This window comes from Aplidium turbinatum, chromosome 9 (assembly GCF_918807975.1).
Source record: "Aplidium turbinatum chromosome 9, kaAplTurb1.1, whole genome shotgun sequence".
In the NCBI taxonomy this organism is placed as follows: Eukaryota; Metazoa; Chordata; class Ascidiacea; order Aplousobranchia; family Polyclinidae; genus Aplidium; species Aplidium turbinatum.
The window spans coordinates 21743447-21806000 of record NC_137480.1 but is presented as its reverse complement, the minus strand read 5'-3'; the positions used below and the strand labels follow the sequence as shown (position 1 = coordinate 21806000).

Genomic DNA, 62554 nt, shown 5'->3' with positions numbered 1-62554 from the left:
CAAATAAGACAAACATTTTTATGGCCTACAGTTAAAGGCAGGTAAATTGATTATATACCTATTACACTACTCAATGTTCGCTTATTACTTGCTGACCTTTGACTTTGAGGTCAGTTTTTGAATTGTTTGTCTTACTTTTGGTGGTCGTTCTTAAGCTTGTGGCCTGCTGGTCACTTTATCTGGTTCTTACCACAGCAATTAAAGACATGGGTAAAGATGGCATTAAATGCTTCATGGTTTCTGGTACATTCAAGGTTTAACATTTGGCTCAACATAACTTTTGAAAAAAAAACTATGCAAAGAGCTTGGAGAAAAACATTCCTTTGTTTGGAACATCTGCAAAACTTTTGCAGCACGTCTGCACCATTGCTAATCAAGTAAACGAATGTATTCGAATTGCAATAACAGCAAAGCAAAGTTTGCTAGGTTCTGACAAACCTCCATGTTCAGCCATTTCAAAGAATTCCTCTTTGAGAGTTTTGTTTATCTGAAATGTTCAAAGCAAGAATGTCGCTAGTTCAAACAAGACATCTTCTTTATGAAATGCTGAATGAAATCTTGGTACATAGCAAGGTTACACCATTCTAGAACTAGATTACCGGTTGTAAACCAGTAACATTCACTTTGAAGTAAAGCTTAAGAAAACAAAACACCCTGTAAAACCAAAACGTTAAGCTAAAAGTGCAACAGCCTTAATGCAGCTTCTGACACTTCAAAAAATACTTTTACCTTGCAAGTTATACCGGTAGATGTAGAAAAAATATTTTATTGTTAAATGGGCTATCAATAGACCAACCATACTTTAAGCTAGTCCAGTATTACAAAAAGTATTTCATGTGTCTTGTTTACTTATTGGCAGACTTCAAAATCAATCGTACCTGACTCTTAAAGTTTATGGTAACGAGAAGCTAACCTACGTACAAAACATGAACGCTTTCACCTTATGCTAAAGAAAGGTTTCAATCTATGCTTTTGCAAAATTTAGACAAGGCATTGCAATTAAGTTATGCAAATGTCTTATATAATTTGCCCATTTATGACAAACATTTTAAAATGAGCTGTCTACTTCGTGGTTTAACCTATAACAGTAGCACACAAAGTATGGTGACCCTACCACTACCAGTGTATAAAGCGGTTTCAGTTCAACAGTTGCCAATTCCAAAGTTTTACCACAAAATACGAAAAAATAAACAACCAAAATAATTAAAACACATTTATCTTAAACACACCTTTGTAGGAATTGGGCCTGTCTTGATTTCAAGTATTCAATTGCAACCAACTTGTTTTATTTCAAATACTGGTAATTTTACTAATGTTGTCACATTTTAACTTTTCAAGATAATGTGGTTTTTAGAGATGTTTTGGTATAAGGGCCCAGCATCTCATTGGTACCGGGCCTAAATTATCTTGTCAATGAACAAGTAGGCTACACGCAGTACTAAACTTTAACAACTAAAAAACAGATTGTTACTGAAACGCAAAAGTCAATTACCTGTGGGCCCCCTGAAATTCTATCACAAAATAACGACCAAGATAATGTGGTGATTTTAGAGATATTTTGATATAAGGGCCCAGGCCCAGCATCTCATTGGTACCGGACCTAAATTATCTTCTCAATGGAAGTACACACAGTAAACTTTAGCAGCTAAAAAACATGTTGTCACTGACACACAAAAGTCTATTACTAGTAGGCCCCCTGAGATGGTGGGCCCAGTACCCAGAAGGGGGCCCGGTACTTTACCATCTGACGGCTGAAATAGCAGTTTTAACCTCTGATGGCAATTCCTTCAGATCTGATTATATTAAGATCTTGATTATGTTTGAAGTCGCGGGGAATTTTTAAAATCCGGGCCCCTTAAATATTCCGGGCCCGGGTCCAAAAGTACCACCTAGACCCCCCTGTCAACGCCCCTGTACCTCATGCTTCAGTGATTTCAAGTTTACAAACTATCAACCAAAGTTACCATTGATTGATTGTGGGAATGCTTATCCTTGGACTAAACAAGTCTTTTCAGAAGCTTAACTTTAGCAATTTCTAATAGGTTACTTGTGAAGGCTATGAATCTATTTTAAAATCCGGTCACCAAAATTTACAAAATGAAATTTTTGCTTGTTGTTGAAGTGAGCTACTGTTGTATAACAAGTGCTTCCATCAAACAAACACTGAAGTGAAAGAGGTTCTTGCAGTGTGCTGCTACATCCCAGTGGCTCACATCATCAGGACAGTTGAACCAGAAGTTATTGGTCTTGCCATACGTTCGTTTACATAGCTGGGCCATTATTCAACTTTTTCCCCCAAGACGCATGTCAATTCATCGCTAGGAAATATACTTGAGCCGTCAAAGCTCTTGAATGATCGACCTCTTTTATTTCACGAAATATCACAATTTGTTTTTCTTAACTTCTCTAATTTCAGTTAGGATAAGCCGATTGAGATAGGCTGAGCTATTCTGAAGATTTTGTTTTTATATCTATGCTGATTGCAGTTATGCAAAAGTTTAGTTATAGGTAACTATGTCCTATCAGTCCTATCACCTATACGGCCAATTGTGTAGAAAGCAATGGATCGAGTTACTGCAGTTGTGACGTCATGTGCTTTTGCAAAACCTCTCTAGGCCATTGAACCAACTAAGCGCTGTTACATCAAAATTGTGGTTATGTGTATCAATTACTGTTATCTTAAATTAACAAAACTAAATAACCGCCTAAATATAATTAAAACCCACACTAATACAACCTATCAAATGCAAATGTGCGTTGATTTCAGCTCTTTGGAAGGCTTAGACTTAGAGATTCAGAGCAACACTAGTGATACTCGGTAATGTAAGTTCATTCCTTGAATGTCAAATGCGAATCGAGAATGAGATTCAGTGCCAGAGTTTTAAAGACTACTTTGTATCTATTGTAAAAAATAAAATATCTTCGTTGCGTAAGCAAGCGCTCGTACAAACCTCCATAGTCCACAACCCTTTTTCTGATGTAGAATACAATATATTCTTTTACAAATTGAATCTAGTGGGCTACGCAAATTTTTATTTAGTGACACAAATGTAAATAAGTCAGATCTACATCAATTCGAGCTGCTGGTAAGTTAGTCAATTGGTTTAAACTTGGTTGCGGTTAATCTAGCAACGCTGGTTCGAGGGCTGTGCCAGCAGGGGTGTGCATTTTAAAAGGCTAAATTCGCATTGCGCATAGATTGGCTTAGCGGTTAGTGCAGTGGTGCCTCACTCAATCGCCCGTGTTCGATACTCGGTACTGTCACGGGAAAGTCCATCATAACTCCTAAAAGGCTACATTCTAATTGCGCATAGATTGGCTTAGCGGTTAGTGAAGTGGTGTCTCACTCAAACGGCCCGTGTTCGATACTCGGTGCTGTCACGGGAAGTCTAACATGACTGTTAAAACGCTACATTCTCATTGAGTGGCGTAGTGGAAAGTAAAGTGGTGTCTCACTCAACCGCCAGTGTTCAATACTCGGTGCTGTCAAGGGAAGTCTAACATAAATCTTAAAAGGCAACTTTTGCATTGCGCATAGATTGGCTTAGCGGTTAGTGCAGCGGTGCCTCACTCAACCGGCCCGTTTTCGATTCTCGGTGCTGTCATGGGAAGTCTAACATCATCGTCTTAAAAGGCAACATTCGCATTGCGCCTAGATTGGCTTAGCGGTTAGTGCAGCGGTGCCTCACTCAACCGGCCCGTGTTCGATACTCGGTGCTGTCACGGGAAGTCTGACATACCTCTTAAAAGGCTCCATTCGCATTGCGCAAAGATTGGCTTAGCGGTTAGTGCAGTGGTGCCTCACTCAACCGGCCCGTGTTCAATACTCGGTGCTGTCATGGGACGTCTAACATGTCTTAAAAGGCAACATTTGCATTGCGCATAGATTGGCTTAGCGGTTAGTGCAGTGGTGTCTCCATCAACAGGCCCGGGTTCGGGACTGTCACCGAAAGTCTGACATAACTCCTAAAAGGCAACATTCGCATTGCGCATGGATTGGCTTAGCGGTTAGTGCAGTGGTGCCTCACTCAACCGGGCCGTGTTCGATACTCGCTGCTGTCATGGGAAGTCTAACATAACTCTTAAAAAGCTACATTCTCATTGAGTGGCGTAGTGGTTAGTGCAGTGGTGTCTCACTCAACCGCCAGTTTTGAATACTCTATGCTGTCACGGGAAGTCTAACATAACTCAAGGTTCAATTCGCATTGTGCAAAGATTGGCTTAGCGGTTAGTGCAGTGGTGCCTCACTCAACCTGCCCGTGTTCGATACTCGGTGCTGTCACAGGAAGTCTAACATGATACATTCTCATTGAGTGGAGTTGTGGTTAAGTGAAGTGGTGTCTCACTCAACAGCCAGTGTTCAATACTCGGTGCTGTCAAGGGAAGTCTAACATAGGTTTTAAAACGCACTTCAAGGACAGCTTTTTTCAGTGTATCCTAGTGGATAGAATAATGTACATATAACAACACTTTAGCAACAAGAGAAATCTTCACACAAACAATCCCGGTGAGCGGACCTAGATCGGTCTGTTGTCCGGAAATAAAAGTTCTCAAAATTGATAGTTTGTTACAGTGTTACACACATAACTTGAAGCGGTTTTGTCTGTGGTATTCGTGTGTGACGTAACAATGACCCACTGTTGCCGTCTTGTTATCTTATGCGCAATGATCAGTTTAGTTAGTACTGTAAACTTGTTGCTCGATTGTGCATAGTATCGATAAGCTGTAGTTCTTTCACAATTCAGTTATACAACATGGCGATTGGCGTCGCCGGCATTTTAAAGCCGAGCCAAGAGAAAACTAGAAGGACATTAAATTTGCTGATAGCCTAGATTTATTGTCAGCTGAGTTTAGCAAATTTTGGGTTAGCAAAGGCTACCTAGTATTTCTAATCATGCCAAAGTCGCGAAAAGTATTAGAAGCTGAACTTCAAGCAGCTAAGAAGAAATTATCTGAATTAACTGCAGCGCAACCCACAGACACTGAAGCTGATCAAATGGCCGCAAGCTCAGCCACCCCAGCATGGCTTCAACAATTTTTAAAATCGCAATTAGAAATGCAACATCGCGCTCAAGTGCAGACAGCTGAAAGTCAGCAGCAAATGCAGAATCTAATTGCCCAAATGCGTCAGCCGCAAACGCCTGCAGAAGATAGCCCACCAACTAGGCACAGTGAGGCCGGGAATCATAGACTCTCAAAAGCAGATGCGCAGAAGCCGCCTGTACTGTAGGAGTTCTCGTTAGGCGAATTTTCAAGATGGTGGAAGTCGTACAACGATTACGTCACAGTCTCGCAAGCAGCACAGCTATCTCGGAACAGCCAATTAGCGTTAATGAGAAATTTTTTCTCTATAGAAATGCGAGAAGCTCTCGAACATGTCTTGCTCATACCTGATGACACCGAGCTTCAACCGGAAGAAGTTCTCGATAAAGTAAAGGGTTACATTTGAAGCCAACGCAACATAGCTTTGGATTGTGTAGCTTTCGAAGAAAGAAGACAGCTCGAAGAGGGATCTATTGATTCGTTTCTTATTGCTATTAAAACGTTAGCTAGAGAAGCCGATCTTTGTGTGAATTGCTTAGATCGCCGCTTAGTTACAAAAGTTATGTCTGGAATTTCAAACAAGGAACTTCGACAGAAATTGTTAGCTATCACGCCGCTTCCAACTCTTCAGAAAGTAACTGATGTTTGTAGATCAGAAGAAGCTGCAAAATCAGACGAAGCTGCCATGGAAAGGACGCGGAGCAGGTACATTAACCGAAATAAATTTCCGCGACGTCCATATAAATCTAGAGAGAGAGATGTGAAATCATGCAGAAGATGTGGAAAACCGAACTGCCCACCCAGAGGACAAACCCAGTGTCCTGCTAAAGATAAGGTATGTCTAAAATGTCGCAAAAGTGGACATTTTGCTTCTGTATGCCACTCTAAGACGTCAAATTCTGTCAGTCGCGTAACTAACAAGAAACACACAGGTCAAGTTAAACGAAGTGCTATTCATTCATTGCACAAGGATAGCCTACCAGCTCCGGAAATTTTAGTTACATTGCGATCAGCAAAATCTAGAAGTGTTAGTGGTTCCAGTCAAGCCACGCCGGATACCGATGCTGAAGCCACCCTTATAGGAACAGGCAAGCTTAAACAGTTAGGGTACGATCTTAGCATATTAAATCCACCAACTAACGACCCTTTGATGACCGCTTAGCCTACATGCCTACATGCATACATGCATGTAGCCTAAAACGAATTTTTTAAAGAATAACCGTAGTTAATCTTTTCCAAATTCATAATAACTGGATAGTAGCATCAAACAAATTTACAAGTACAAGGTGCCAATTGCATGTAGCCTACATGCATTGGCACCTTGTACTGCAAAATAGAGTATGGAGAAATGTCTTCAAAAGAAACCATCTATGTGTGTAACGAAGTTGAAGATTTTTTACTCGCATGGTATGTTTGCAAGCAACTTAGTATTTTGCCACCAGACTATCCTAAACCTCTAACCTTGCATCAATTGCATACTGCAAAGCAAATTTCAAGTGTAAAAGAAAGCAAGTTTCATATTTCAAATCAACATACTCTAGAAGAAGTCGATCAGATGAAACATACACTTTTGAATGAATTTCAAGATGTAGGGCAAAGTGGGGCGTGTTGTCACAATTTTTACAAATCAGCATATATCTCGTTCTGTGCCAATGGTATCGAGATGCTAGATAGTGCAATCGAAAGAGGTATCATTCGACTTCTTTTAGCTACAGCTAAAGTTTTTCTAGATTATTTCGTTTTTACATAAATGCATGTTTAATGCAAGTAAATGGGCTGTGACAACACGCCCCACCCTGGGGCGTGTTGTCACAAAATTTCTGCACATGCTTTATGATTAAAAGATGACAGAAACCAATAAAAAATGGTTTTAATACAGGCTGAACGAATAAACAAATATGCGAAATGCAAAGAAATTGATTTACAACATATTGGTAAAACGTTTATGCCCATTGTCAAAAGCAATAAAAATGTCATCTTGAGAATTATGTGTCACTATCGAATATATGTGTGTATCATTTATCTAATATTATTATTTTTTTCTAAAAAAGCGTTTTATTTTAACAAATACGCATATTACCTCGTTGTATAAGCAAAAATATTTTTTTATGTTTCTTAACATCAAAAATGCACATCATGGGGCGTGTAGTCACAGCTGTGACAACACTCCCCGTGGTATGAAATCACGTGGTTTCAATAACCATGTGCACATCTCTACTTGCATGTCTTATCTGTTTGGTATGATGAAAAGAGCAGGCTTAAAGCAAACGAATGGTATCATTCCTGATCAGTTATGATCATACCTTAGTTTGCCAGACCATTTTTTAGTTTAGTTATAAAACCTGATTTTGCCCAAAATTCAATGGCACTCCTCATAATTTCTGTTGTGGTGACAAATTTATTAACTTTCACTGCTTGTACGAAAGAGAACTGAAAACTATGCCTTCCATTGAAAACTCCTAGTTATACGCTTGGATTATCACATGGAAATCGTGCTGTGACAACACGCCCCTGTGACAACACGCCCCACTTTTCCCTATTTGCTAACGATGGCGAACTCCGTCAAATGAATGTCAAGCCGATGAAAATCTCTTTGAAGAAAGAAGCACAACCATATGCTGTATCTACGCCTCGTCAAATTTCTTTGGCGTACAGACACCTTCTTAAAGAAGAACTTGAAAAACAAGTTGCAGCTGGTGTTATAGAACCAGTTACAGAAGCAACTGATTGGGTTCAACCTATCGTTGTGGTGCCAAAGCCAAAAGGAGGTATTCGGTTATGTGTTGATCTTCAAAAATTAAACCAATACGTTCGACGCCCTTACTATCCATCAAAGACGCCGCATGAAGCCGTCACAAATATCCCAAAATATTAGGACAAAATATTTTACTACATTGGATGCGGCAAAAGGATATCGGCAAGTCCTTTTAGCTCCTGAAAGCCAGGACCTCACTACTTTTATTACTCCACACGGAAGATTTAAGTTTCTAAGAGCGCCTATGGGATTAACTTCCTTCCAAGATGAGTACTGTGCCAGAGGTGATGAAGCAATCTACGGCATCGACTTTGTCTAAAAAGTTGTTGATAATATTCTAGTTTACAGCAAAACAGCGCAACAAAGTCTCGATACCGTTGTCGAAGTGCTCAATCGATGCGGAAAGTATGGAATCACACTCAATCCTTGCAAGTTTAACTTCATGTGCACCACCGTTGACTACGTTGGTTATGTGGTGAGTGAGGATGGAATAACAGCAGATCCTAAACAAATACAAGCTATTTCCGATTTTCCCACCCCCAGTAACCTAGGTCTTCGCTCCTTCATGGGTATGGCAAATCAGCTAGGAGGATTCACGTGCAGACTGAGTGAAGTCGCTTCTCCTCTTAGAGATTTGTTGAAACCCAAAAACGCTTTTGTTTGGACCTCACTTCACGATGAAGCATTCAAGGAGACAAAATCAATTCTTTGCAGTCCTCCCATCCTAGCTTCCTTTGATCCGAAGCTACCTACTATGCTTCAAACTGATGCGTCCCGACTCAAGGGATTAGGGTATGCTCTTTTACAGAAGCATAATGACACATGGAAACTCACAAAGGCAGGATCTCGTTTTACGACTGAAACAGAGTCCAGGTATGCCATGGTTGAACTAGAGTTACTCGCAGTGGTATAGGCAATAAATAAATGTCAAATTTACTTTAAAGGTTTGCCTACATTTGACATAGTTGTAGATCATAAGCCATTAGAGTCAATGCTGGACAATCAAACTTTGGATATGGTAGACAATCCCAGAATTCAACGGCTGAAAGAAAAGCTAGGGGGATACATATTCAAAACTGTCTGGAGAAAAGGCAAAAATCATGAAATCCCTAATGCCCTATCCCGAGCTCCATGCAGAGACCCAGAAAAAGACGACTTGATTACTGACGAAGTCGTCAGTACGACCATACACAAGGTGTTTGCAATCCTCAGAAACGAAAAAGGTGCCATCCGTGCTGATCTTATATTGGAAGAACTCAAAGAAGCCACTCGCATAGATCAACAAAGTCAAGAGCTTATAGCGTCAATCCAAAACAATTTTCAAGACAAGCATCCGAATTCTGCTTCTCAAGTTTTTAAGAAATTAAAAGATCAATCGTCGATCGAGGATGGATTGATTCTCTTGGACAGTCATCGCATCGTGGTGCCTCAGGCTAAAAGAAAAGAAATCCTGACAAAGCTGCATTCTTCTCATCAAGGCATTGACAGAACCAAACGTCGTGCGCGACAAACTGTTTATTGGCCAGCTATCAACAATGACATAAAGACTACAGTTGAATCTTGTAGCAAGTGTCAAGAGCACTCATCCAGCCAACAGCAAGAGCCAATGAAGTTTGATCCTCCTCCAACTCGCCCTTTCTTCTCTCGTTTGACTTGCAGTAGCTTAGATTGGCAATGCCTCCTCGTGCAGCCAAGATACGGTAGTTGGGTCCAGTTGTCGAATACCAGTGATTCCACTTGGGGGTCGTAAGATGGGACATTCGTGGAGTATGTGTTGCATTGTTTGTTCTACCGCTCCGCAGACACATATCGGCGAATTATGCAACCCCCACCTAAACAAATTAGCTCCAGTACAGCCAACGTCACATCTGATCCTGTTCAATGTGACCCATGCCTTTCTTGAGAGGTCTGCTCCAGGAGGGATGGAGAGTGCTAGCATAACTGAAAACTGGGGAGGGATATGTGGCAGCTCGTTCCATTCTTGGGTCCATGTTTCCATGCAGCTGAAGTTCTTATCCACAAGTTGTGTAGCATATCGATGGAATGGGCGCCTTGATGATAGGCGTTGAGGTCTGACTGGTCCATTTGTTTGGGAGTGACTGTAGAGAAGGTGTTGAGGATCGAGTCTCGCATGTAGAGCCAGTTTGTGAGAGGCTTCTTCCCTACGGACATGAGCAGGAGCAATGCCAGCCAAAGTTGGCAGATAAGCAGTAGGTGTGGGGCGGAGACAGCCAGTGATGATGCGCAAGGTGTCGTTAATGCACACATCCATCTTTTTTGTGTGTCTGCTGCGGTTCCATACAGCTGAGGCATATTCGGCTGAGCTGTAGACCAAGGCTAGTGCACTTGTACGCAAGGTTGATGCTCGGGCTCCCCATCCTGTTCCTGCTAGGCTTCTCAAGAGGTTATTTCGCGAGGTAACCTTGGCACGGAGTGACTCGATGTGGGGTCTGTAGGTCAACTGCCGGTCAAGTTTTACTCCAAGGTAAGTTGGGTTTGCAGTGTATGGTAAAGGATTTCCTTTTAGCGAGACAGACAGTTGACGCTGAGATTCCCGATTATTTAGATGGAAAGCAGAGATTGTTGTTTTCGACGCATTCAGTTTGAGCCTCCACTTGTCCAGATAGTCAGCCACCAGTTTCAGGTCAGTTTCAAGTTTTCTTTCCACCTCATGCCAGTTCCTGTGAGCATATAGAAGAGCTAGATCATCCGCATAGCCATACTGTTGGCTTTGCTACTTGTCGGTTTGTTGTCATTAGTCGAATCCAGGGCTCACCACGTGGAGGTTGACAACTTGAGCCCTTTCGAAGAAGTATCAATGGATCTTTTCAGTTACGCGGGAAAGTGTTATCTCGTGTATGTTGATCGTTTGTCTGGATGGATAAAGATCACAGAGTTTAACCACGATCCAACTTCTCAACAGGTGATCAGCGTTATCAGGAAATACTTTGTAGATACAGGTGTATCAGTCCGTGTGAGAACAGACGGAGGATCTCAGTTCACTTCCAGTAGATTTCGACAATTTCTAAAAAGATGGGGTGCTACCTCTGTGCGCAGCACACCTCATTATGCTCAGTCGAACGGACACGCTGAAGCTGCTGTCAAGGCTATGAAAAACCTCCTTGCTAAAACATCTGAAAGAGGCAGCATTGACAGCGAAGAATTTTGTGAAGGCTTTCTAGAATGGCTAAATACTCCGAAAGCTCATGGCTTATCACCCGTTGAAATTTTATATGGATCTCCCATACGATCGATCGTACCGGCCTGGATCCAGTCGTTTAGTGAAGCGTGGAAAAATAAATTTAAAAATTGGGATAAAGCTGCAGCAAGCATAAAGAAATATGCAGAACAAAATTACAACAAGCATTCTAAAGTTCTCAATCCCCTTCTTATCGGTCAAAGTGTACGGATACAAAACCCAGTTTCACATAAATGGGATCGTATCGGTCAAGTTGTTGGCATAGGTAAAAACCGTGATTACAACATCAAACTACCCAGTGGTCGAATCTGCTGGCGTAATCGACGATTTCTGCGACCAGAGATAGATGATGCCATCGCGACTCACAGGACAACCGAAGCAGAGGATGAGATACCTTCGCCGAATCGGAAAGTTCATTTTAATGACAATGAAAATGTGCGACAGATACCTCCACGACGGAGCAGGCGACGTGCCAAAGAACCGTCAAAGTTAAATGACTATGTTCGTACATAAAGCTCCGGACGTTGAGAAACAAACTGTTGCTCACAACTTCCTTGTAGAAAAAGGGGGGTTGTGGGTTTCGTGTGTGACGTAACAATGACCCACTGTTGCCGTCTTGTTATCGTATGCGCAATGATCAGTTTAGTACTGTAGTTCTCGCTTAGTGGTTGCTAATTGTAAACTGTTGCTCGATTGTACATAGTATCGATAAGCTGTAGTTCTTTCACAATTCAGATATACAACATTGTCCTTATTGCTTTAATTACTTGAAAGTAGGAAACTTGTTGTTCATATTCAATCAGCTGCAGTGGCATAGCCAGATCCATTTTATACGGCGGCAAAAAAAAGTGCAAGTTTTTTTTCCAAGAGCAGCAACATATTTTGTGACGTCGTAAGTAAAGGCGATATAAATTGCTTTTAAATTGATATTAGAGTTAAATTTGAATTGATGATAAAAAATTAACTTTCTGCCTTTGACAGGTCATTCGGATTGCATTCCCTGATTCTAGTTCGTTTATAATTGAAGGTAAAGCGACACAAGTGACAGTTTCTAAATAACAACCATGGTGAATCAAGATAATAGAGCGTGTGGCTCAGATTCTCAGACTGCACACCACATTATTTACCATTGTCCTGTATATCGACCCCAGGACAAATCTGTGGACATCACAACGCTCGATGTACACACAATCCATTGGCTGCTGTGCCGGATGTAACAACATGGTCTGCGGCGGCCTCAAACGCAAGTAGAAGATAACACATCGTTTTGTCATCATATGAAAAAATTAACAGTATCAGTTGCGAAAAGGACAGAGAAAAAGTTGCTGCTTTCAATAACAATCGTTAGAGAAATGGTTGCAAGAAAGCCTTCAAACTTTCCTTGGTTCACTGCAAGTGCAGTACGAACGAACTACAATAAAGAGCTTGCGGGTAACAACCTTTTGTGGAATTTTGGCATAGGAAAATAACCGGGGCTGCTTACACCAAAACGATTTTCCTATTATCGTGGTTATTTGCAAATATATCAACAAATTCGTTTAGATCGCGATCCGTTGACCTTTCCTTTTTGATGTTAATGATACCGAGATCACTGAGCATTTTGTCTGTCACAGCATTACGCAAACAACCCTTTAATCAGACTCAGTGCCGATAAACTTCTTTCGAAAGAAGCACTTGTCACTGGGATTATGACAGCTATTTTGCACAAACGGCAAAGTTCGTGAAAAGCTTCCTTGTAGCTTAAGGTTAAATTATGCAGATGAACTCATAAGACTTATTCAGGTGTAAGTGAACCTTTTTTAGTCTTGCGTTCAATCAGTCTTTTGGCTTTGTGGAGTTCATGCGAGAGATCATCAGAATTTAAGTGAAATGCGTCTGGAATTGTTTTCAGCAGGATCGAAGAAAACAAATGTATTTAACTTTATCAGCAAAATCCGTCATTTCTACGTTGAATTAATGTAAAAACTAACGTAAAAATGACTGATTTTGCGGTCTGGGTACGAATCTGGTTAAATTAGACGAGCTGCTGTAGCCTAATGCTTTATGAGAACTAAATTCTAATAAAAAATAGTGCTCCTTGATTCACGCGTCCCATAAATTGGATTTTTACAGAGGGGCCAGGAGGGGGGCAAAAATTTTACAGGAGAGAAATTTCCTCCTCTTGCTTTCCCATACCTACGTCACTGATCAGCTGTACCCTTTAATGTGCTGGTAGTTTTGAAGCAACTTTGTACTGGTGCGTAGCCTACAACAGTCATTGTCTACACGTTCAACAACTTCTTATCGTGAGGTCTACACTCCTCATCCCTATCTCGATATGTCAATTTTTACAAATTTAATCTGATTCGGCAAATTTAATTCATCTCAAAAGTTTCTTTGTCCTTTATCGATCAATCAATCCGACAACTTGTGCCTCGGGGATAATTTGAGGTCAAAGCAATGAATAAAAAATTGGCAATGCGCCTCTCTTTCTTGCGCATGTTGCAGCTCAGAGCGAGAAACAATGAGTCCAGTTGACTTATTAGAATTAATCTCACGCCCCTGGTATAAGCGTTGGCCAGAAACAGCACAATACGAAGGTCTTCAATACGAGAAATCAATAGCTAATTTCTATGGTGAATTGACACAAAAACATTCTATTTTATTCAAAATCACATAGCCTACTACGGTATCTGATTTTCCTTCCACTGGTGAGAAAAGTCAATACTGTACTTTTGGAAGGCTAATCAAAGCAATTCGGAGCTGAAGTGAGACATATAAAGTTCCCTTAAAAAGTAGCCTAATGAGCTAAAAACGTTACAATACCGTACTGTATGCTTGTGTGAGTTGACAACAATGCATTATGTATGATTGGACTGTGTAGTCGCATTAAGAGATTTCGAGGCCAAAAACCAAAAGGCCACCCACTCATGATTCAACCCCTGAATTAGTCCGCTATCATCAAGCATGCATCAACGTTAACTCAGTGGTTAAGTGCCCAACTCAAAATCAGCACCTAGTGGGTGGAATAATTTTCCAGCAACCTCTAACGGTACTTCAACAATCGGAAAACTTAGCTCCGTAAATCTCGATAACCGGCTCTGCGTCAAAAATCTCTACAACTAGTCTATGCAAAACTACTAGGAATAACCTATCAGAGGTTTGTCAGTCAAAAGATAAACATTCAAAACCAATCATAGCAACCACATGGTGACCGAAGTCACCGAACCTATTTTGAAACAAGTACCATGACAGGAATGAGCAGTGCCAGCCAAAACGTTGATCTGTCTGTTTTAAAGATTTAAATAACAGCTTTGACCAATCAAAGACCTTTTTGCCACATATAAATCAACAAATCCTTCCGTTTTAACATTGCTCTAATTCGAACCAAGATATTTGTAGCCTACTTAATCTAAGAAATTAAAACCTAAAACTGTTTTACTTCTGAAACCCTTTACAACATTTCTTGATAAACTTTTAGAACAAAGCCCAAAAAATAGTATTGTAGGTAAACATCAACTGTCGTACTTTTCTCTCGCACTTTCAAAATGTAGCCTGCAGGCAAAAATGTGCATTGTGCTAGTTCCACTAAAATCTACCTACAGCCTATAGCATACTATAGAAAGCAAAGCTGCCAGGATTAACTTCTCAAAGAAGCTTTCTCAGTCCTAGGATTATTATTTTCATAATCAACATGCGTTTCTTTGCCTTGAAGCTATGTTCGCTACATGCCTCTGTGAGTGTATAGTTGCAATATACAAGCTCACGTCACTGCACAAGGAAACACATCGTTTTTTTAATGTGACGTCACGTAAGGTTAATGCAGAGGAAATGTGATTTGCTATAAGCTACTGCAGTTTGACATGCAGTATCCGGAGGGCAAAACTGTAAGTCCATAAGGGACATCATTGTTTTCCGAGTCTCTCCTAGTTGGGGTTTCTATGCACTAGTTTAACTTTTAATAGCTCATATTTCTTCTTTGTGTAGCCTACCAGGCTTTTTCCAGGCATAAACTGCTACTATCTGTTGCTGGTAGACTTTTTAAAATTCATGATTTTCTTCTAATTTATCTACCTTCTCAGGACAACACACTAAGTTAAAACATTGCCAGATCATAAAATTATCGTTTTAACATGATCACGTTGCATGTAGACCTAACGGTCTGCAAAATATGAAAAATCAAAAGTTTTCTTCATAAGGGGAGTGATACTTGGTTATCATCACAAATGTGAGCACTGATTGGTAGCTTACAGCTCACAGTTACTATACAAGTATGGCGGGGTTTCTTGGATCCAGATAGGGATTAAGTTTGACAAATGGCCTATTTTGGATAAGATTTTGGCTTAAAGGTAAAGGTGGTCCCATACTTCATTCAAGTGTAGGGTATGGAAAGATAAGGTTCCCATTGTACTAAGCCTCTGGCACTAACATGGCCGGATTTAGCTAATGGGAGCCCCTGGGCACTTTTAGAGCGGGGGGCCCCGTGCAAAAAAAAACGCCTTTACGTCTACAGTAGCATCCAGCACTGCACAGCATTTTGCAGAAACTTCAAAGGCTGAAACAAAAAAAATAATAATAACACAAAATCACATTTTTTCCACGTCGGGGGGGGGCTTCAAAAGAGGGGCTCGGGGCACCTGCACCCTCTTCCCCCCCTAAATCCGGGCCTGGGCACTAAGGAGAGTAGAGTGGCCAGTTCTTTTATAATAATAATAATCATGCTTTTATTTGCGCCCATTGCGGTAACATACCGTGCACGGACATTTTGCCGAAAGGACGTTTTGCCGAAAGACAGTTTGCCGAAAGACATTTTGCCGAAAGGACATTTTGCCGAAAGACATTTTGCCGATGGACAAATTGCCGAAAGGACTAAGGTTGTGAACGATAGACTAAAACATATTGTGGAGAATATCGATACATATAACACAAAAATGAGTTTCGGCAAAATGTCCATTTAGCAAAATGTCTTTCGGCAAAATGTCCTTTCGGCAAAATGTCTTTCGGCAAAATGTTTTTTCGGCAAAATGTCCGGGTACCGTAACATACAGTACACTGCGATCGTAGGTGCGATACAACAGGCGACAGGAAGCAGCGAAGTGACATATAGTCTTCGAGTCAGCTGCTCCTCTTTCTCTCGGCCGCCTTTCCTGCAGCAATTAACGTGTTTTCAACAATTAGCTGAAGCCGGGAGTCAAACCAGGTTTGCATAATTGGAAAGCCAACGCCTTATCCGTTGCGTCATTCCACCGTTTCGGCGTAGACTTACATTATACTTTAAGTCTGCACCATTTGCGATGTAATTTTTACACGAGTTTTCAAGTTGGTAGCCACTTGAACATGACAAAATTCTGCCACAGCCATTGAAACCTCGAACCAATCATAAGCTACATGTCCCGTGACGTATAAAAGGGCAAAAAGAAAATGATACAAAGCAAATCAAGTAATGGATTCTCTGTAGGCTGGTTGTTTATTTAGGGGTCAGGGCTAGAAAGTAGTCATTTCATGACATGGGTTTGATTACCACCCTTACCATTAGGCTACTCTTTTTTCTTTTGTAACTACCAAATAAAGCTCAAAACAAGGATTAACTCTCTAGCTGAGTGGGAAAAGGGTCACAATTGGAGGGTAGCATCGTATAACTTGTCCTGATTGGTTCGAGGTTTCAGATGGAGTGGCAGAATTTTTTCTTGTTAAAGTGGCTACCTTGCAAGCTTGATCAGGTGTTCTAACTTCTTTGCTCATAAGTTTATAAAACCTGGATTTTTGGTTAACTTAAAAGAGTTTGAAATGTTATTGTTGTTTTTTGTTTAATATACAATATTCGATTGAATTCAACACCATTATCACAAGGTAAACATTGATCAATCGGTATTGTTCAAATTTACGTAGTAGGTAGCCAAATGGCGGTCAGTGATGAGTGCGAGTGGACTGCAAATCAACTTGTGAGGGAAGTGCTTCATTTGAGGAGATCTGATCAACAAATTTATGAAAAAGAAAAATTAGGACAAATTAAAAAAAAAATTGAGAAAATCAAAACAATTGAGGAAAATCACAAAGAAAAAAAAATTAAAAAACGCAAAAACTTGCAAAAGAATTTGACATGTTTACATTTTAAGGTTTTCACATCTTTACAATAAATTATTGTTTTACCCAGATCTGTCAGCGCTTGTAGACGTTGCTCATTACGAACTTAATAGTTTGGCTAATTTGTCAAGTGAAGCAAATCGAAAAAATAATCCAATGTGTAGGCTACTATGCATAACATTAACATATAACCTATTTCAAAATAAATCGTGGCGTGGATACTTACAACTTATGTGGGTGCAAATGAAGAATAAATTTTATCTGTGATGCAGCCACAATGATGCAAGGAATGAATCAGAATTTTAGCTCAGTCTGTCTTTAGCATCTCATTAACAGCTGTATACAACTTCAATTATATTTAGTGCAAGTAATTTTATGATTTCGTTAAAGCTGATCCTTTTTTTCTGAAAAAAGTTAAGCCATGGCTACCTACAGATACTGCCTGCCTCACATTTTTATTACATTATCACATCACATTTTTATTGTGTCACACAAATCTAACAAATCGGCTTGCGAAAAACATATTTGTCTGTTTTTTGCAATAAGTTTTGCTGCATCCGTCTATAATTATTCAAAAGGATGTAAAAAATTCTTCATACGTAACATTCTACTTGTATTTTACTCGCTGGCGAAACGTGTCCTCTTTTTAGGCGATGAAAATATGGTAGGCCTACATACAATCTACTTCATTGGTTTTATGTGTAGAATGATATGCAAACATTGGAATTCATTTATCAATCTCTTTAAACTTGACAAAAACTCCATTTTCACTTCTCAACACCAAACGGTTGATGGGAATAGGCTCAGGAGTTTGCTCATCCAAATAGAACTGAAAACTTCGAAGCAGTTGGGAAAGCACCACTTTTGTTTCGTTCATGGCAAAGTTCTGTCCAATGCAGTTTCTAAAAATGATGTTGAATACTGATAAACAAAAAAAAATTGTTTTGTTTATTTTACCAACTTCTCTTGAAAAACGTTTTTCAAATTTTTATCGCAGATTTTCTAAAAATCAGTACATATATTGCAAACAGTTAATTGAGTTCAACGCGACGTGTAATGTGATTTGTGAGGTGTTTATGATGCACTTTATTTATATTTTTAACTTTTGATTATATTAGTTCACTTTGATAAGTCAACTTATTTTAATGCCTTCTTTTTTACATGAAATCAATGACCGATCACATCAAATGTTTAAGTTAAAACATGATAATGTATTTATTGAGTTCCGTGAAGGATAGGGGATCTCCTGACTAAGAAGCAGCAGACCAGCGATTCTCCATCAAGTATCAATTCAGAATTTTAATATTAAAAATGCATGGAGAATCAGCAGAGCCCTATTTATGGCATATGCATTTCGCTCTTCGACTGTGGAGCATCATTAGTGCCTTATTCAAATAGAATAAAAGATCAACCGTGCGATTTACCAGCATGGACTACAAGGTAGTTTCAAAATAACTGACTAGTAGTTGACAGACTCAAAATTAAATTCATGTTTTATAATTGTCTAATAGTTTTGACCAGACATTTTATACATTGCAGCAGTTTTGCTAAAATGTAACGACATGTTACCAACGTGATGTAGGCTTATAAATATTGCAAATGTAAGTCAGCTATATAAACATTTTAATACGCAGGCTATAATTAAAATGCATATTATTATTGTGTATGATTTTGTGTAGCCTATATGCGTTAGCAATTTTTATAAAGAAATTTGCTAAATTACCTGGAACCAGCAGAAAATGGTATATAAGCATGTGCTGGGCGTTTTGCGATATTTTCAGGGGTGAATCGTTCTGGGTCAAAGATCTGAGTAACATGAACATGGTTTTATTAAATTCAGAATAAAGCAAAACACGTTTTTCAAAATATGTTTTTTGAAAGATTGTCTACTGAAATAATCGTAAGCAACGAAGTGTATTTAAATTATGCGATTTCTGTTTAGATAACTTTTATCCTGGTCGTTGTCATATCCTAGCTTAAACCTGCTGGTTGAAGATTTAGATAAAGTGGACGGGAAGGCAAGGAAGCCCAATTTCGTGTCTACCTTTGGGCATGCCTTTAAGTTTCTTGCCAAAGACACAGCCACATGATCTTGCGCGATGACGAACCAGGACTCACTACTCATCTGCGCAGCTAACAAAGGTGATATACAAAACTAAATTAAAAGGTGCTGAGATCTATCAAGCAGCTTATGCTTTGCTTTGACAATACACAAGGTGTCAGTTCATTTTGGTTAAAATGGCAACTCACTGCGTTCTATTAGAATACATTTGTTACTTATCTATGGAGCTGAGACTTCGAAGAAAAAAATATAATATAAACTGTTGTATACGACTTACATCAAAATATTTTTAAAACATTGAGTTTCTTTATCTTAAAATATAATCCATTGCAAAAAATAAAACGGTTGAATTTCAATGAAGCGTAAAAGCAACCAAGTAAACTTTGAATTTTTCCTAGCACGCTTGTCAACACTATTGTTCTTCGACTTAGGCATCTGTATGTTACAATACTACAAGAGAGTCGTAATTGAGGTCATTCCCGATAGCTCAGTTAATTATACGCCACATTTTACTTAGAAAGAAACAGCAAAATTAAGCAAAAATACGTCAAATGGCTGAGTATAACCTTAACCAAGACACTTCACAATATTTTACATGAAAAAAAAAGCGAATATCTTACTCCGACAATATCGGTAACCAGAGCAAGTAGTTTAGCTTCTACATTAGATACCTCTTCATTTGTAGCGTTAATCCTATTATTAAAAGTGCGATGCTACCGATTTTAATCCTTTAGCTTGATGTACATCTATCTGTCAAAAGATTATTGATGGCTTTGGTCACAAGTCTTTTGAAACGTTTGTGCTCTTTCATTTGAGCTGCACAAATCATCGAAATTAACATGAGCACGTCTGAGATATAAACAAAATACATATGACACTCAATCTCAGGCAAGGTAAAAAGCAGGGCTCCGGATTCAGAGACGTGAAGTCGAGTCGAAACGATTTTTACGTGTCCGGAGCACTTTTAAACCAAGGAGTCGGAGTCGTTTCTTCCGACTCTACTACCCTGGTAAAGTAAAAAGGTAAAGGAGGATCCCATACTTGATTCAAGCATCGAGGGATGAGAAGATAAGGTTCTCATTATACTAAGCCTTCGGCACTAAGGAGAGTAGGGTGGCCAGCTCCTTTCTCTCGGCCGCCTTTACTTCAGCAACTACGCCCACCCAATTTATTACACCCTGGGTAGAGGTGAGCGGTGTTTGTCAACAACCAGCATAAGCCGGGAGTCGAACCAAGTTTGCATAATTGGAAAACCAACGCCTTATCCGTTGCGCCATCCCACCGCTACTGCCCTGGTAGCAAACCCAAAGGAAAATTTTTCGTTTTAGACGCAATGAAACGTCACGCAAAGGCTAGCCCTAGTCTAAGGCAAACGGTTCCTTCAATCGATCATTGATAAGTCATTATACAATATCTCACCATTGGATCTTTCCACACATGAGCGTTTCTGTGTTGCGTAAAAATGCGAACGTCGACATATGCGCCAGCTGGAATTTCTTTATCGGGTGTTTGGCTGTGACTGAGCTTTAATGGTTTCTTCAGGGTTCTTGATATTATTGGTACAGGGGCATGAAGACGCATGCTTTCTTTGATGAACATTGTCAAGTATGTAAAATTTGAAAGATCCTCACTGCGAAAAAAAATCTTTGAAAAGTAACAGTCTTGATCGCGAGAATTTTAATTTTGAGTAAACCTACTGTAAGCCTGAAACCAACAAAGTAATAAGGAGAGCAAGTCTTTTAGGCGCAGACAGTTAGGCGTCGGTCAAATAAGCGCGCACACTGTGGCGTCAGGATGTTTAGGTGCGGAGCACTGTAGCGCCCGTTCATTTAGGGGCTATTCCTTGTAAAGTCTGCAGATTGTATCAGCTTGGCAGGTAGGGCAATGCTTTTCACACAAAATGTTATAATGAACTGAAAAATATGTTGTTTTGTTAATGCGCGTGCATTTATTTGTTGTTCGTCATGGCTTCAGTGAGTGAAGCTGCTTTATACGGCAATGCTTTTCACACAAAATGTTATATTAGACAGAAAAATATGTCATAGCTTCCGTGAGTGAAAACTGCTTAAACCGGCAATGCTTTTCACACAACATGTAAGCTTTATCAATAAATTATTCAAGTTTTCGAACATGACTGAGTTCACTTTTAGTCTATAAGTCAAGTAATAGCCTAACTGCACTAAACATCATTAACCCGTCAAAAGCTGCTACAAGTTCCCATTGCTCTTTTTAGGAAATATTTCAGCCACAAAGTTGTATTGTCGTAACTTTTTAATTAGTTTAAAAAAATTTGAAGATTTTTGCTTTTTTGATACATTTTTTTGTTTGCCTTTTAAAAGGATATCGGCCACATGGTCAAATATAAATCTCGCGATAGCTTAACATAAGCAGATGTTTGTTTTGGTAGAAATTTATCAGATCTTTCTTGAAGGACGTTTCAAAGTTATTGTATGAACATATTATATTCACGGTAACCATCGGCGTAGCTAGTGGGAGGGTGCCCCCCCCCCACAGTAGGCAGTCCCCCCTCCGGTCGGAAGCTTGTGGCGGCAGAATATTTTTAAACGTAAACGAAAAACCATAGTAAAAATCTTTTTTGAAACGGATTTGGCTCGAATTCTATTTGCTTGTTCCTACTTCACGCGTTCAGGGGTGCAAAATCATGGTCCGCCGCGGGCGGCACAAGCCATAGCTATACGCCACTGACAGTCGTCGGCTCCAGCTCGTGACCGAGCATTGGTTTCGTCAACATATCGAATTTAGTTTGGATGGTGATGTCATATATGGCTTTGGAGGCCAGTCTATGATGGAAAAGACGTGGGCAAAAGTCACATTGCGTATGGAGGGTATGGGTTGTATGGAGGGAGGGACGTGGTAGTTTTAGCTTTCCTAGTGTTCGTTTTTCTTGGGCTTTTTGTATCCTTTTCTTTCGAAAATTTCCGTGCCTTCCTTAGATCTTTTTCTCCAGAGTAATCTGTCACTAGCAATGTTTCCCATGAATCTAGATCAATGTTTGCATGGTTGAGGGAGACTTTGTTTCAGCTGATCTTTGTATTTCATTTTTGGTCTTCTGAGGGGGCTTTTTCATGTCTCTGGTTGTCCCTCCTCGTTGTCCTTTCTCATGACATGTCCTGTCCAGCGAAGGCAATGTTACAATATGGTGGCTTCTGAACTGGGCAACCTAGCGTGATTAAGGATTGCATCTTTAGTGAGACAATCTTCCTAACGAGTGCCTAGCATTTGACCCAGTTTCCTCTGCTGAAAATTTTCAAGACGTTTGATGTCACAGCGGTATAATGTCCAGGTTTCACAAGCATAGAGAAGGGTGGATAGAACGACTGCCTGGAGGACCATAATTTTTGTGCGGATAGATATAGCATGGTTGTTGAAAACACGATGGTTAAGTCTTCCATAGGCACAATGTGCTGCTTTTACACGATGTTCAATGTTCTTTGACAGTGTGACAAACAACCAAAAAAATGTGGCCATGTGGCCGGTGTCCTTTTAAAAGGCAACAATAAATATAAAGCAAAATAAACAAATAAAAGAAACAAAACCTTACACAAATTAGAGTGTAGTAGGAAGCACAATATTACAGAGTGTCAAACTATGAAGAAACATAATTCATATCTATTACTAATAGGCAATAAAACATACATGTTCCTCCTCACTTCACTTCTTCTGGCTTTTCTCATTTTTCAACAATTTTCAAACTTTCACAAAATTCAGAAAAAGTACGTTGTTCGCAAATATTTATCAACACCTTCCAAAACAGACCCTAAACAACTACTAGCAAGTCCCAAATGATTCAATCAAAATAAGATGATGCAATACTGATGCATTCAAAACGATGTCCTTTTAAAAGGACACCGGCCGTAAATGGGTTAAAAAATATACTGTAACCTATATTCAAGCGGGTGGTAGGCTTGAGTGAAGAGTAACTTAGTTTTCAGTCAAAACCCCCACTAGGTTTTTCTAAAGCTGAGCTGATACAATCTGCAGACTTTACTAGGAAGAGCACCTAAATGAACGGGCGCCACAGTGCTCCGCACTTAAATATCCTGACGCCACAGTGTGCGCGCTTATTTGACCAGCGCCTAACTGTCTGCGCCTAAAAGACGTGGACTCGTAATAAGAAACTAATCTTTTTACCATTCTACATCTTCTTTGTCTCCTATCACTGACAAGACTTCTTCTCTACATTTTTGTTGAAGATCAGGATGGTTAGCAAAGTTATATATCGTCCACGATAAACCTGCAGTAAACAAACCACTGACTGTCGGTTTACAGTCACAAACTCGTGCAAATGGATTGCAGGTTATGACCTAGATAAACAATCAGTTTCAAATTACATACAGTAGAATTGTTACAAAGATTAAAGATTTTAAGTTAAATTGAAATGATTCAAAGCAAGTTTTGAACATAACCTTTTCACTTGTTGACAATTTTGGCACTGCTGCAAAAAAAAGATGAAGTAGATTTAAATCACTTAGGTGTGAAAGTGAAACAAATCGACATTTTTTGTTTAGCAAAGATCTGTACCACGCAGTAGAACGTTTCACACAGAAGTATTATCTCGAAATGAATTAACTATGACCAATTTACCACTAGCAGTTGTATCGTGTCCTTCAAATAAGAATGTATCAACCTCTTCTTGAATTTCGCTTTCAGTCAATCCCTTGCCATCTTCATCCTTATAAAAAGTTTGAAATGTTTATATTGTAAATTGGAAAACGATTGCCTCATTAATATTATGATTGAACTAAGAAGGTTACAGCCTACTAGTGACTTGGTTTAACGTGGTTTGAGATACAAAAGATATTGTAAGTCGTTGTGTATTCTTCATCTGTCATGAGCTTTTCAGAACACATGACTCTTTGCTTGATGAAAATAAACTTAATTCTAAACATGGGATCCTGTTTGCACGACGATCCTTGTCAAAGCTCGCTGAAAATCGAACGTAATCTAATAGTAGCTACAACGTCGATCTGATGAATCAAATCAACGTTGCCACTACTGCTAAACACATTATGTTGTTAAGTTTTCAGTATTCAATGAAATGTACGCCAATCACGAGCCTGACCAGAAAAAGTTGAACCTGAGCTTGTTGATAATTCGACAAGAAACATTTCTATGCGGCCAATCTTGTTTGTCTATTAGTTTGCTGTTAGATCCAGCAACATAAATGAGAATAGTTATATAGCCTAGAGATGTTTTCACCTTCGTTTGAAGCAAGATGTCTAAAAAGTCCAGTAATTGCTTATCTCGTTTTTTGAACCCAATAACATCATCATCATCATCCATTTTGTTCTTCAAAGTTTCTTGCTTAGCTATTGCCTCACGCCGTTGTTTAATAATCTGACAACAATAGTTTGCTTATCTTTCTAACAATCACAACGAAAAACAATATAGGCTTACAGTATGCTAAACATAACCGAGGTCTAGAAAAGGTAGAAGGGACAAAACGCAAACGTTATAATAAGGTGCTTGATACAGAAACAGGACTGTCAGTTTAAAACACGTTTACAGCACTTCAATAGCATTTTTAATGTTTATTTGTTGCTTGAACTGCCATCACAAATAAAACGTAGGTAGCCTACAGAAAAAAAAACGTAAAAACAAAATATAGTAGCCTACAGGCTTACCATACCTTAAAATATCTTTAAACTAAATTGCAAGTCAACAGGTCGAAAAACAAAACATAGTGTGGATATAAAGTTTAATCTAATACTCAGTAACAGTTTCTGTTTTTCGCACATGTAGGCTACGTTTTGTTTACTTGTATTAGATCATTTACCGTCCCTGAGTTATTGTCACAGTTATTTCTAAAAAAGTTTTTGTAAAATCTTCCGCATGAATCGACAAGGAAATCGAATTAAGGTCTACAAAAACAAGGGGAATATAAAAACCACTCTGAATAAACCGGTGCAAATGAAATCATAAAAAAGAGAAATAAACTCATGAAGAACCGCGCGATTTGTCTCTTCGTTTCTGTATTAGGTTCGCAGTGACTCGATTCTAGATCAGGTCGTATTAAAAAAATTGAAATACTATTACTGTACTTGTTTCTTTCATTACGCAGTGAGGAATAGTTTGGGTCATGATTTTGTCCAGTCAAAAAATTTATAAAGTGTGGTTTCTGTTCGTTGTTTACGAAAGCTTTTTAAATGTAAAATTCATTTATTGCTGCATAAACCAATCTACAATTTCTTTGTTGCTTTGATTACAACAGCAATAGCACTCAGTGACGGATCCAAGAGGAAGATTAAAGAGATTGCCTTCTTCCCAACCTAAAACAAAGAAAAGTGACTACTTGCTGGATCCATCACTGGTGACACAACCAACACCTGGACCATAGCTAACCTGTTTTGTGAATGAGTGTAGCGTATCCGTTGTTTTCTTAAATCGTTTTCCGAGTTCGGTTCGGTAGAACACCCAATCCAGCAAGTAATATGGTTTTGAAAACCTCATCATTAGAAGATTTGAAAATTCGTTCACAGCTTCAATGTAAGGATGCTTAAATCTATAACAAAAATGGTTAATGTGCTTTTTTTTGTAATTCTTACTTTTCATTAGTCTACAACTAATATTGCCAATAAAACTTTGTAGCTTAGCCTAAAGCCCTAGTGCTGGGTATTTTTTTAAGATAAAAAATATATAACAAGGCTCAAATGTTTGCATAAACATTTGATAAAAGGGGTGCGTATTAAAAAGTGCGTATAGTAATGCAAACAAAAATGACCGGGAAATCCCTTTTTTATTATGAAAATCCTTGTTCAGGCTGCACTTCCTTGCCATGGTTGGAAAACGTTAGCATAAGACATTAATATTAAACGTTTATTTCAGACCTTACGATCTATATGAAACGAAAATAACAATTCAACAATTCACTAGCATGCAACATGCATTATAAGACATAGACTGTATCACAAACTAAACACACTTTAAACTTAAAGAAAAAGTAGTCATTGTGACAATGACTATAATATTTACTTCATGTTTTGACAGTCTGTAGCTTGGGACATTGCACATAAGATCATCGTGTCTAACGTCAGCAAACTCAGCGGCTCGGTTACATCAACTGGGTTTCCAACCTCATTTTTCCACTTCTTTTTTAGTACACGAGCACATTGGTTGAATACTTTGTTATATCTAAAAACATTCACAAAGATGAAAGTTTTACCTTAGAATTATATATTTTGAACGCATGATCACCTAGATAAATGAGATGCAAAAACTTTGCACTATATTATCACTCACGGTTGAAGAATTTTGTAATGAAAAGCTGGGGTGAGCAATCTCCTATTTCTGTGCCATTTTTTTCCACTTGAAGTGAGTAGCCCATCTCCCATCCATGGCCGAAGAAAACGGTAAGCCAGGTCACTTTTTGGAGCTGAAAAGAATTCACAACTCAAACTTGAAATAAATGAAGATATAAAAAGAAGTGTGATAAACCAAAGTCGTCATTTAGCTTTGCTCTGCTAGTCTGCTTTGTCAGGTTGTGTTTTCATTTTAGGTCAGGTAAACGATTTTCGGTTATAGAGTTTTGAATAAATACGCTACGATTACTTCTTTCACGAAGCATTACAAAAGGTTTATCCACCTCAGATTTAATTAGAGTGTGAATGGAATAGAAGAAAGCTCAGAAAAGTTTAAAAAAAATATTGAATTGTAAAGCAAATAACATTTTATAACGCAAAAGAATGGGATGCTTGCTTTTTAGAGGAGTGTAGCTACACCCCATTAACATGTCTAGATTGTGCAAGTGTCGTAAGGGGAAATTTAAACACCCGGAATTTTCCCAACTTTTCACAATCTACTAAAGTGTGTGGATCTTATGATTAGAATACAAAAAGCAAAAATTATCTTCCAACAGTATCAGTGTTGCCATTAGTTATTATTACTATTACATTCAAACATAATATAACCATTCACCTCCACTTCCAAGTATGGAAATTGTTGTGTCTGGATGGTGGCAAAATATTGTTGTAACAAGAGGACCAACCCAAGCAGTGAAAGTGCTCGGAAATTTAGTGCATAATAGACTTGCTCTACGAAATCCTTCAGCAGTGATGCCATACTGCAATGGAAAATGAATAATATGCATGAAGCTTCACAACTACAATTAGACATATTAAACGCAGTGTGTTTTTTAATTGATTTGCAGCCACCGACAACTCTTCAAAAGTTACCAAGCTTGTGGTTTTAAAAACTTTTCCTGTAAAAGTATTCTTGAAGAAAACCAGAGACGGCTCTAAAAAGTACCGTAAAGGGGGATAGGGGAATTTAAAAATGCAAAAATGGTGTGTAGATCTACATTAATCTAATTTTGGGCTGCATAGTCGAGTGATGAAACCACTGGTGCAACACTCGTAAGGGCGCATGTTCGACACTACTCAAAAGCGTACTGATGTGTCTTTGGCAGGGCACTTAAAGGCATGCCTGAAGGTAGACACGACGATCGAATTCCTTGGCTTCTCGTCTACTTAATCTAAATCTTTAACCATCGGGCGTGCCTGAATACGTCAAAAAAATGACTTTGCTAATGCACTGTTTACTTTTTTGAAGTTAATTTTCTGTGTTTTATGGACGAAATCGGCACAATCATCCTCTCCTGGGTCGGCCACTGAAGAAAACAATTAATATAGACTAAAGACTGCTAAACATTTTGATGCTGAATTTATTTTTACATTTTCAATCAATAAATCCACAAACCCCGTTTAAGACTTTCCATGGGCGGTTGAATGTGGGAATTAATGATTTAGATTAGTGATGTCCAAACTATGGCCCCCGATCCAGTTTTTATTGACCCGCAGCAAATTTTTAAAATGTAATTGAATATGGCCCACACAAGAAGCTTGAGCTCAATTCTGTTACACTCTCAGTTTTAACACTACCGGTAGCCTACATAGAACCAGCCATAGAAACAGTGCTTCGCAACTATTACCGCTACTAAACATAATCAAGCATAGAAAAACTTTTACCGTAAGTCACCAGAAATGGCAGCTCACAAGAAACGAAAATTAGCAAGTGAGTCCAGAAAAATTTTCAAACATGGTGGAAATATAATTATATTTTAAAGAAATGTACAGTAATTTCTCCAAACACATGTGAAAAAAACGTTAACTACAAGGCCTATTTTTAGAGAGAGGGTGGTCCGTTTGAGCAAAGTAATGGTCCAATTAAGTGAGGAAAAATGGACAGAAAAATCAATTTAGATTTGGAACCAGCAAAAAATGGTCCGGTTAAGCGAGTAGTCCGATTAAACGTTAACCAATTAAGCGAGGTTGATTGTATAACTCGAAAGGTTTGGTGCATTCCTTCTCTAGACAAAAAAAAATCCGTCATTTTTACATTGATTTAACGTCTGCAGACGTTGAATCAATGTAAAAACGACAGATTTTGTTGTCTGGGTTCCTACAATATACAGCCTTGAAGCAAAGGCCTAATTTTAAGGACAAAAACTGAGTGAAAGACGAAAAGACAAAAACAAAAACTGGGGTGTGCAACTTTTGTTACTGCCAGGCCGAATGTATCTGGGTTACACCGCGGGCTGAACTTACATTTCTCATCCCACTAGTATGTTTTATTTCAAGGTAAGCCTAATTGTGCCCCAAACCAGAAGCAAAAGCCTTTTCCGAGTCACATATTTTTGCATGACGCATTTGGTCTGCGGCTGCAGCCATTGAGACGTCAAATGCAGTGAACTGATAGCCAATATTGATAGTGTGCGGTATGTTGGCTATGCTAAAAGAAAAATAAATTTAAAGATCAAGGTATGTAGTAGGCTACATAAGCTACACCCCGATGTTAAAATCTATTAGGCTATTTTTAAGAAACTTACTTTTATTGAGTGTCCGTAAAACCAATGCCCAGAGTCGGTATTGAACAATTTCTCTAAAGTCTTTCCAAACCGATATTTTTTAATTGCCGGGATGATGACTTTTCCTGTCAGTATGTAAAGTCCAACAAGAGCTAAAATGTCTACCAAAAAGCTTGGAAATACATATCCACTTCCAAAGCTGGCAAGGTTCGTAAAGTACCACCAAAGCATAGTTACTCAACTTATTCAAACGAATTTTATTCTAAGAAATTGCAAACTGCCTGACATGTGCTTAACCTTCCAACAGCAAGCAACTGACTTGCTTCACGCTCAATTGAAACTGCAGATGCGTTTACCCATCCACCCAACTTTCCGGCATGTCAGCTCGCATGAATGATTAACTGGGGTTAGGTCAAACCGGGCTTTGTCAAACATTGCAATCTAACTCGAAAGAGTAATAAAAGTCAACTTTTTTCAACTTGCACTTTTCACGTCACATAAAAAAGAAGAACAATAAGGTTGCGCTGAGTTTTCAACGAAATTAAAATCTTAAGCTCAAGATAATGTTTTGTTTTTAAACTCCCTTAGGCCTATTCACATTCTTGTGATTTGCAGTGGTGCATCGTTGCATGACATTATATTTATCGCAATGGAACAGTCAAGTAAGCGGGTACAAGTAAAGTGAAAAGAAGAATGTCAGTCTTAGTCATTTAAAACATGGAAACTGCCTTATTCTTGCTTATCTATTGGCAAGGCCAGTCATCATCATTATGTTCCTTCGTCGTATTGAGGGTTGGATACAATGCGCCATTTGTTCTCGACCATGAGCTGTTTGTACTGCACTTTCATAACTTAGTTTTGTCCATTTAGTGATGTTTGTTGTTTATATCATTCTTGGTCTGCCTTTGTTTCTTTTACCGTTTATCTTCCCTTCAATTAATGATCTTTGTAACGAGTTTTGCCTTATTGTGTGTCCGAAATACTTCAATATTCTTCTTTTGACTATTTGTAAGAGAATTTTGCTTGAATTGAATTTGGAGAGCACTTCATCGTTAGTGATCTTTTGTTTCCATGAAATTTTTAACATTTGCCTGTATGTCCAGAGCTCGAAGGCATCGATCCGTTTCTCCATTTTTTGTGACATTGTTCAAGTTTCAGAATTGCATAAAAGGGTTGAGCAGATATAGCATTGTAATATCCTTTGTAGGCCAAGGTCAGTAGGCAAAGTAAATTTGCTGAGCAGAAGCAACGATATTGTGACTTCACAGACAACGACGTCAATACAGGTTTGCACCAGGGGAGGAAAAGTAGCCAAAGGGCCCAATTGGTCATATTTTAACTCAGACGTGATATTTTGTGAAAAAGTGCAACCAGAATGACACATAAAAAAATTTGCAGGCAAGAACACCGATTCCTTCTAGACCGGGAAAGTGACAATTTACAGTAGTAGCGAAGTTTTGTTTCATCTTGTAGAAACAAAAATCAGTGCTTTTGTATAGCGCTAAACGTCTATCAATGGTATGCGCATTGCTATCAGCTCTGACCAAGTAAAACATTTCATCGCAGCCAAATAGCCTACATTTACACCAATTTTGAGTTTTTTTTCAAGAAGTTTTTTTCTTAGTCTCTTACAGTATAAGCTTTCAGAATTTTCTCAAATAGGAAAAATATTAGGAATTTTATCTGATAGGCTACATGGAATTTTGTTAGCCTAATTTGGCCAATAAACTAAATAACATTTTCTATCATAGCTTTGTTTATTATGATCCCTTGTCGATTATGCCCTCACTGATGGTGATCATTGATTGTTTTCAGTGCACCTTTCACCTTGTGTCAATATTGTTTCAAATAAAGCAAACATAAAGAGGTACATAAACTTTAGCCTGCAAAGTCATTTTCAAAAGCAATCGCACAGATCTTCTCAATTTGGGATTCCTTCTTTCTCAACAACTTTAGGGTATACCGTAGAAACTAAATAAAGCCAGACTATTTTTCTTGGCACATTTGCTATTGGGTAATTGGGGTTCAGGACCAATGCGTTCTCTAAGGTGCGCAACTGCGCTAATGCGCAGTAACACCAATCATTTGTGCAATGGGATTTGATTTGCGCACTTGCAAAGCTTAAAATGTAAAAAAAAGTTGTACAGATGGTATCTGTGATCTGTTCAATTATTTTTATACAATTAAAATGTGCGCCTTAAACATATAAGCATTACCTTAGTCAAAAAATGACCAAAATAAAGTAAAAGCTTGTCTTGTCTGAGACTACTGTCATGTTTGGGCTACTCATACCTCAATTGGTATACTCCACATTCGTTTTCACCAAATCGTTTTTGGACGAAGCTCGGTGCTTCCAATTTATATTTCCGGATCAGCATTACGGAGATTTCGTTTCTCAATTATTTCTCGATGGAACAAAAATGGAAGTCACTATTTTCGAGTTTCACCCTTGGTTGGGTCCATCAGTGGTGCATATCCATGTCGCCTTAAACGCGGAATCGAACTTTCAACTTAACGTTAGTTATGGATATTCTTGACTTTTGAATGGAAATCGAAACTCCTCCATCGTGCTAATGCAACGGCGTCCAGCATGGCGCCTTGTTGCCTTCAGTCTTTCTTTTAATGCGTGGAAGGATTCCTGGATTTCCAATTGCCCAGAAACGCATGAGTCTACAGTACATGCTTGCGATTCCATATGGGATCTAACCACCAGGTCTAACCTTGCTAGTTCGAAGCATCGCACTTACACATACCTATTCCTTGAAAGCGATTTAGAAGAGTTGTAGAAATATGACTACCTGTGCAGCTCAATAACTGCAAAAACAAACACGATCTATAAAAACTGCTTTCCCGCCCGTACCACTCCAAATAAGCAATTAGGTGCCAAACTCTTTTGACAAAAAGTTTGATGACAGTGACGAAGGAAGATGGTTTGGTTGGTTTTGAATCTTTATCCTCGGAATGACAAAACCTTGATAGGTTGTTCCTGGTAGTTTCGCATACTTAGAGGCTTTTGACACAGCGCCGGTTACCGAGATTAGCAGAGTGAAGTTTTCCGATTGTTGAAGTATTGTTGCCGGGGGAATTATTCCATCCATTAGGTGCTGCTGAATGGATATTGGATAGCCGTCCTTAGAATGCGTTGCTCAAGCGCACACCCCGAGAGTCGAACCGTCGCCGCGTGATCTTGAGCCGGGCTCGTAACTACTGAGCTATGCGGGCGGATAGCTCAGTAGATAGATCATCGGATAGATGCTCAGTGCGTTCAACAGGTCTGTGGTCTGTAACCTGTGGTGATCTGGCAAAATGGTCGAAAGAGATCTAACTTATGAGTGCGTTTATATATGCACTGGTACGTTCAGTGGCTACACATGGACGAGTTGAACAAACAAAGCCAACAATTTTATAATATACCCGTAAAGTGAAAAGTAGGCTCAGGCCCGGATTTAGGGGGGGGCAGAGGGGGCAGTTGCCCCGGGCCCCCCGACTTTTGAAGGGCCCCTCTATGTGAAAAAAAATGTGATTTTGTGTTATTTTTTTCCTTTTGGCTTTTAAAGTTTCTGCAAAATGCTGTGCAGTACTGGACTGATGCTACTGTAGACGTAGAGGTGGTTTTTCGCGCCGTAGGCGCGAAAAAATTTTTTGCACGGGGGCCCCCCGATCTAAAAGTGCCCCGGGCCCCCCATCAGCTAAATCCGGCCCTGAGTAGGCTACTACATTTCCGAAATAAAATAATCATTAAAAAGTAATATGAAATAAGTAGTGCTTCCGACAAAATACCGACAAATTAATTGAGCCTACTTCAAAAGCATCACTTCAAGTCTCAGGATTAGTTGTATTATTATGCTAAAAATTTGTGAATTTTAAAGCAGAGACATTTTAACAGAAAGCAACACAAAGTTTTTTCGAATATAATAAACACAAAGCACTTCAGCGTGATGTAACAACATTAAAGCAAGCCATGAAACCAGTGTTGGATTGTTTAAAGTGGCGAAAGTGAGTAAACGCTATACTGCATGTTTCCAGCAATAAATCTCATGCAAGAATTATCATAACCACCAAAGAGCAATATTTTTTCAAAAGTAATTGAGATGATAAAATTTACACTATGTAAAGATTTCTACCATTTTCCTTTTCCTGCGCAATTAAAATATTTATACAAGCTAGACTTAGGTTTTTAAAAGCTTGGTTTTTGTGTCAAATATTTCGGTGATACAAAATACAGTAGGCTAAATACATCGAAGAAGAAGGTGGCCTACACCTGGACAAGTCCTGGAGACAAAGCACGAAATCAAATAGATTACATTTTGATCAGCACTAGATACAGGAACGCTGTTAAAGATTGCCATGCATATCCAGGAGCAGATATTGACTCGGACCACAATCCAGTGGTTGCAAGATTCCAACTGTTTTTCAAGCGCATTCAAAAACCAAAACTAAAACAAAAACTTAACCTACAGTCTCTCGGTGATTTAGATGTTTGTGCAAACTTTAAACATGATGTCCTGAAAAACTTGCCGGATACATTACCGCAAGACCCTGAAGCTTACTGAAATGTATATTCAACTGTCATCAAGGAAGCCGCACACACTATTATTCCTATGACGGACACAAACAAGAAAACTTCAACATATTGGTTCAATTCTAAAATAAAAAATTTAATGGACAAACGTCGTAAATTGAAACAAAATCCAATACAATATCGTTTAGTAAACCTCGAAATTAAAAAAGAGTGTCATAAAGCTAAAGAAAAATGGCTTGAAGAAAAATGTCTAGAAATTGAGAAACTTCGTCTTGATGGGAAAAACATGTTTAAAAAGATAAACGAGCTTGTAGGCAAAAACTCAGCACTTGTTAAAATCAGTATTCATTGCACTACCCAAAGTCCCAGGAACACTTGATTGTGACAAACATCGCACTATTAGTCAGATCTCACACACTATGAAATTGCTGCTAAAGATCATCCTCCAACGCTTAAGAAGGCAATTACTTCCAGAAATAGGGGGCAATCAATTTGGCTTCAATAAAGACAGAGGAACAACCAACGCAATCTTCACCATGAGAATGCTTGGTGAAAGAGCAATTGAAGTCCAACAAGACCTATATCTTGCATTTGTAGATTTCAAAAAATCCTTCGATAAAGTTCGTCACGAACAGCTTTTCGAGATGCTGAACATTGAACAACATTAACGTTGCTGACAAGGACCTGCGCATAATTAAGAATGTGTATTACCAACAGCAAGCTGCAGTTCGCCTACCTGAAGGTCTATCTAAATATTTTGGAATTCAACGTGGGGTCAGACAAGGCTGCGTGATGTCACCAGATCTGTTTAACTTGTATAGTGAAATGATTCTCAGAAAAATAGAAGGCATGATGAGGGAGTTTTAGTAAACGGCATCTCCTTAAACAATATTCTATGGTGATGACACTGTGCTCATAGCGACATCCCCGGACGGTCTACAAACACTAATTAACAAAACTTTGGACATCAGCGCAAAATATGGAATCCAAATTAATGACAAAAAAACAAAATGCATGACTATCAACAGGGAGGCAGCACAATTAAACAAGTGTCTTCCTTTAACTGCCTTGGTTCTCTCTTAACAGCGGACGCACGATGTAAAAAAGAGATACGAAGAAGAATAGGCTAAGCCAAAGACGCATTTAATAGACTACGACCTATTCTATTGGATCGCAAACTCTCCATTCCTCTGAAGGAGCGACTTCTCAAAGTGTTGGTGTGGTCTGTTCTCCAGTATGGTTATGATACTACATCGGCTATGATACTGTAGTAGTAGGCTATAGCGCGTTACGATAAAATCCAGTATTTCAATATTTGCAGTTCTTTCTACCCTTCAGTTGAAATAATTTAAAGTAAATAAATTACTGAGAAGTTTTGAACTTTTAAGTTATCAAAAACAGTTTTAAAATTTCGAACGTAGATTTTTTCTGATTTGTGATAAAGTAGTAATGAACTCATTTAATAAATTGACTAACTATAATAAATGGACTAAATTGACTAAATATAAATTGACTTGACTTGACTTATAAATGTTTCTTCAACAAACCATGACGACACACCTCTAACCATTTTATTTTATTGTACAAGACTACGTGAAAAAGTGCCATTACTCGAAAGCCAAGACACAAAATTGTTGAACACACGGTTGAAAACACGTGTTTAAAGATAGTGCTTAATCTTCATTATCATCAGGCTCCTCTTTTCGTCGAAGTTTGGAGGCAAAAAATGCAAAGTTTGTCCGTTGTGAGATTTCTCAATTGCAGTTTTTAGTCATATTTGGTGTGGTCTAAATGTTTATCGTTCTGCTTCTAATTTGTTTCCTCTGCATTTTTTGCCTTTGCATAGAATCGTCTAGTGTGGTTTTGGAGGTAAGAAAGGCAAGTGCGTTAGCCTATAACAATGATATTACTTCAGTATCTTGTTCTGGCCGTGTAACTTCTTTATTAGGATGCTGGTAAAACTTGACAAAAATTCAATTTTCACTTTTCAGTACCAAACGTGTGGTAGGGATTGGTTCCGGTGTGTCTTTATCCAAATAGAAATTGAAACTTCGTTGCAACTGAGAAATCACCACTTTCATTTCATTCATGGCGAAGTTTTGTCCAATGCAGTTTCTGAACACAATCAAACGTAAGGCAGTGGTCAAAAAAAATCACCATTGTTTAGAATACTTTTGAAATACACAAGCTTCAGCTTGGTTTAGGAAAACTAATAAACATGAAAACGTGTTTTTCTAGTTTTGTTCAAAATTATCATTTCCTGTTTAGTTTGTGTAATCAGTTTTTATGATTGCATGGATAGCCTACATTGAAATTGAGAATAAATTAACTAAGTTTTTTTTTTCACTCAGAACAAAATAATATCCACACAAAGCTAAGTTTGATCAATACCTGAATTTGCAAACAAAGAAACGGATCAAGCAACATAGTTGAACATCTGAGCGTGCATTTACAGCAGGTGATGCACTTTATGGAGACTAGTTTTACATCTTGCCTAGCCGGATTAAAAACTGTCAATTACAGCCAAAAAAATTCAATAATAAGTGGATACTTCATTCTCTCAAGCTCAGTGACCAGATTTGCGTAAGTGGCACAAAGCCTCTCAACATATAAAAAACTATCAACACTAGACCTAGGCTTTATTAGTTCAACAATACCTTTCAAAGACATTTTCTTATACTTTTAAAATAAATTTTCTCACAGTCAATCAATTAGATCTGTTATTAGCTTGCTTTGTAACATTTTACAGTATAATTGCTTTGCAGTCACTTTCTAGTCTAATGCTACCCATCCTGTTTGCCCTTTTCATTTTCACCTTGTTTACTCCTCCTACTGTATTGTAGCCAATAGCCATTGCATATCCTCTTTTTAGGTGCTTTAGCTTGGATTACTTATTTTTTCCACTATCTTTTGCCTAACTTTTTCTCTCGGTGGTTCCATCTTGCTGCTAATAATCGGGGAAATATACTTTGTTTCTTGAGCTAGGCTATCTTGTTCATAGGTAAAGCAGATGTTATGATAATAACTATTGATTTTCAAAAGAAGTAACCTACCTGGGTCCATCTGAAAATGGAATAAAGGCGTGAGGAGAGCGCTTTAAGACATTTTCACTGGAGAATCTTTCGGGATTGAATATCTACAGTAAAATACATTGCATGAGATATATTTTCTTATATCAAGTGGCGTAAAAATGTCTATGCAAAACATGTAGGCAATACAATGTGAACTAAAAAGCATTAGTTTTATATGATTTTGTTAAGATTTGAATTCAAATATTGTTTTTTTTCAAACCATGCAACTATTCTTAAAATTTGTAAGCTACGTTTCTTTATTGAAAGCGTTCTTGGTTTGGATGATAGCAAATTACGTGCAAAACGTGTTCTGAAAATTAAAGGATTGTTTCAACACGTCATCATAGGCCCAAATGCTTCGAGATGATCCCTGCATTCATTAAAGTGTGCTCACAGAATGCGGTAAGAAACTATTTCTGACAAATGTCATTGTTACTAATCAAACTTTTAAAGCAAGCTTGTAGCCTACATATTGTATAGCTAGATTCAATTTTTATCACCACATCAGGCCGAATATTTCTTACAGTGTGATGCCTTATTCTTATGTTTATCGGGTAGAATTTTTCATTTGTCTCAAAAACTTTTAAAAGTTTCTCCTTTCATATAGCTTGTCAACTGCACTCCGGGATAACACTACTAGAGTTCACATTTCAAATTATCTAAGAGTAAACTTGTTAAAATCGATCTGTGTTTGCAAGCATATCTGAAGGATTTTAAAGTTGCAAGATTTATTTTTATACTGAAGTTTTTGATTGAACTAAGGTTTCAGTATTTTCAAGAGCAAATAGCATGGTCATTCATTTAAAAAATAATCCTCGAATAGAATTTACAATAAATTTTAAATAACTTCAAGAAACTGCTTAAATCGGCCCGGAAAACCAGTAGCGGATTCAGAATTTTTTTTTCTTTTTTTTTGGTGGAACGTGACCAGGTGAGGTAAGCTACTGTATCCGCTGGTACGGAAAACCATTTATCAGTTTTGGAATGACAAGTTAGCTACATGATTAAAAACTGACGTTTTGGTGACAAACTACGCTGATTAAATTATCTGCAGTATACTGCTGATAAAATATGCAAACTGTTGATGTCAAAGAAATTAGACTTACCAATGGACTTTTCCAAACATGACCATTCCCATGTTGAGCAAAAATATTTGCAGTGACATTTACACCGGATGGGATCACTTTCTTGGGCGTTTTACTTTGACTTAGTTGTAATGGTTTGTCCAGTAGTCTTGCAATAAACGGTACCGGAGAGTAAAGGCGCATGCTTTCTTTTATGAACATTGCCACATATGTAAGTTTTGGTAGATCCTCCCTTAAAAATATAAACGTGATGATTTTCATAAAAATATGCAATCTTGTCAATATTTAATTGACTTATGCAGCAAAATCAGCGGAATGTTTGTTATTGACACCATTTATTTATTGTGTTCTATACACTTTAACACTGTGCTAACAACTTTTGCGAAAACTAGGTTTTCTTTAGATTCTTCAGATGGTTATTCCTCAAGAAAGCAGCTACAGCAACAGTCATTTTACATCGATTGTGACAGCATACAGCAAAGTACAATGCAAACAGAAACGCAAGACAATAGAGACTATACAGTTAGTGAGGCAGATAAAAAACATTTGAAATACCATTGGGAATGGAATTCATTTTTTTGGTAGTAGGCTAATCAAAGCCAGAAGATAGTATAACCGAAAAAATTACGGAACAACACGTGAGAAGACGCGAATAGAATTTATAATACATACCATTCTATATTGCTTTTATCTCCAATTTCTGATATGACTTCTTCCCTACACTTGTGTTGTAAATCAGAATGTTTAGCAAGATTATAGATTGTCCACGATAAAGCTAAAAACAAGAATAAGGTTAATTTGCATAGCCTACGAAAAAATAGTTACGCATTATTTTTCTAAAAATAACCAAACAGAAATAGTGTTCAATTTTGAAAGTAAAATTCACATCTTTGTGTTAATATTCAATTTCATCAATTCGGGAACTGTTTGGTTTTATGCATCTTACTTATGACATCTTAATTCTCACCGCTAGCAGTAGTATCATGCCCTTCAAATAAAAAAGTATCCACTTCATCGCGAATTTCCTTGTCCGTTAAGCTTTTCCCATCTTCATCCTAAAAAAGGACAATAAAAAACAATGAAAGACGAATACGCTGTATGGCTGTAATAAGCAGCTTTCTTCGTTATGTGAGCCTCTGGAGCCAGGGGTCTATCCATTACCAACCCAGATTAAAGCTGCTTGGAAATGTTAGATAAGCTACAAACTTGTAAAATTGTTCATCCCTTCAGAAGAAAATCCATACTGACAAAAAAGCAACAAACAATTAAACTTGATTAATTTACAACGATGTGTAGCCTACACACACAGTCGATATCCTTGTATGTATGTATTTCTTTTTGAATTAAGATTCCCAAGAAAAGATTTCATTGTTTCGCCCAAAGAAATGGTAGCTGCAATCATCCTATCAGAAGCCATGAAACTTAGCATTTTTTGTTTACTTTGATCAGACTTCGTAGACTTAGATGTAAAAACCCCTTAAGTGCAAAAGAGTGCTATTGAAAAAAACAAGGTTGAAGTTTTACAAGTTACTGTATAACAAATTCTACGTAATGAACAACCGTGAAGTTTGTGAAATTAACATTTGCAGGAAAGCTAATCAAAATTTTAGTATTAACACAAAATTTAAAAGTTACCGCTTAAATAAGGGAAAGTGGGAAAAAAGGTCTAGCAAAACAATTCAACGGTTTTATAAAATTCTCGAAAGAAAAACTTTTGGTTTAGAAAAACTCAGCTCATAACCAAATACAACTAGGTCATTTAACCTTTATCAGGCGGCATAATTTTACCACAGGCGGCATAGATACAATTGTACCTTCATACATGTTGCATGAAAATCTGCATATTTACACTTTATGGTTTTTATTGGCCCGAACATTTCAATAAACTACTCAATACTCATAGGCTACGTATCCTCCTAATTTGATTGTTGGCAGTTCCTATGTCTGCCAAGACCAAAAGCGAAAACAACGTAAAACTGGGACAAGCTGTGTGGTTTGCGTCCAACCTGTTGACGACGAACATTCACATGCAAAAACAACGTGTGTAATTTGTGAAAATGATCAAAAAAAACATAATATCATTATTATTAATAATACCATTAGAATTTCCCCGAATTGGGCTTTGGTCAACACACTCGGCTTACAGTGAACTTACTTTTTTTGCGTGTCCGTAAAACCAGTGTTTTGAATTCGTACCAATAGACTTGTCTAAGGATTTTGCCAGTTGATAGCTTCTAACTACGGGAAGAATAATCTTTCTTGTTAAAATGCAGATTCCGAGGGAAACAAAAATATCCGCTAATAAGTGTGTAAATACATAACCGTTTCCATGTTTGATCAGATAACCGAAGTAGCTCCAAATCATATTTTGCATCCTACATATATCGGCTTAGGAGTCTAAAAACATTATCATTAAAAACAAAAATAATGGAAATAGGCGTTCATGAAGTAACTGGCCAATGATACCAATGCCTTTCTAATCTGCATAGCGTAGCCTACCCCATTGTTGATAATGATTAGGTTAGTTTTATTGTTGAATGTTCTGTATTGGACCCTGCCGTGTAAACTATAGTAGGCCTACTATGATCTATATTCTCTAATATTTCTGTTTATCTTAATTTTTCGCAAACATTTTGTTTCAGTAATTATAGTATTTTTCAGTTGAGTTTTGTCTTGTTTCTGGTCATCAAAGCGGAAACAAACATAGCAGACACCCACGTTTTACATAACTCAATGCCTTTGCAGCAAATAAGACCGCTGCAAGTAGAGTAGTAGACAGAATAAAGTTGAAGGTGCATGTTAAGGTGTTGCGACTGTGTCATATTTTAAACTGATTGGTCTGTTTTGGTATCATGCACGCTATAACGTCCGCGTTTTGTCGCTTCTACCTTTTTCTAGACCTCTGTTATGTTTGGAATATATTGTTTTTTCGTTGTGATGTCAGAAGTAAAACAAACTGAACTGATCTTGCCTGACGGGTTTCTACCAAACGCGTGAGCACTGATCTTATTGGTTTTGTAGGCATGACACGCGCGACTGCGTTTCCTTGGGGCAGCGAGAAAGGCGACTGGCGACTAAAATATTAACAAATGAACTGCTAAATTTACACAAGCGCTGCTTGCTTTCGAGCAGGAAATAACAAAGTTTCGCACACTGCTGTTTAGCCCTATTGCTAAAATACTATAGCAGGTGTAGATCGACAATAAATAAATCATAACAGTATTTTGATTTGTTTAGTTGTAGGATCTTGCATACTAGGCTACTAGCAAGGCTACTAGCGAGAGCTGCTGTTGCAAAATGATTTACTGCCACACATAGTTTTTCCACAGATGTGATGGGCCATGTTATGAAGAAGTGATTAAAATCACTGCCGCTCTCTTATTCACTGTCATCAAGTTTATAAACGTCCTTGAAACTACCATCACTATAATTGTCAATGATGTCGGACATATCAGGGTGAATGGGTGATGCATTGTTATTATTGCAATTGAGAATCATTTTCAATCTGAAACAAATTAATTTCTTGGACTACCGGTTCTTTAAATGTTTGATTGTGAATATTACTTTAAACTAAGAACAGATTTAGCAAGTAGTTCTAGGGAGCCTGATTTCAACAAAACACAGTAATGCGTAGGTCGGGAAATAGCGACGTCCACGCGTAGGTTATGTATGTATAGGCTACATAAATCCAACCTTGCAAAAATAAGCATCAGAGATCGAAACTTGGGCCTAAGAGATATAAAACTTGGGAATAAAAAGTGCAAAACATTGGCATAAGAAATCCAAAACATGGTCATAGGACATACAATGTATAGGCATAAAAGATTGAAAACTTAGTCAGAAGAAATCGAAACCACGGGCAATAAGAAATTCTAACATGGGCAGTGGAGAACCAAAGCATAGCCTAATCATAGGAGATAGAAAGTTTGGGCATAGGTGATCGCGATTATAAAAATAGCTACACTATTACCATAAAAAGAGATAGGCCTTAGTACTGAAGGATAGTAGGCTACGTATGCCAATGGCCTATCCTTGTGAAGCTGCGAGGATAGGCTACCAATTCATCTAATCCTCGAGACTTTTTATTTCACTTTGTGTTGCATTAGCCTTGTAGCGACATGACATTTTATTAATTTTTTATCAGACTTACGATATCACCTCATTATTACCTGACTTACACAAACACAATCTGTACTGTTATTAAAGTCTTTGGTATGACCCTGTAGACATTTTTGTTCGTTAAGTGACACTGTGTCTCCAATTTAGGTTAATTTAGATTGTTTCTGTCTCGGGCATGATTTCCAGTATTTCCGTATGATTTCTAAGTATTTAGGATATGACCGGGAATCGATCTCAGACCTACCAGCACTAGAGCCGAAAACAAAACCCCTCAGCCACTGAACTGGCTTTTGAAGTTTAAGGAAACCACTATCTGAGAGTGTGGAATCATGGAATGGTGCTGACAGCAACTCAAATAAGCTTATTCATAACCTGCTCTTTACATAACTCATTCAATCGGCAATGGTTTCCGACATAGGGTCTGTGTAGTTTTCTTCGGTGTCCGCATATGCAGTCAATTAAAAAATAATTAAAACTATTTTTTTAAAGTCATTGAAAAGTCTAAAAGTTTACAGACTTGGTCAGCGGTGTACGCAAGGAAGGGGGTGTCACGATTTCTTTCTATCTCTTACCAGGAAAAAGACTTGGAAAGATTCAATGACGTAGTTTAATGGGTTATAACCGAAAAGCAGTCAATTAAATGTCGAATGGTTCCACTAGTGAAATGATAATCTGACTTCTTGAAGGACTTTAACGAACGGCTTCTCAAATAACTCTAATTTCGAACACAATTTATATCAGCACCAATTCTCATCTACTTGTATTCGATTTCTTCAACTCTCAATCAAGAATAATTTCTGCACCAACTACCAATCCACAACTCATAACACAACTCTCATAATCAACTCGTCATAATACAACTCTCATAATCACATAATCAACTCAATAATAATCATTACGCAAACTATACCACTATTTATAGAAAGTTATTTCGGTCTAGTAACATCGAGAAGGTTACGTAATGTCACATTGTTCTGTCAAGTTGCAATAAATGTCAACAAGCAGAAGCTTAAAGAAGTCTAAAGAAGGTCACGTAGGGTAGAGGACTCTTACATAATAACGATTTTGCCATCAGAGATCCATTGGTAAACATCCTTGTGACATCATGACAAACGATAATTGGTGATTGAGAAAACAACAGAATGTACGAGGTTCGCATCTTACAGAATGGTCCAGAACTACGTTACATAACAAAGATTCGCAATCCAAGGTTACTTCAGGTCATAACCGATAATAACATATCGCTCAAAATTCCATAATGAAAGCTGCACATTCTGTCAAGGCGCAAAGCAGCCCGACGCGAGGCGTTGCACATTGATTGTGACAGGGGGACATATAGGACCATGCCCCCACCTTTTGCAATTTGTTTTCAACGTTGTTATGATTGTTTAGTGCATACATTCTTTTGTTCAAAAGTGGTGTAGGGTAGCCGGGCCGTATTAACCGCCCTCCGTAACCCCGGCCGAGAGAGGCCGACGGATGTTTAGCAGCCTACTCATTTTGGTTTGTTTGGTGTTTTTTGACTGTTTGAAACAAAAAAAATGATTGTAATACTACTATACAGAAGCTCGATCTTTAACAGCTTAAATCACGTAAGACCTATTTACCGCTTTCAAACCCCCGGTTGGGGAGTCCACCTATGTTAAACGCCTACCCATATTATATTTAGTTGGTACAGTGTTTTCTAGCAATTTGAATTAAAAAATGTGACAATTCTGTTACAAAAACTCGACATTTCATAGCTTACGCTGCATCCATCGGATGTTTCATTGTTGATCATCATTTGAAATGACTATTTTAAATCACCAAACCAGTAAATCTACAGTATGCTACATTGTTAGAGTTATTACAAGAACACATCAATTTGAAGCAATCATTGTCAATATTTCAATTTTCCATGATATAGATCATTCTTGATCAGTGTAGCTCATATGTTGCTGCAATCATTTATAGCGAATGTATGTATGAATGAATGTAGGTATGAGCGAATGCTTTGGACTACTCGACGTCCGCTACAATCAGCTAAAAAAATTAAATTGACTAGAATCTAGTTCGTGTATCTGTTTGCAATACACATAGGTAAACAACAAGGTTTAATTTTCTTCCTTGAACTTTACAAATATTCCATTTTCGCTTTTCAATACAAGACGATGAGCGAGGATAGGTTCTGGAGTGTTCTCGTCCAGGTAGAAACGAAAACGTCGCAATAATTGTGAAAGTACAACCTTCATTTCATTCATGGCAAAATTTTGTCCAATACAGTTTCTGCAATGCAAACAACAACTTATTTTATATTTATCTGTAGCCTACAGTACTTTATGATTTTAATAACACATCATAACTTGCATACCTCAACATGTAGTTCAATTTTTTTTTATAAAATGAAATGCATTGCTAAGCTACAAAATCAATATCAAATTATCGTTTAAGTTTAAAAAAAAAAGGTTTTTGAACTACTGCTATTTTGCATTCATCAAATGGTGGCTTTTGCACAACAATCTAACCTTTTATTGTAAGTTATTAAAAATCGATTTCGCTATAGTAATAGCATCTTCGGCTAGCACATGTAAGAAAGAAAATTTGAAAAATACGTAAAACAAACAAAGAAATGTTTTTGAACTAGTATTCTGTTTCTAAATCTGTATGTTTAAGTTTAAAAATTTTATGTTTTAAAATCAGACATTAAAGCGTTTCTTCGGTATTCTTTCCTTGACAGCATTAGCACTTTGTATACTCACTTTAAACTTGATATGCAGTGAAACAAACAAGACTGAGGCCTAATAAAGTTTAACGCAGTAAAACATGTTAATTTAGACTACATTTGTCATGTAGGCTATGAGTTTAAGGAAATACCTTGACCCAGCAGAAAATGGGATGTATGCATGGGCAGAACGCTTCGCTATGTTATCGTTTGTAAATCTCTCTGGATCGAACACCTGAGTATATTGAATAGATTATTTTGCGTAAAATCTGCAAGTCCGCATTTATAAGTTCTTACTTTAAAATTGGTTTCAACTGGAAGATAAAATAAATCTACTTGCACTGGAGGTGATAGCAGTGATGTTATTGAACCAAGACGCTTGAACTATTGAACTGAGTTGCTTATACAATCGCTGTGAGAGCAGCATTGCCATCTTAAAGTCTTAAGCTTTCCGTAATCTTAAAGCAGAGTAGAGATTGGTGATATATTGTGCAGGTTTGTCGATATAAGCCACATAAGATGGCAACTTAACAAAGACGAATTGTCATTCTGAATTCATTTCGAATCAAGTCAAAGCATAAAGTTAAAAGTTATTTGATCCCTGACCCACATTACTTTATCTATTTTCATAATCATTGCTCTTTTGAAATTAAGAATGAAATAAAAACAAAATTATCTCACCAGTGGATCTTCCCAGACATGGCTATTTCGGTGTTGACAAAAAATGTTCACAGTGACGTTGGCGCCAGAAGGTATCACTTTCTCAGGCGTTTTGCTATGAGTGAGTTGTAATGGGTTGGCTAAGGTCTTACCAATTGATGGCACTGGAGGATATAAGCGCATGCTCTCCTTCATGAACATTGTCATATATGTTAACTTTGAAAGATCCTTCCTGAAACATAAAGAAGGCATTCTTAACTTTTTGAAAAATAAATTACAGCTTAACGTAGCATATTGTAAATCGAACATTACTGGTTTTCATATTCATTTCAGGATATCAAATTTACTGCGAAAAATTAAAATTTCGAAACAACAGAAGTCTAGATTGTACAATATAGTTACTATAATATGCAAAATGAAATTGAAATTTCTGCTATTAATCAACACTTGCTAAAAAGATACTGCATATGTTAAATCTGTTATCCACTACAGTAGTTCAATAAAGAACAATTTGGCTTCAGATAAGCGAAAAATTCATTAAATGTGATGCAAGAGGGTGCAACAATTGAAGCTTTCCTTGAGCGTAAAATGGCCTTGCGCGGCCCTAGATGTATGTCATAGAATAATGAAACAAATCAAGCAGAATAATAATCTCATCATACCACTCCACATTTTCTTTGTCTCCTACCACTGCTAACACTTCGTCCCTGCATCGCTTTTGTAGATCAGAATATTTTGCTAAGTTGTGAATGATCCATGACAAGCCTGAAGTAAAAAGTAAAGGTGGTGCCATGTTCAGTTGCTAAGCTTTGGAGAATGAGAAGATAAGTTTTCCATCACACTGAGCCCTAACGAGAATAAGGTTGCCAGCTCCTTTCTCTCGGCCGCCTTTTCGTCAGCAACTATGCCTATCCAAATTATTAGACCCTGGGTAGAGACAACCGGTGTTCTTCAACAACCAGTAGCAGGGAGTCGAACCAGATTACCCTTATCGGAAGGTCAACGCCTTATCCGCTGCGCCATCCTACAACAAGCCTGAAGTACTCTCACACATACAAAGGAAAAGATTGGCCGAATGCTAAGTTTAAGATTACATGAAAATTAGGAAAATTATTTCAAGCCATGTCGATAATAACTAGTGTAGTGTAATAAAAACGATAAACAAAAATTGAATCATACCTTCTTAGTTTTATTGTGAGCGATATTTTCAATTACGACAAAGCTACATGAATATGCTACTTTGTAAGAAAGGCATAGATTGTTTGGTGGTTTGAATACTATTATTTTTTATCAAACATTTTTGTTTCACGGTATGAAACAAACAGATATTATTATTTAATTAAAACTGTCTTTTTAACGTAAAAAAGCTTGATCTTTTTATCAAGTTTGTAAATCTTTTGCTGTATTAAAAGCGAATAAATCAAAACATTAGTTACGTTATGTTAGGTAAACTTTTCAAAATCATTAGAAGATATAAACTTTTTGAATAATTTCAACGATCAACAACGGATCAATTTCAGCAGATCAACAAAAACTATCCTGTCCATTATGAAAGTTGATGTCCTGTACTTTTGCCTTACCGCTAGCAGTGGTGTCATGTCCCTCAAATAGGAAGGTGTCAACTTCATCACGAATTTCACAGTCAGTCAAACCTTTACCATCTTCGTCCTGTAATAATTCATTCATTCATGTTTTTATATCCGACCGTCAAAGCAAAACAAAACTTGCTTGGCATAATATAGGCCTAGGAGGTGGCTGTAAAATTATAGTTTTCAGTAGCTTTTCTGTACAAGCTTTCAAAACGCTTTCTTTGAAACAAGAATTTCCTAAATTGCATGTGACAAGAGCCTCGTCTATAGTGATATCGAAACTAGATGTAAGCTAAACAAACATATTTTGCTTACATTTTGCTTTATGAAATGATGCAGTGTATATAATGCTGAACGTATATCTAAAAGTAATTACTAGTAGGCTACAACAAGTAACTGACCCTTGTTTTAAGTAAAACGTCTAAAAAATCCAATAACTTCGTATTCTTCAATTGAAGCGCATCATTCTCATTTTCGTACGACGTTTTTTCTTTGTTTATTTCCTCCCGTCGCTGTTTAATAATCTGAAAATGTATATTTGTTTAGCTTATCAACTAAATGCATTTTTAGTGCCGTTTGGCATTCATCAAATGCTGGCATTTGCACAACAATCTAACTGGATTTTTTAAGTTGATTTTTTTCGAGAAATGATCCAGTCACTGCAACTTTTACCGTGTTAGTCTGCTTGAAAAGGTTATTTATGCGGATAAAGTAGAAAAAAATATAATCTGATTGAAAATATTTTCTCCAGTATTAAAATGAAATTATTATAAATATATAATCAATCCTTTAAATAGTGATAGCATTATTTGCACAATTTACCTTCTCCGTGTAGGAGTGCACAAAATCTGCAGCTCTTTTAAATCTTTTTCCATCATTGCTTTTGAAAAAAAAATAATCCAAAAAATACTGTGGTGTTGAAATTCTTTTCATCAGAAGAGTTGTGAGTTCACTTATCGCTTCAATATAGGGATGCTTTCCACTACATCAAAATACAAACTATCACATCAAATCTTCTAATGTGATAACAATGATCGAAATTCAGGTGTGTAACAGTAGTTTGCTTTAAATTGTGATGTCACACATTTTTACCTTATATTTTGACAATTAGTCTTCTGTGACATGGCACATTGCAACATTGTGTCTAGCGTAAGCAGGCTCAATGGCTCCGATACTTCAACAGGGTTTCCGAATTCTCTCTTCCACTTTTCAACAAGCACAAGAGCACATGCATTAAACTCTTTAAGGTACCTAAATTCAACAAAGTGAGTTATAGTAGGCCTGGTTAGATCTCTGCTTCTTTCGTATATATCTGAAGTGAATAGTTTTAACTACTTTGCAATGACAGATACATACTATTGTCGCAAACGAAAGGTTTTGCATATCGCTATCCGCAATTATCGTTTTAAAAATCCATTATCAGTATCCCATTCTCGTTTTGGAAGCTCTGACAAAAGCACGCGCAGAATGCTGATCAGACCGCAATGGGGCAAAATTTTATTGAAAATCGTTTTATGGTAGCATGTTAAACACAAAGAACGTGTACAATCGCCAAGTCAGCTTTTTCCTTTAGTATCCCTTTAACCTGTTAAGTGCGTAAGACGACAATTGTCGTCCGAGACAGTTGCTCTTGCTGTGCGTAAGACGACAATTGTCGTTTTCGTGATCGCAGCTATTCATGGCGCTTTTAATTTCGCTTTCCTCTATTTGCTTTATCTGGAAGGCGCAATTATGACGTGTGAAGAAACATAGATGCATTGTTTACATTACAATAACTATTGCAGCCTGACGGAAATCATTAATCCCCTATTACAATATTAGGTAGCTTCTGCACTCACCTACAATATAAACACAATTGCAAGAATAAAAAGATTTCATCCTAAATGTTTTTTTTTTCTAAAATGGCTTCCTTCCGGTGTATAAGATTCGAACCACGTCATACGCGTTTAGACTGTGTGAAGTCATTTTGATGTAATGTTGCAAGCAGTTTCAGAAATATTTTGTTGTGTTTGAAAACATATTTTGTAACATATAGTCAACAAAGCAATAAGGTTTTGTGTTGCTGCTAATGTTAGAACAAGCGTCAGAAAATGATACAGTTTGAATATTTCCAAACTAAACTTACGTGTACTTTGTTTAGTGTCCTATAAATGCTTAGAAATTATTTTGTTCTGTGAGCTGATGTGTTTTTTTTTCTTCATAATAAACAACTGAGTTGAATAATTTCACAATGGTGAAAAGTATGATCACTTGAGAGTAATGCGATTACACCAGAAACAATAGTCCAGTCGGGGACTTCTCCGCAATAGTCGATGAAAAGGTAAAGCAATAGACACAAAAGGAAATTGAACAAAAGCGTATTATGCTGCGTCATGGGGGCTCCCCAATATCCTAGCAAGCAATAATGCGACGAAAAATACTGCGAGTGATCAAATTAAATACGCACAGTAAGGAGAGTTTCGAAAAATTAATTACGCACTTAACGGGTTAAAGCACACAATGTCGCCAACTGTGGAATATCCTAAGATTAAATTTATAAATCATTTTAATGAATTTTAATGATGTTACTCGTGAACTGACTTTGTCGGCCTAATTGTATACAAATTTGAAGTTCGTATGCGCTGCTGATTATGAACCTTTATATGTGCTTCATGTAGTGATTTTACGTAGTCAATTTAATGTGCTGTAGTCAATTTTATGACAGGATACTACTGCTGTTTACTTGATGACAGGAAGCACCTCGACCAGGAAACCGCAAGGTTACATACATCTCTTTTACTTTCTTTGTTGCAAGACGTATCTCTTCTTGTTACTTGATAATGTGCCTTCTCTGAGTTAATAAATGTGCAATGTTAATCTTGTTTTTTTTTTTGTATTTTTTCCATCAGCTGACGCAACTCAAATACTGTATTGGATCTAATGTGCCTCACGTGCTCCTTTCCTGCAGGAAGTCAGACTGGTTTGTGACAAGGAAACTTTTTGGAAAATTGAAATCAACGTGTTACTTTTCAAGTCGTCTGGCATGTTCTATGTCTTCAAAATTGTCTGAAAAATTGCATAGCCTACTTATTTTATTCTTGTCGCTTCCATCATCCTCCAAAACTCACTTGAAATATTGCCTGGTCCACGTCCAACTGCTTGTCGTCTTTTCATTTTCTGCAAGGTGTTTGTTATATCTTTTTGCACAACTTTAGCTACACCTTTATCTGCCGCTTGGTCGATTGTCACATTTTTCTTGTTCTACTGTATATTTCTTAATTGTTGGTAGTATTTTCCCAATCTTACTAGAATTTATGCATCTTCCTTTGTAACATGTTAGTTCATATGTTTCACCATCTATTTGGTAGACATCTCTAGGGTCTTTATTCTTTTGTATGAACAATCGAGTTGGGTTCAATTGTTTTTTTGTTTTTTTTCAAGCTGCTTGTACAGATCTTTATTTGCTGCAGTTTTTGGTTTCCCCACAACACGTTTACTTCTTTCCTTGCAGTCTTGTACGCAGAAGCAGTTAGGTAGTTAGATTACATCTTTTCAGGTATCTTGCATTCACTCTGTTTCGTGACAATATTCTGCACATCCTCATTTCACTACCATGTCTCTTCTTTATTTTCTGGTCTACCTAATATGTATCCAATCACATCCTTTGCGGTTTCTTTTACGGCTTTGTAGAAAACCATCCAAGTACTTTCTTTTTCACAAACGGCCCCTTTCACCTTCTTGACAAACTCTGTCCGGTGCTCTTCCGAATAGCCTATAATTTACACTAACCAGTCTTCTGTACCTTCATTGGTGGTCGCTGTTGGGGTTTGCGCTGTAGTTATCTATCTTTATCGGTCAATATTCCGATTTTTCCAGATTGAGCCTCCAAATATTAAATTCTTGCTTTCATATATCGCTTTAGTTTCTTTTTTCTCTTGAGGCTAGCTGCTTCCTTACATGTCCTTGGTAAAGCAGCCGTAGAACCATCGCTTGAATCTGACGAGTTAAAATCGTTCGCAGGTAGGCTATATATCTTATCACTAATAACACCTTTGCAGCTATTCCTTTTGTGATACCTATTCGCGAATCTGATCTAATTTGATAAATGAATGGAAACCTCTAAATTTTCTAACACTACCATCCTTCAGAATCCTTCAGCTGGAATTCACTTTAATCGGGATTAGCTCACATATCCTATCACTCACATTACTTTTACAGTTTTTCCTTGTGTTATATTAATGCGCTAATCTGATCTAATTTGATCAACCTTGATTGATAGCAGAAAGAACAGCCAGTTTTATCTCACAAAGACTGGTTTTTCAATAGTGAACTGGCAGTGCGTCAATTGACGTATGCCTCCTTGTAGATAGTGACCACTTTATTTTTCTTTTGCGATTAACTAAGCAGTTGAAATTCACAGAATATGTTTAAAGCAATAATTCACAAAAACTCATGAAATATCATGGCAACCCTACTAACAATTCAGAAGTTATGTGCACGCAAATGTAACAAATCAGCGTGCTCTTTCCTTCTAGTGTTAAACATTCAAACCACTGAAGATGAAGACACAAGGCAGAATAGCTTTCCAAACGTTTGTTGAACATGAGTTTAATATCTACATTTTGTGCTTTTTATTTTGAGACCAAAAAAACAGTTAATTTTCAAATTTCAAATTAATTGCATAAATCATCATGTTGAGTTAAAAGTTGTAAACGTCGTTACGTTTTGCATGCGAATCCAAGCAGCAACGCGGCGTTTTTCGTGTCAAAAATCTTGCGATTGCTTTCAGCTACTGCACATACAGCAGTACCTAGTTGTTGTAAATCTTCTAAAAACTAATTTCAATTACTTTATAATACAAAATGGTCAAAATAGATTGCATAATGGTTGTGTGATAACAGGCAGCAATGGCCGAGTGGTTAGCGCGTTGGGCTCGCAGTCGAGAGCCTGCATGTTCGACTCCAGCCACCCGCACTTGCTGTTGTTTCTCTGGGCAAGAAACTTTACGATAATTGCCTCTACCCAGTGATCGATTTCGAGTAATGGGTAGTACCAAATTTAAGTCATAAATAGAGTAGACAACAGGTAACAAACATTGCAGTCGGCTACAGCGTGGGTCAGGTGTACGTCGGAAGGCGTACACCGATGCATAGCGCTCAAGTCCGCTTTCCCGCAATGCAGGATAAAGATAATCAATCAAACAAACAAACAAACTTACGAATGTAGAATCTTATGATGAAAAGCTGGCGTCAAAAGACGTCTGTTTCTGTGCCATTTCTTTCCCTTTGTCGTCAAAAGTCCATCTCCCAGCCATGGACGAAAAAATTGATAACCAAATTCATTCTTTGGAGCTTAAAATAATTATTTATGGATAAAAAAAAAGATTTCACAAAGTAACGTAGGCCCAGCAAAAACATTTAATAGTGAAAACCGAAGCATGCAAAGTTTTTGAATAAAGTATATAATTGTTTGATGCTTTTCAAGTAAATTGTCATTTTATGGTATAATGGTCTACTACTCTACTCTAACTGCAGAGGAAGATGTCATTTCATGAAGGGTAGTAGCTAGGCCCAAAGGCAACCAATTTTTGGACATAAAAACTTGAAATTTTGGTTACTTTATATTTTACAAATTTTGACAAATTGCTTTCTACGAATGCAACTCAAATAAGAAATACAACGCAAAGTAGAAAACAAACCGTTAATAAAGTAAAGACGTTTTCTTTTATAATTATAAATTAAAATGAAAACAATAATACGCAGGGCCGGATTTAGCTGATGGGGGGCCCGGAGCACTTTTACATCGAGGGGTCTCCCGTGCAAAAAAAATTTTCGCGTCTTCGGCGCGAAAAACTACTTCTACGTTTACAGTAGCATTAATCCTGCACTGCACAGCATTTTGTAGAAACTTCAAAGGCTAAAAGAAAAAAATCACACAAAATCACATTTTTTCCACGCCCGGGACACCTGCACCCTCTGCCCCCCCTAAATCCGGGCCTCATAATACGGAAAACACAAAGACACCAGAGGTAACAAACAGATACCAAAACTCGGTACTAGGGCCATTGAGAAGATATTTTGGCTCCGACACCAACATTCTTGGGCCTCATATCAAGAAATTTGTAAGAAAAACCTACTGTATCCACAGAATACGCTGTGGTTTCTTCATGTTTCTGAGCCCCTTAAAATGTTCCTGGTCCCTAACATCACCGTGGGCATGTGTTCAAAAACATCCCCTGGACCCTCCTGTCAACGCTACTGCTCGGTACCATAAACAATGTTTTACACTTCAGCACATCACTTCTGCTTGATCTACTTTTAGTTTCTCATGTGCATACAACTAAATCTCGACCTCTTTAATCCGCTGCGAATATGAAACGTGCTTATACGACATGCCCTATGCCGCTAGTTAATTAACCTACTACATCGTAGTTGAACAACCAAAACAAATTTGCAAAATTCAAAAAAAAATTTTGTTGGCGTGTGAGCACGTGATCAATGAAAAACTAAAGATAATGTCCACAGTTAATCTAAGTACAGTATTAAGATTTTCATAGTTCTAAGCTTTCTCCACTAATAAGAGTAGGATGGACAGTTTTTTTCTCTCGGTTGCCATTCCTTCGGCAACTATGACCACCACACTTACTAAACCATGGGTAGAGGTAATTGGTGTTTTTCAACAACAAGCTTAAAGTCTGAAGTCATACAACATTATATCATTGAAAAATGAGTGCTTCATCCGGTACACCATCTAAAATGCCAAATCGCTAGTGTAGAAAGTATACAACGTGTAGGAATTTTAAAGTAAAAATAGCTACCCATTGATACGGCAGAAATATATTTAAGATTCATCTATTTTACCTTTGCTTCCAAACACCGAAATAGTTGTATCAGGATGATAACAGTGAACAATTGAAAGTAGGGGACCTACCCATATGTTACAAGTGCTTGGAAAAGCCCAATGCATGAGAGACAGGTTAATGAATCCCTCTCCCGTGAAGCCGTACTGTAAGAAACAACAACAAGATGTCACACACAGAGGTGAAACCTATAACTGATGTAGCCTAAGTGTACAAGCAATCACTAGTCTGTTGCTTACCCCAATTTTAAGACAAAAACAGTTTACCTTTCTCAAGCCTAATTTGAAGTTGTGGTTCACTTACTTTTTTTGCATGTCCATAAAACCAATGCTTTGTATTCGTGCCAAACAACTTGTCCAGATTCTTTGAAAATTGATATCTTTTTAATGCTGGGATAAGAACTTTTCCTGTTAGTATGCAAAGGGCTATAGAGGCTAGACAATCTGTGAACAAGTTGGAGAACACATATCCACTTCCAGAACTAGCAAGCTTGGCGAACCACGACCAACGCATGCTTCTTGCAAGAACTCAAATTCAAGACTGAACATTTAACAATTATCCTTGTTCTTAAATGATTGGCATTCCACGTGGCCATTAGCAATTTTAATACAATCAAATGAACATAAAAGCCTAGACGTGTTTACTTAGACAGCAAAATCCGTCAGTTGTGTATTGATTCAATGTCTGCAGACGTTGAATCAATGCAAAAATGACCGATTTTGTTCTGGGATACTGATTTAATCCTGGGGTTAATGATTGATGTAAATAAACGTATTTCGGCAGCTTTTTTCAATGAGTTCAATGACCTGGATTTCAATGACCTGGAGTTCAATGACCTGGAGTTCAATGACCTGGAGTTCAATGAATGGATCTCAGATCTACCAGCACTACAGTATAGTGCCGAAGGCGATTACTACTCGACCGACAGAGTTGTTACAGCTCGACCGACACAGTTGGTTCAGCTGCAGCTACTCGACAGAGATGGTTCAGCTTCATGTAACTTTCAATGATTCCGATTTACTTTTCAATGCACACGTAAACAAAGAGGAAGATGCTTGCTCTACTGCATATTTATGTTGAATAACGTTTAATTTATGTACCGACCGTAGTCTACTTCATTATCACCATCTTTCTTTTGTCACATGTTACCGTGAGTAATAATAATGTTATGGTTTTATTTATTGTCGCTCTACAACAGCTAAGATCTGTTAGCGACAGGGCTCATGTGTAATTTTATATCAGGTTTACGATGTTATCGCATTATTACCCGACTCATTCTCACTGCGCTATGTCAGAAAGAACACAATCGGTACCGTTTTTAAAGTTTGCGGCTTGACCCTACCTGGAATCGATCTCAGATCTACCAGCACCAGAGGCGAAGGCGAAACCACTCGGCCACTGAGCTGGTGTTACCGTAAGTAATTTACGTCCATAAACTAACAAAACAAAGTAACCTTAGCGGGTTTAACATAATGTATTACACGTAAGCCACTTTAACAAGTCGAAACTCTGCCACTGCGAATGACTACAATGCAACCGCCAACCAATCAGAACATGTTATAAGAGGCTACCGTCCAATTGTGACCCTTCTAGCACTCATCCAGAGAGTTAATGCTTGTTTTGGACTTTATTTGGTAATTACAGAAGAAAAAGAGCAATAGCAGTGGTGGGAATCGAACCCGCATCAATGAAATGACTACTTTCTAGCCCTAATCCTAACCCCTAAGGCTTAGGGGTTCCCAACCTTTTTATGTTCTCGTACCACTTAGCCACCATGGATTGTCAACACGTACCACTATTTTCAAAACAACTAATTTCATCCAATATTAAATTATTTGCAAGATGATGAATCTGGATGTAAAGTCAGCGAAAGTAGCAAAATTAGCAACAAAACTTCACAGAGTCCATTACACCACACAGCACAGAACGCATCAGAATAACAAAGAAAAAGACACAACCAAACACAATACAACTAAATTTAATGAGATTTTTGTTTTTGTTTATCTTTCACCAGTTGATCGATGCTTGGCATAACTTTGCTAATAGCACATCTGAAGTCATGTCCAGGGGCACATATTCGGTTTCGATTTTTTGATTTGATGTTCATAAGAATAGAAAATCCCTGCTCGCATTCCCAAGTAGAAGGAAAAATCAGTAGTTGTGGAACAGCGTGGGAAGCTAGCGTTGGGTATGAAGAAGCCATACTAAGCCAAAAGTTTATTGCACAACATTCTTTGAGTTGTTTTTTTGCTGTCTGATCCTCCAGCATGTCTATCAGTTCCTCTTGTTCCCCTGTACCGACAGGTAGGTCGGCTGGGTCCACTGAGAAAGGATCTGTGATGTATGGGCAGCTTGTGGTATCTGGAAAGTAATGCTGCAATTCAGCAGTTAGCAGCGAGAGGTGCTGGGTAATTTCTCTGGAAAAGTCATCACTGATTTCCATTTCAAGGGCTGACAGAAATTTAAACATACCATAGCGCTTGTTTTCCACATTTTTTCTCCATAATTCCACCTTTCGGATAAAAGCTCCCAGTTTTGAAACAAAGTCTACGACAGTGCAGTTTTGCCCTTGAAATGACAGATTTAAATGATTGAAAGCTTCAAATATATCTGACAAATAAGCCAATCTTGCAATGAATTCCTCGTCCTCCAGATCGTTTTGAAATTCATGGTCTTTCTGTTGGAAAAATAAAAGTAATTCATTCCTCATTTCAAAAAGACGTTTAGTTGTATTTCCTCGAGAGAGCCAGCGCACTTCTGTGTGATAGAGGAGACAAGTGTGGTCTGAGCCAAGATCTTCACAAAGAACCTTAAACAATCGAGTATTTAAAGCTGATGTTTTAACAAAATTTACGATTTTGACTACCCTGTTCAAGCACATTAACAACTTTGCAGGAAGAACCTTTGTGCAAAGAGCAAACCTGTGTATGAAACAGTGAACTCTTATGACGCGAGGTGTCATTTTGGATTCATCAAGTTGTAAGCCAAATCCAAACTTTGAATCTCTTACTCCTGCAATCACTTGGTCAGTGATATCAACTGACATTTCCTCGATGCGTCGTTTCACAGTATTGTTAGAAAGCGATACACTATCCAACTTTGCCACTGAATCTTCTCCAATCAAATTTCTGACTAATATCTTTGCTGCTGGTAAAAAAAAACAAGTGACTCGGCAATGACATGAGCTTTTTTGTTTTGGGCCATCAGAAGAGATACTTTATAGGATGCCTTCACAATTCCGGGATTATTTTGGTAAAACTGGCCTGTGTGATCCATGCGCTGTCGCTTCACGTTCTCCCCAAGTCGCTCAAAATAACTCTTATCTCAATTCATCTTATCTGCATGATTGGACTCAAGATGCCGCTTAAGCAAACTTGGTTTCAAAGCTGCATTTGAAAAGGTTTTCATACAGATCACGCACTGAGGTAAGCTATCTCCACGATGTTGAATAGCAATGAAACCATACTTAATATAATCTGCGGTTCTGCGCTGCTATACTTTCGCTTCGACATTTTCAAATATTTAGACAAAACTGTAATGCTGTTCAGGATTCAGCCACTACACGTGGGAAAACCAACATCAAAATAAACGCAATTCTGCAATTGCACAGACCACATTGCACACGTAATAGTTTCGTCACAGACACCATTCACATTGCACCCATAATAGTTTCGTCACAGACACCATTAAGTTCGCACAGCAGCATTGCATTAATAACAATGACAGCAGGGAGCAAGATCGACAACAGCAGCTTACTGAGTGCAGAGAATTTAGTACGGAAAGAAGTAAAAGTGTTGTTCGCATATTTTAGAAACTCAAAATTAAACAATTGTTGCAATTGGCCTACTTTATTTGACAATACTACTACATATCACATGCAACGGAGAGCTGCTCGCGTACCACCTGAAAAGCTCCCGCGTACCACTAGTGGTACGCGTCCCACCGGTTGGGAACCCCTGCCCTAAGCCAACCAGCTGACAAAAAAATCCATCAATTAATTTGCTTTTTATCATCTTATTTTCGCCATTTTTTAAGTCAATTAAACCGTAGCTTATGATTGGTTGGCGGTTTCATTCTAGTCAAGTTTAGTGGCAGAATTTCGACTTGTTAAAGTGGCTACCGTATTACACACACAAAAAATACATATAACATAATAATTAAAGCGTTTTCGAAACGTACGTGTGTCCTCATCAGGAATTACTTAAAATCTGCAATATGCATAAAATGAAAAATCGTAAGATAAATTTGACTTTGCGCTATAATTGTAACGACACTCTTGACTGAAACAAACTGAACAAGTGATACAAGAATGATTGCGAGTAAATTGTGTCGGGAAACAGATCACATGAGTTGAAAACTACAGGCATGTTGACAAACAATTAGAACACACACAAAAGGAACGATGAGCCACAGGCAAATAACTGTCGGTTGAAAGACGAATTATTACGTTTGATTCTTAAAGGCCTACTAAATGAAAATTTCAAACGGGAATTAAGCATTAAAATGCGTAAACTGAACATTCAAGAATACATTTCAAGAAAAATTACCAAAAAAAGTTGTTTTCAATGGCGCTGGCAAGGCCCAAAGTCCGATGTTTCATTCAATTTCATTTTTTTCAAAATAACCAAAGTGCAAACACTGTTCGAGAATACGTCACAAAAGACAGCAATAGCAAAAGCCACGTTACCACATCTGATGTTTTGAGCAAACTGTCTGATGTTTTGATGTTGAAATCTGATGTTTTGATGTAGCCTACAGACATACATTAGGGTGGGCCGTTTTTGACTTTTTTTTGAAATTCAAAAACGGCTAGTCATAAAAAGTGGCACATGCATGAAAAAATTACGTGTGCAAAATTTCATTAGTTTGGGGGTGCATCTTCTGCCCCCGCAGGGGGGTCAAACTTTGAAGTTTTTGAAAAAAAATGGGAAATTTCACTTTCCGTTTTAACATAATTTTTTTTATAATTTTTCTACTGGCTAGTTATAAATTGTAAGTGGGATGTACCCAGAACTTTGCTATGTAAAGGCATGTTCGAAGCTTAAGGTTTACTGCCCCGCATCGACGACCAAAATGCTGAATTTTCACCAATTTGAGATGCTATTTTGTCATTGCTCAATCAACAAACTTGTCGCAAAAGGGCGAGATGGTGTTAACGCTGTACGCTCATTTATGTTCTGTCCATTAACTTTGCAGGAAGATACGAATGAGGTACAAACATCAGTGCATATTTATGATAAAGAGTTACAAAAAAAATGAATAACCTTTTGAAGTCAAATTCTAGAGGTGGGCCTAAATTTCAGCAAAATTTGGACCAAATGAAAGAATCTGCAAAGCAAATATATTTGAAATCGGTTGTTGTAGCCTAAGTGTTCCAATTTTCTGCAATGATTGATAAACATGATAAATCGGCCACAAAATCTAATTTTAAACGTTTTCCGAGGAGACTCGCCAGATCAGAACAAGTCCGTTCTTTACGTGAAGACCCAGGAGCAGGCACAAGTAGCGCTTTGGTTAAAACTCCTTTAACTTCTTATTCAAGCTCAGAAACTTTGTCATCCAATGAAGAACGCTGCGAAGATTTTGATTATCGACCCAGTTTTGCCTCGGAAAACCCCAGAAAAAGTAAGGGGACTTCCAGTTTAGTAGTATTTGCTGAATCATGCGATTGTACTGGTATTTCAGATAGGTCTGCAGCACTTATTGCTTCATCGTTTCTACAAGATGCGGGAGTTGTAACGGATAGCGAATCTCAATCAGTCATAGATACTTAAAAGCAAAGTGAGAAGAGCGAGAAAAAAATGAGGTTTACAACTCAAATGGAAAGTAGACCTATCATGAGCATAAATTTGCAAAGCATATATTTTGATGGCCGAAAAGATTAAACCATCAAACAAAATGAAATTGCTAGGCGACTTCGAAAACATTTCGCAGTTGAAGAACACATTACTTTACTTGAGGAGCCAAGTTATCATTTCATTGGTCTTTTTACTGCAGCCAACTGATCTAATGTGTCAATAGCTACCGGGATTCTTGAATATCTTGGATCCAATAAAATTAGCTACGATAATGTAATGACAATGCAATTGGATGCGATGGAACCGCAATAAACACAGATCAAAAAGGCGTCGTGATAAAGCTCCTGGAAGATCATTTCCAAAAGCCACTTCAATGGTTAATATGCCTACTCCATAGTAATGAATTGCCTCTTAGGCATCTTATAAAAGATATGGCAATACTAGCAGACCTGATAGCTTCACTGGGCCCATTATAAAGCAGCTAGCCACTGTCACACAACCAGATGTTGTAAAATATAAAGCAGTTCCGGCACCAGAGATTGAGATTGATGAAAATGACCTCAACACTGACCAAAAATATCTTCTACACATGCACAGTAGGGTGCCACAGGCGCCCCTCAAAAATTAAAATTTCGTCCGATACACCTGAACTTTTTTTTAAATCAAATATAGTTATTACTATCTGAAGCCTTTACAAATTGTTTCACCTAACGGATCATCAGAAGGTCTGTAAAAACATGTAAACAGTGAAGAATCGATAATTCTGAAAAGATATTAAATATTACAACTGTAATTTAATCTGCCAAAAAAAATCTCTAAACCTGTACTTCCTGAGGAGATATTAAATATTACAACTGTAATTTAATCTGCAAAAAAAACCTCTAAACCTGAATTCCTGAAAAGATATTAAATATTATAACCGTAATCCAATCTGCAGAAAAAACTCCAGAACTACTAAGGACAGCCTCCATCCGCCACGATAAAGTTTCAATCAATTTGTTCCAATGGAAACCAAGCAACTGATGTCAACATCTATGACATCACAAAGAAGCAAAATGCTTGTTATGATCGGCGCATCCTGCAGTAATCTGAACAGAATGAACAAAAATTGTTTTTAAACCTGTAAAAATTAAATGAGATTTACAACCTGTAAAAATGAAATGAAATTCAATTTTTTCAAAATTATAACCTGTAAAAATCCCAAGGAATTGTGATGATGTAACCTGTAGTGTTAAGAGTTTTTACAGCGTTTTGTAGTATTGATAGTTTTCATTGTTTTGAACTTTTTTTTATATGTGACACTTGGTAAAAAAAGCATATGTGAGAAATTTTAATAAGTTTTGATAAAATTTGGACGTGCAGATTAAGTTTAAAGTTTTTAAAGGTAAATTTGCACAATTTCAATAGTAAAATCCTCTCTAGATCATAAAAACTCAGACATTTCTTCTCAGTTACGGAGTATTTAAACTTCGAACACTTTCTGGTGAACTTACTTACTAATTTACAATCGTACAGACCATGTGTCAATTGTATATGTTCAACAATTTATGAAAAATGCCTAAAAATATGAGGTTTCATGCATTATAAAAAAGGATCCATGTAAAGAAAATGTCTATTGAGATGAAATGTTGGGTCCACTGCTGCTTTCTATTTTGAGTTCTTCCCAAACATGCGTCAGTAATATCTCCCCAATATGATGCCTGCATGCTGCTCAAAGTAGGCCTTTTCCAAGATAATCTTGTATTTGGGTACAGGCCGCAGTTTTGTGGCCGTATTGCTACTTGTGGTGTCAAACACCATTGCAGCAAGACATGCAGTACAGTTCCAATTGTTTAACAATTCCATGCTTGCATTGGCTATTTGCTTTCCTTTTGGATCGGATGTTTGTGCAGGCAAATAAGGAACACCAAGCAGTTTTGAGCCTCCAATACCTGATAGTAATATCGGAAGCCTATCAACTTGCTTATTAGGGTTTGTTAGTGACTCCATCATTTTACCATCCCAATGAATAGTTCCAACTTCAGGAGGTACCCAACCTTTTTTAACCGCTTCAGAAATATTGAAAATCGTTTCAACTCTATACCTTTGAGCCGTCATGTAGTTTAAGTTTACGCGAATAGTTTCACCAGAACAACTCTTGATTAACGAGTGTAGTGTTGCAGATAATGCAGTTGGTGTTATTCTGTTTTGTAAACTTGTGGCCACTAAACCAGGTGATCGTAAAATGTCGTGTGGTACAAATATTGTGGTACCGGTTTTTACAACTCGACGGTGACTCCTTTTACTTCCTGTGGATGTAGAAGGCTCGGCAGTGTTGACTGCATTCACTTCATCACTGGTATCATCGCTAGAAGAAAGCGAAATGTTACTTTTGCTGCTGGATTCAGCCTCTTGACGTTTTATTTCTTTTTCTTTCCTTTGCACTTCTGCTTCTTTTCTAGAATGTTTTCGTTTCAACGTCTTACGCAAAGCATTGTCTCTCCCTGCCATTGACGCCTCTCTGGTAGTTTGCATGCTCCACAAAAATTCTTTATCTTCCTCAATTGACATCTTCTTCATTACATCGCGAGGCCAGGTCAAGGAAAGGTCAATTGAAGTTTCTTTTTAAAATCCTTAATCCTTTCCGATTGCTTTCCATCACTCCTATGGAAGCATTCGATCTGAATTTTGAAGATAAGACTAATTTCATCTCGAAAAGATTGAATTTTTTGAGCCATTTTTTTGGATGAATTGTTGGAATATTAGCTTTGTAGTAAAACGTTAAGATGTCCTTCACTGTCTCGTTTGCTGCATCTACTCATATTTGGATTTTCCTTTTCGTGGGATTTTGAGATTCAAGCTCCTGCTTAAAGGCAAGAAAGCTTAAAATCACTTGATGATAAGTTGGCAGTTTACTTCCCTTGATTTTCTGATCATCTTTCGTTGGAATAGTAGAAAGAAGAAGATACTGTTTCTCAGCATTCTGAGACTGGCTGTTCATTAATAACCAGACCGATTTGTAAAAGCACTACCGTATCAATTATCATTAGTAGAATAACCTAAAAAACAATACAACCATAGGTTTTGCAACATTATTAGCCTTTCCTGCAAGAAGCGAAGGTAACATAACCCTTTCTTACAGTAGGCTACCTGCCTTTCACAGTCACAACTTGCATGGGTTTAATACTAAGCTTTCCTGGGCGCTGCAACACTGATTCAACAGAAGAAGAAATACTAAAGCCATTAT

The 62554-nt window shown here is 37.7% G+C and overlaps 4 protein-coding genes across 4 annotated transcripts; all 4 read right to left on the bottom strand.

Annotated features, from left to right (window-relative positions):
• Nucleotides 1-17529: 17529 nt before the first annotated feature.
• Nucleotides 17530-29305, bottom strand: LOC145777624 (cytochrome P450 4F4-like). The gene is made up of 11 exons (XM_082589058.1): nucleotides 28967-29305; nucleotides 27058-27202; nucleotides 26383-26515; nucleotides 26116-26274; nucleotides 25486-25645; nucleotides 24343-24480; nucleotides 23728-23815; nucleotides 23275-23377; nucleotides 20542-20752; nucleotides 18784-18866; nucleotides 17530-17962 (listed from the first exon to the last, which is right to left on the bottom strand). Exons 1-11 carry the CDS (start codon nucleotides 29174-29176, stop codon nucleotides 17788-17790), a joined length of 1605 nt encoding a protein of 534 aa, XP_082445184.1. The 5' UTR covers nucleotides 29177-29305; the 3' UTR covers nucleotides 17530-17787.
• A 5733-nt stretch (nucleotides 29306-35038) lies between these two features.
• Nucleotides 35039-40015, bottom strand: LOC145777627 (cytochrome P450 4B1-like). Its single transcript, XM_082589061.1, has 6 exons — nucleotides 39779-40015; nucleotides 38591-38678; nucleotides 38296-38398; nucleotides 37645-37855; nucleotides 36521-36603; nucleotides 35039-35582 (listed from the first exon to the last, which is right to left on the bottom strand). The coding sequence occupies exons 1-6, from the start codon at nucleotides 39995-39997 to the stop codon at nucleotides 35441-35443; spliced, it is 846 nt and encodes a 281-aa protein (XP_082445187.1). The 5' UTR covers nucleotides 39998-40015; the 3' UTR covers nucleotides 35039-35440.
• Nucleotides 40016-42355: 2340 nt separating this feature from the next.
• LOC145777626 (cytochrome P450 4F2-like) lies at nucleotides 42356-53658 on the bottom strand. Its single transcript, XM_082589060.1, has 10 exons — nucleotides 53532-53658; nucleotides 51890-52022; nucleotides 47785-47943; nucleotides 47515-47674; nucleotides 47094-47216; nucleotides 46684-46771; nucleotides 45766-45868; nucleotides 45125-45335; nucleotides 44596-44678; nucleotides 42356-44007 (listed from the first exon to the last, which is right to left on the bottom strand). The coding sequence occupies exons 1-10, from the start codon at nucleotides 53635-53637 to the stop codon at nucleotides 43836-43838; spliced, it is 1338 nt and encodes a 445-aa protein (XP_082445186.1). The 5' UTR covers nucleotides 53638-53658; the 3' UTR covers nucleotides 42356-43835.
• A 1850-nt stretch (nucleotides 53659-55508) lies between these two features.
• LOC145777628 (zinc finger BED domain-containing protein 5-like) lies at nucleotides 55509-56315 on the bottom strand. Its single transcript, XM_082589062.1, has one exon. It carries the CDS (start codon nucleotides 56238-56240, stop codon nucleotides 55509-55511), a length of 732 nt encoding a protein of 243 aa, XP_082445188.1. The 5' UTR covers nucleotides 56241-56315.
• Between the last annotated feature and the right edge of the window lie 6239 nt (nucleotides 56316-62554).

What these genes read in the sequence shown, in the direction of transcription:
- LOC145777627 (XM_082589061.1), bottom strand. Translation starts at nt 39,997, where the DNA reads ATGCAAAATATGATTTGGAGCTACTTCGGTTATCTGATCAAACATGGA. An exon ending in ATGTTTGGAAAAGTCCATTG is followed by an intron (nt 36,604 to 37,644) that starts GTAAGTCTAATT and finishes ATTTTACTGTAG; the next exon opens with ATATTCAATCCCGAAAGATT. An exon ending in CCATTTTCAGATGGACCCAG is followed by an intron (nt 35,583 to 36,520) that starts GTAGGTTACTTC and finishes GATTGTGTTCAG; the next exon opens with AAACTGCATTGGACAAAACT.
- LOC145777628 (XM_082589062.1), bottom strand. Translation starts at nt 56,240, where the DNA reads ATGAGGAATGAATTACTTTTATTTTTCCAACAGAAAGACCATGAATTT.
- LOC145777626 (XM_082589060.1), bottom strand. Translation starts at nt 53,637, where the DNA reads ATGCATTGGGCTTTTCCAAGCACTTGTAACATATGGGTAGGTCCCCTA. An exon ending in TTCGGTGTTTGGAAGCAAAG is followed by an intron (nt 52,023 to 53,531) that starts GTAAAATAGATG and finishes AATTATTTTAAG; the next exon opens with CTCCAAAGAATGAATTTGGT. An exon ending in ACATGACACCACTGCTAGCG is followed by an intron (nt 45,869 to 46,683) that starts GTAAGGCAAAAG and finishes TTTTTACTTCAG; the next exon opens with GCTTGTCATGGATCATTCAC.
- LOC145777624 (XM_082589058.1), bottom strand. Translation starts at nt 29,176, where the DNA reads ATGCTTTGGTGGTACTTTACGAACCTTGCCAGCTTTGGAAGTGGATAT. An exon ending in TTCCATACTTGGAAGTGGAG is followed by an intron (nt 26,516 to 27,057) that starts GTGAATGGTTAT and finishes AATTCTTTTCAG; the next exon opens with CTCCAAAAAGTGACCTGGCT. An exon ending in GACAAAGAAGATGTAGAATG is followed by an intron (nt 20,753 to 23,274) that starts GTAAAAAGATTA and finishes TTTTTTTCGCAG; the next exon opens with TGAGGATCTTTCAAATTTTA.